The sequence below is a fragment of the Protomyctophum parallelum genome (assembly GCF_964188405.1).
Source record: "Protomyctophum parallelum genome assembly, chromosome: 22".
NCBI lineage: Eukaryota > Metazoa > Chordata > Actinopteri > Myctophiformes > Myctophidae > Protomyctophum > Protomyctophum parallelum.
In genome coordinates, this window is record NC_139714.1 from 7,053,804 (window position 1) to 7,125,892 (window position 72,089).

Sequence of the window (72,089 nt, forward strand, 5' to 3'; positions counted from 1 at the left end):
TCCCATCAGACCCAAATCCACCCCAACAGTGTAATCTCCCACATCCCCTCCACTCCACCCATCCCACACTGTGTTCATGCAGCTACAGCTTCTCAACAGCCAAGTCACGACCCACACTGCAACTGCACACTTTCGAGTTACGACCCAGATTTGACCAAGTTTGGAGTATAGCCTTATATGTCTGATGCATACTTGGATGCATGCCGGTGTTGCGTATGTGAAATAGCAGATCTAAAAGCTCAGAACTTGTTGTGAGCTATAACTCTGGGCTCCCCCAGATTTATAGTGTGGAAGTGTCCTTGAGCAAGACTCCGAATCCCTAATTGCTCGCGATGAGCTGGCTGCGGTATACCTTGCATGGTTTTTTCACCGCCATCGGTTTATGAATGTGTGTGAATGGGCGAATGTATGAATCTATGTAAAGCACCATTTACTGTGCTATATTGGCATGAAAGTTGAGAACGATGACATTAAGTCACCCTGATCATAAATATATATTTACTTTATTGATTTGCTGTCGGAGAGAGTGAGCGGGTGTGTTTGTGTGTGGCTGTGTGCCACATTGTGCAGTAGAGTGGAACAATCATATCATTTTGGTTTGCATTCCCTCTCTCTCTCTCTCTGTTTTATTTTTGATTTGATTTAATTGGTATATTCATAATACAATTCATTATGATTCTGCTTCTGTCTGTGTCTGTCTTTCTTTCTTTCTTCACTCTCCATCATTGAATCTGTTCATTTTTCATTCTGTGTGTGTGCGTGCGTGCGTGATTGAGTCAAATTATACAACCAGATCAGGGGGGCATAAGGTCTACACAGTACTCTTTTCAAAAATGGCTCACTTGCTTCCTTTCCTGACTCTTCCATCACCATGGTTATTGTCAGGGCAACGAGTTACCTTAGCGACTAGTATGTTTCTCTCTCTTTTCCCCGTCAGTCTCTCTCCGTTGCTACGGCAGCTCAGTGCCATAATTACTGAGGGAACTGGAAGCCAAAAGCAATTATAAACATTAGCCACACACACACACTCTGTCTCACCACCCCGACTCCAAATTTATTTTCCTCTCCCTAATATGAACGTATTAGAAGCCCAGATACAGAAATGTCACCTCTTGAATAATAAGGCTGTGTGTGTGTGTGTGTGTGTGTGTGTGTGTGTGCATGCATGCATGCGTGCATGCGTGTGTGCATGCGTGTGTCTGAGTCGTCTTGTTGGGGCTTTTCCAGAGTACCCGGTCTACCTGACTGTCTGTGTCCCTTTTTGTGCCCATATATGGAGATATATAAAGTGTATACACACACACACACACACACAAACACACACACACACACACACACACACACACACACACACAGTTATGTATCACTTTCCCCGCCAATTGCGTGAATCCGCATCATTTGGATTAATCTGGCCCAGCGCCAATGGCGGCGATTAATGTTAATTGGTCCTTTTATAGGGCTTTTGATCGATGATGCTACTGACATTAGCATTGGGTTGATAGCTGATGTTGTCAACAAGACTGGAGCGCCCCATCTTGAACTGTGCACGCACTGTATCTTTTTCTTTCGATCGCTTTTATCTCCAATTCCTTATCCCAGATGGCATTTCTGGTCAAAACAAGGTTTATTCTACGGCCCATACTGTATCTGTGATCGTCGCGCAGCGGGAGAACAGAAGTGATATGCGACAACACACACACTAGTTAGACCAGAGGTTCCCAACCACTGGTACTGGTATACTAGTACCACTGGTCGTACTTGAGCCCCCCTCTGGTGGTACGCAGAGAGAGGAGAAAAAAGACAAAAGTGGATTGAACCACCCGCTACCACCCTTAGATCTCATGCTGTATGGGGCTGACCTGTTCTGACATTCCATATGTTGATCTGACCTCATCAAACCCTGTACACTCAAGACAGACATGCTACTTAAAGTGCCAGCGCTCGCCCAGCAATCTGACATCAATGAGGCGGATGCGTGCACGCGACCTCGCCCTTTAGGGCGAAGGTTGAGGTGGCTTCTCGCCCTCAGGCGTCTTACTACAGGTAGTTCTACCCCTCAGACGTCTTACTGCAGGTAGTTCTTAACCTGACACTGCCAGATGAGGGCGGTATTGGGTAACCATGTTCCCCAACACAGCACTCATCTGGGATCTCTCAGGCAGTTGAGCTCACAAAAATCCGTTCCGTACTGGACCAATCAGCGTGAGCTAAGGGCGGGATATGTGCGAAACCGGATGTGAAGCTATATAGACACGTCAATATGATTGGTTGTGTTTGCACGCCCACACGGAACAGCCCCGTCATCGAATTTGCTTCCGCGATCCCAGATCCCAATAAGCTGTGAAACAAATTTGTGTAGCAAGCTTCTTGGATCTGGCAGCGTCAGGTTAGGTAGTTCTACCCCTCAGACGTCTTACTACAGGTAGTTCTACCCCTCAGACGTCTTACTGCAGGTAGTTCTACCCCTCAGACGTCTTACTGCAGGTAGTTCTACCCCTCAGACGTCTTACTGCAGGTAGTTCTACCCCTCAGACTTCTTTATACAGGTAGTTCTACCCCTCAGACGTCTTACTGCAGGTAGTTCTACCCCTCAGACGTCTTTATACAGGTAGTTCTACCCCTCAGACGTCTTTATACAGGTAGTTCTACCCCTCAGACGTCTTTATACAGGTAGTTCTACCCCTCAGACGTCTTACTACAGGTAGTTCTACCCCTCAGACGTCTTACTACAGGTAGTTCTACCCCTCAGACGTCTTACTGCAGGTAGTTCTACCCCTCAGACGTCTTTATACAGGTAGTTCTACCCCTCAGACGTCTTTATACAGGTAGTTCTACCCCTCAGACGTCTTTATACAGGTAGTTCTACCCCTCAGACGTCTTTATACAGGTAGTTCTACCCCTCAGACGTCTTTATACAGGTAGTTCTACCCCTCAGACGTCTTTATACAGGTAGTTCTACCCCTCAGACGTCTTTATACAGGTAGTTCTACCCCTCAGACGTCTTACTACAGGTAGTTCTACCCCTCAGACGTCTTACTGCAGGTAGTTCTACCCCTCAGACGTCTTACTGCAGGTAGTTCTACCCCTCAGACGTCTTACTGCAGGTAGTTCTACCCCTCAGACGTCTTACTGCAGGTAGTTCTACCCCTCAGACTTCTTTATACAGGTAGTTCTACCCCTCAGACGTCTTACTGCAGGTAGTTCTACCCCTCAGACGTCTTTATACAGGTAGTTCTACCCCTCAGACGTCTTTATACAGGTAGTTCTACCCCTCAGACGTCTTTATACAGGTAGTTCTACCCCTCAGACGTCTTACTACAGGTAGTTCTACCCCTCAGACGTCTTACTGCAGGTAGTTCTACCCGTCAGACGTCTTACTACAGGTAGTTCTACCCCTCAGACGTCTTACTACAGGTAGTTCTACCCCTCAGACGTCTTACTGCAGGTAGTTCTACCCCTCAGACGTCTTACTACAGGTAGTTCTACCCCTCAGACGTCTTACTACAGGTAGTTCTACCCCTCAGACGTCTTTATACAGGTAGTTCTACCCCTCAGACGTCTTTATACAGGTAGTTCTACCCCTCAGACGTCTTTATACAGGTAGTTCTACCCCTCAGACGTCTTACTACAGGTAGTTCTACCCCTCAGACGTCTTACTGCAGGTAGTTCTACCCCTCAGACGTCTTACTACAGGTAGTTCTACCCCTCAGACGTCTTTATACAGGTAGTTCTACCCCTCAGACGTCTTTATACAGGTAGTTCTACCCGTCAGACGTCTTTATACAGGTAGTTCTACCCCTCAGACGTCTTACTACAGGTAGTTCTACCCCTCAGACGTCTTTATACAGGTAGTTCTACCCGTCAGACGTCTTACTACAGGTAGTTCTACCCCTCAGACGTCTTTATACAGGTAGTTCTACCCCTCAGACGTCTTACTACAGGTAGTTCTACCCCTCAGACGTCTTACTACAGGTAGTTCTACCCCTCAGACGTCTTACTACAGGTAGTTCTACCCCTCAGACGTCTTTATACAGGTAGTTCTACCCGTCAGACGTCTTACTACAGGTAGTTCTACCCCTCAGACGTCTTTATACAGGTAGTTCTACCCGTCAGACGTCTTACTACAGGTAGTTCTACCCCTCAGACGTCTTACTACAGGTAGTTCTACCCCTCAGACGTCTTTATACAGGTAGTTCTACCCCTCAGACATCTTTATACAGGTAGTTCTACCCCTCAGACGTCTTACTACAGGTAGTTCTACCCCTCAGACATCTTTATACAGGTAGTTCTACCCCTCAGACGTCTTTATACAGGTAGTTCTACCCCTCAGACATCTTTATACAGGTAGTTCTACCCCTCAGACGTCTTTATACAGGTAGTTCTACCCCTCAGACGTCTTTATACAGGTAGTTCTACCCCTCAGACGTCTTTATACAGGTAGTTCTACCCCTCAGACGTCTTACTACAGGTAGTTCTACCCCTCAGACGTCTTTATGCAGGTAGTTCTACCCCTCAGACATCTTTATACAGGTAGTTCTACCCCTCAGACGTCTTTATACAGGTAGTTCTACCCCTCAGACGTCTTACTGCAGGTAGTTCTACCCCTCAGACGTCTTTATACAGGTAGTTCTACCCCTCAGACGTCTTACTGCAGGTAGTTCTACCCCTCAGACGTCTTACTGCAGGTAGTTCTACCCCTCAGACGTCTTTATACAGGTAGTTCTACCCCTCAGACGTCTTACTGCAGGTAGTTCTACCCCTCAGACGTCTTACTGCAGGTAGTTCTAACCCTCAGACGTCTTACTGCAGGTAGTTCTACCCCTCAGACGTCTTACTGCAGGTAGTTCTAACCCTCAGACGTCTTACTACAGGTAGTTCTACCCCTCAGACGTCTTACTGCAGGTAGTTCTACCCCTCAGACGTCTTTATACAGGTAGTTCTAACCCTCAGACGTCTTACTACAGGTAGTTCTACCCCTCAGACGTCTTACTACAGGTAGTTCTACCCCTCAGACGTCTTACTGCAGGTAGTTCTAACCCTCAGACGTCTTACTGCAGGTAGTTCTACCCCTCAGACGTCTTACTGCAGGTAGTTCTAACCCTCAGACGTCTTACTACAGGTAGTTCTACCCCTCAGACGTCTTACTACAGGTAGTTCTACCCCTCAGACGTCTTACTGCAGGTAGTTCTACCCCTCAGACGTCTTACTGCAGGTAGTTCTACCCCTCAGACGTCTTACTGCAGGTAGTTCTACCCCTCAGACGTCTTACTGCAGGTAGTTCTACCCCTCAGACGTCTTACTGCAGGTAGTTCTACCCCTCAGACGTCTTTATACAGGTAGTTCTAACCCTCAGACGTCTTACTACAGGTAGTTCTACCCCTCAGACGTCTTACTACAGGTAGTTCTACCCCTCAGACGTCTTACTGCAGGTAGTTCTAACCCTCAGACGTCTTACTGCAGGTAGTTCTACCCCTCAGACGTCTTACTGCAGGTAGTTCTAACCCTCAGACGTCTTACTACAGGTAGTTCTACCCCTCAGACGTCTTACTACAGGTAGTTCTAACCCTCAGACGTCTTACTACAGGTAGTTCTAACCCTCAGACGTCTTACTGCAGGTAGTTCTACCCCTCAGACGTCTTTATACAGGTAGTTCTACCCGTCAGACGTCTTACTACAGGTAGTTCTACCCCTCAGACGTCTTTATACAGGTAGTTCTACCCGTCAGACGTCTTACTACAGGTAGTTCTACCCCTCAGACGTCTTACTACAGGTAGTTCTACCCCTCAGACGTCTTTATACAGGTAGTTCTACCCCTCAGACATCTTTATACAGGTAGTTCTACCCCTCAGACGTCTTACTACAGGTAGTTCTACCCCTCAGACATCTTTATACAGGTAGTTCTACCCCTCAGACGTCTTTATACAGGTAGTTCTACCCCTCAGACATCTTTATACAGGTAGTTCTACCCCTCAGACGTCTTTATACAGGTAGTTCTACCCCTCAGACGTCTTTATACAGGTAGTTCTACCCCTCAGACGTCTTTATACAGGTAGTTCTACCCCTCAGACGTCTTACTACAGGTAGTTCTACCCCTCAGACGTCTTTATGCAGGTAGTTCTACCCCTCAGACATCTTTATACAGGTAGTTCTACCCCTCAGACGTCTTTATACAGGTAGTTCTACCCCTCAGACGTCTTACTGCAGGTAGTTCTACCCCTCAGACGTCTTTATACAGGTAGTTCTACCCCTCAGACGTCTTACTGCAGGTAGTTCTACCCCTCAGACGTCTTACTGCAGGTAGTTCTACCCCTCAGACGTCTTTATACAGGTAGTTCTACCCCTCAGACGTCTTACTGCAGGTAGTTCTACCCCTCAGACGTCTTACTGCAGGTAGTTCTAACCCTCAGACGTCTTACTGCAGGTAGTTCTACCCCTCAGACGTCTTACTGCAGGTAGTTCTAACCCTCAGACGTCTTACTACAGGTAGTTCTACCCCTCAGACGTCTTACTGCAGGTAGTTCTACCCCTCAGACGTCTTTATACAGGTAGTTCTAACCCTCAGACGTCTTACTACAGGTAGTTCTACCCCTCAGACGTCTTACTACAGGTAGTTCTACCCCTCAGACGTCTTACTGCAGGTAGTTCTAACCCTCAGACGTCTTACTGCAGGTAGTTCTACCCCTCAGACGTCTTACTGCAGGTAGTTCTAACCCTCAGACGTCTTACTACAGGTAGTTCTACCCCTCAGACGTCTTACTACAGGTAGTTCTACCCCTCAGACGTCTTACTGCAGGTAGTTCTACCCCTCAGACGTCTTACTGCAGGTAGTTCTACCCCTCAGACGTCTTACTGCAGGTAGTTCTACCCCTCAGACGTCTTACTGCAGGTAGTTCTACCCCTCAGACGTCTTACTGCAGGTAGTTCTACCCCTCAGACGTCTTTATACAGGTAGTTCTAACCCTCAGACGTCTTACTACAGGTAGTTCTACCCCTCAGACGTCTTACTACAGGTAGTTCTACCCCTCAGACGTCTTACTGCAGGTAGTTCTAACCCTCAGACGTCTTACTGCAGGTAGTTCTACCCCTCAGACGTCTTACTGCAGGTAGTTCTAACCCTCAGACGTCTTACTACAGGTAGTTCTACCCCTCAGACGTCTTACTACAGGTAGTTCTAACCCTCAGACGTCTTACTACAGGTAGTTCTAACCCTCAGACGTCTTACTGCAGGTAGTTCTACCCCTCAGACGTCTTACTGCAGGTAGTTCTAACCCTCAGGCGTCTTACTGCAGGTAGTTCTACCCCTCAGACGTCTTACTACAGGTAGTTCTACCCCTCAGACGTCTTACTGCAGGTAGTTCTACCCCTCAGACGTCTTACTGCAGGTAGTTCTACCCCTCAGACGTCTTTATACAGGTAGTTCTAACCCTCAGACGTCTTACTACAGGTAGTTCTACCCCTCAGACGTCTTACTGCAGGTAGTTCTACCCCTCAGACGTCTTTATACAGGTAGTTCTACCCCTCAGACGTCTTACTGCAGGTAGTTCTACCCCTCAGACGTCTTTATACAGGTAGTTCTAACCCTCAGACGTCTTACTACAGGTAGTTCTACCCCTCAGACGTCTTTATACAGGTAGTTCTAACCCTCAGACGTCTTTATACAGGTAGTTCTACCCCTCAGACGTCTTTATACAGGTAGTTCTAACTCTCAGACGTCTTACTGCAGGTAGTTCTACCCCTCAGACGTCTTACTGCAGGTAGTTCTACCCCTCAGACGTCTTACTGCAGGTAGTTCTACCCCTCAGACGTCTTACTACAGGTAGTTCTACCCCTCAGACGTCTTACTACAGGTAGTTCTACCCCTCAGACGTCTTTATACAGGTAGTTCTACCCCTCAGACGTCTTTATACAGGTAGTTCTACCCCTCAGACGTCTTTATACAGGTAGTTCTACCCCTCAGACGTCTTACTACAGGTAGTTCTACCCCTCAGACGTCTTACTACAGGTAGTTCTACCCCTCAGACGTCTTACTGCAGGTAGTTCTAACCCTCAGACGTCTTTATACAGGTAGTTCTACCCCTCAGACGTCTTTATGCAGGTAGTTCTACCCCTCAGACGTCTTTATACAGGTAGTTCTAACCCTCAGACGTCTTTATACAGGTAGTTCTAACCCTCAGACGTCTTTATACAGGTAGTTCTAACCCTCAGACGTGACAGCACACCTAGCCGTTAATAGAAGATTTGAGAACGGATTAATCACATTAGAAATATCATCAGTTGTGCTGATTAGTGATAGACAATCAAAGTTATACTTATTGTGGTGGTACTTGGAGAGCCAAATATTTTCTGAGGTGGTACTTATATAATAGTATAATCCTGGTGTGGAAAGAAATATTATATATACAGGTACAACAGACAGATAGACAGACAGACAGATGTTTTACACTCATGTTGCATATAGAGATGGGAAGCAGACAGATAAAGGGGAGGGAATATAGAATATAGAAGTGCAGATAGACTAAAAGGAGAAATGTAATTTGATACCATCTCAATGGAAAGCAGTGGGGGGTGAGAACCGGACCTAGCCAGAGGGGGGGTGGGTGTGTGTGTGTGTGTGTGTGTGTGTGTGTGTGTGTGTGTGTGTGTGTGTGTGTGTGTGTGTGTGTGTGTGTGTGTGTGTGTGTGTGTGTGTGTGTGTGTGTGTGTGTGTGTGTGTGTGTGTGTGTGAGAGAGTGCGCGCAGAGAGGATGTCTCCATGGCAATAAGTACTGCTCATTAATTAGGGTCCATCAACAAGCCATGGCAGCAGGTGTTTTCATGCACAAATGCACACACACCAAGCCCTGGCCAGGAGAGGAAGCATTGAAGCCAAATGGACATGCTGGCCGACTGTAGTTACTGCAGCTCGAGCCGAACTGGGCTTGTCTACAGTATGGCATATAATTGCTCCTTAAAACAACAATGAGCGCCGGGATTTCTTTCAAAATAGAAGCTTGGGGTGCCGGGCAGATATGGCAGCTTTTACGCTAATAGCAGGTCTAAGTAATATTACCACAATCCATACTATAACTGATACAATTGTGGTTTGGTAGCTGGATGCATAGTGAATTGCAATGTGTGCGCGTGCGTGCGTGTGTGCGTGTGTCGTCGTCATCTCTATAACTCAATATTTCAGACAGCTCCAGGCAGATTTCTCCAATCAATGAACATTGAACAAATCAAAAAGTGAGGTCAGAGCTGGAGGAAGGACATAATCCATTCAGTCGGGTTGCACTACACTATAATTCAAATAGTAATGGACACCTTTTCTAATTAATGTTATTAACCAAAGACTGTACAAGTCTTTGGTTTCCTGAAAGTTCTGGTTCTGAGCCTTTGCATAGACGGCAAACCCACGTGGACAAGCAATCTGTCCAACATCTGCAAACACACTGGACAACGTCTTGGGGCACTGTGTAAACTGGGCCTGGGTGTGGTTGACCTGGGTGTGGTTGACCTTAACCCATTTTTGGCGGGAACCCCTTTTGGTGTTTTAAAGCATTATGTTATACTTTAGCTATTGAAAAATAGCAGATCTACAAGCTCATAGTGCGGCACATGAACTATTACAGAGTGAACATTTTAACTAAAATCTTTGCTTCTGGGGGGTCCCTGGAACAACATATTTTCAGATGGGGGTCGGTGGCCAATTACATATAATTTTTGGGGTCCTTGACATGAAATATTGAGCACCACTGATACAGAAACATGAGGTATTTCAGAAAACTGTCAGAATTTAGAAGACATTTTTTAAATTTCGACGTCAGGCCTAAATGGGTTTACGGTTTTGTTGCAAGGAGTTGCAACTGGTGTGATTTGGGCTTTACAGTAACCATACTTCCTTTTTTCGGTTTGGGCTTCAGACTGTATAGGTATGATTGGAGCCTCCTATTAGAGAGTTGCATCAATGAGGGGGCAGAAAACGGCACCAGCCGCATGTAGTTCATGTAACTCGAAATAGTGACAAACTCTCATGGACTCCAGTGCATTCCGTAAACCTCAGGTTCAGGGCTTTTGTCACTATTCAGTATTCGCCAATAGAAGGCTATGTAGAAGACGTGGTCCAATGAAGTGGACCACGTAATGGTTGCACCACTATAGTTGATACTGATTTGCGAGAAGTATTTGCTGTGTCTGTTAAAATGCAATACGCTCCATACGCAGGTTTGCTCCAAACAGGCAGTAGTATTCAACTATGCATGAAACGGTTGCATCACTAGTTAGTTAGCTGAATGTCCTGCAGGCACCCTGGCGGTCACTGTGGAGCTGCTAATATAATAAACACAACAAGGAGAGATTTTATAGTTTCAGTAAGAAGCTGTACAATCCTCAGTTATCTCTGTGGATATGAAAAATGATGCAGTGCCATAAAGTTTATGGCCATGAAGTGTAAATTCTGCCATTAGCACTTCTCTCCTGGTAGACTGACTCTGGAAACTTGAGTAATTAGTACTGCCAGGAGATGAATAACACCATATAGCCATGACTCTGTTCTAATTGTAACTCCAGGGACCACGGCGTGTGTGTGTATGTGGCTATGAGTTAGCAGTGGTAATATGGATTGTTGCTTTTGTGCGTGTGTGTGTGTGTGTGTGTGTGTGTGTGTGTGTGTGTGTGTGTGTGTGTGTGTGTGTGTGTGTGTGTGTGTGTGTGTGTGTGTGTGTGTGTGTGTGTGTGTGTGTGTGTGTGTGTGTGTGTGTGTGTGTGTGTGTGTGTGTGTGTGAATGCAAGTTCTTCAGCACTTTAACTCAAGTAAAAATATTTACAGAGTAGTTGAGTAATAATTGACTACACCAAAAATATATTAGAATTTTAACTTACAGTAAATGTAAAGTGCAATAAGTAGCACATTTTTATGTGATATTTAGCTGAATTCACCCCTTTATAACTCACATTACCACTTAAACTTTCTTCGCTGTGATTAATCTACAAGCTCACATGTTGAATTGCGACACGCACAAAGCACACAATGCGCACAATTGAGACACGTTGCAAGCTTGTATAGATTGTCCATTTTCAGTGAATGATTGCCAGGTTTTCTCCAAATATTCACAATACATATGCTGGGGTCAATTTGGTAATGCTGCTATGAAATGTTATTGGACTGAAAACACCCCCCACCCCCATAATCTCGCCAAAGACTCCCTGAAAATGTGCATACACCTCGTGCATACACCTCCTGCAGACTATGTGATAGAGGCATGAACCTTCTCACAACAGTTGTACTTTTCATAAACAAACAAAGCAGTGTGTATGTGTGCGTTTGCTTGCGTGTGTGTAGGGTTGAGGAGGACTATAGTCTATTGTATTGTGTGCTGAATTTCCCCCTTGGGAAGAGCTACCTATATTATCTATACGTACTGTGCCGATCTTTATATAGATTTGTGCACACCAGTGTTGTTTTCGTCGACTAAAACTATGACAAAAAATATTCGTCGACTACCTTTTTTCACTGACGAAAACTAAATGAAATCTAAGCTACGATGACAAAACTAAGACTAAATACAAACTAGACTAAAATGTTATGAGGGGACTAGTGGACAAGAGATCCAGTCATTTTACATTTGGTTGCATGCTGAAAAGACGTGTTGTGAGCGGTGTTATGATCGGCTATTTTCAGCAAGTGTAAAATCATAACGACTGCAAGGTCCGCCAAAATATATTTTAGTCGACTAAATCAACTGTAGATCTAAAACTAGAACACTAAAACATTCCAGAGGCGAGGAAGCAACCAGATGCTCAGGAGGTGTGCAGGTTTAAAAATGTAAAAATAGTAAAAAGGGATAACACATCTATATAGAACAAAGCGGAGATCCGGGCACACTTTTATTGAACCAAAACATTCCAGCTGACTAAAATGTGACTAAAACTAAATGAAAGCTATTCAAGAGACTATGACTAAAACTAAAATCAAAATGTGCCGCCAAAAACAACACTGGTGCACACAGAAACATAAAGGTGCCAACTGGAACCGAACCAAAACCGACTCTTCAGAGTCATATAAAAAGAACACTTGTGGTTCCAGAAAGAACCTTTCAGAGGGTCCTTTATAGAATGATTTAGGTTCTATAAAGAACCGTTAAACCTTATACTTCCGTGCCGACCCTCACAGGTCAATTCTTGGTCCGCTCCTTATTTCTCTCTCCACCAAATATTTTTGACGAAAAACAGCTGATCTCGTAGTTTCATGCATTTTCACCTATTAGGGAATTCCCAAAATGCGGATGCTATGGTTTTAAGTGCATAAAAGATGCCCCAAAGAACCATCAAAAGGGTTATTTGTCCAAAAGCGTTCTTTAGAACCACTTGAGGAGCATGAAAGAACCATTCACAAAGTAAAATGGTTCTTTAGTAGGTGATGGTACTTTGTGCAACCACGAGGTGTATTTTATTGACTCCAGTTCCAGCCAAGAGTTATACTGTAGGTACATTTTCTGCATCATTTCCTCAGATGATGGATGGAAGTAAAACAAGGCCCTCAAAGTCCAACCACTACTTGTACGATGGATGCCACCTCGTCCTCAAACCAACAATGTTTTTTCAACCTGGCGTCCCTGTTTCGGACATGTAATTATACAGTAGATGGAAACTTTAAGAAATTGCCGAAAAATAGAACACAAGGAAGACGAAAACACTAGGGCTGCAGTTTTCTGTAAATGTTCAGTAACAGTATTGTAAAATACTCCATCATAATGGCATACAATCTGAAGCTGCAAAATGTCCCTTTGTGCTGTGAGCTGCCCGACCCAAATCTATTAGATGTCACTGAAGTCACATGCACTCTCACATGCAGTCTTGGATACGTGCAGTCTCACGTGCACTCTACAGACTCGACCCTGAAGGACGAGATAAGAGGAGAGAAAGAGAAGGAGACCCATCAGTGTTGAGAAGCTTGCACGCACACGCACGAACGCGCGTGTGTGTGTGAGAGGTGCCATTTGCTTCACTTCACACATTAAAACACACACCTGCACGCACACATCTATAAGTTCACTTCACACAGAGACGAAAATTATTTTATGTATACACATACACAGTACACACACACACACACACCTACACGTGTGCACACGCATGCACGCATGCGTTGCACGCACACACAAATGTACAAGCGGAGGGTCTTCATTGAGTGTGTCTGAAGCTTAGCCAAGCATTCAAGCTCCCTCAGTGACCTAGAAATGAATGACAGGCTCCCCGCTCTGCATAAAGAGAACCATTACCCACCGCACTGATACCTGTGATGTAGTACATTCTATGATACCTGTAATGTTTACATTCTATGATACCTGTGATGTAGTACATTCTATGATACCTGTAATGTTTACATTCTATGATACCTGTAATGTTTACATTCTATAATACCTGTAATGTTTACATTCTATAATACCTGTAATGTTTACATTCTATGATACCTGTAATGTTTACATTCTATGATACCTGTAATGTTTACATTCTATGATACCTGTAATGTTTACATTCTATGATACCTGTAATGTTTACATTCTATAATACCTGTAATGTTTACATTCTATAATACCTGTAATGTTTACATTCTATGATGCCTGTAATGTTTACATTCTATGATGCCTGTAATGTTTACATTCTATGATACCTGTAATGTTTACATTCTATGATACCTGTAATGTTTACATTCTATGATACCTGTAATGTTTACATTCTATGATACCTGTAATGTTTACATTCTATGATACCTGTAATGTTTACATTCTATGATACCTGTAATGTTTACATTCTATGATACCTGTAATGTTTACATTCTATGATACCTGTAATGTTTACATTCTATGATACCTGTAATGTTTACATTACATATATACTATATCATATATCATATCGTATATCTTTCAGCAACAGTTCCATAAACCCAGGGTTGTACTCTTCTCCTGGTACCATTTTGTTCTGTTAGTGTTTACCGAGCCTCACCCATCCCCGTCAGCATCCCGCTGTTGATTAATTCTACCATGTCCTCATGAGACATAATACTATTCATCTTCATATCCATCCAGACAGCAGCTGACTGTCAAGCAGCGGAAATATGTATTTATTCACTCTGTGAGACTGGATACATTTGAACGATTCTGGCAGAGTCGGATCAAACTGTCAACATTAAAATGTATAAGACATACTGGCACAGAGGGGAGGCGTGGTATGGTTGGCTTTGCTTGGGAGGGGGTCCATGCCTCTGCTCTTTATGCTGTTGGGCGCAGTGTTTTTACACTTGCTGAAAATATTTTCAGCATGCGGCCAAGTGTAAAATGACTTATACTGGATCTCTTGTCCACTAGTCCCTTCCTGACATTTTAGTCTAGTTTTTATTTGTTGACGAAATTTATGTATATTATATTATTTATATATATTTAGTTTTAATCATCATAGCTTAGTTTTCATTTAGTTTCCATTTAGTTTTCGTCAGTGACAAAAGGTAGTCGACATTTCTCGTCATAGTTTTAGTCGACAAAATCAACACTGGTTTCTTGGGCGGAGACCTTCTTTGTCCAAAACTGCTGTTCTGTTTGATATTCTGGTTTGATAATATCACACTTTAATTGTAAAATGTACGCGAACCACTGCCGTCCCTATTTTGGGCACAGATGTCGAAGATAGCCAATAATCTACGAGACCTGAGTGGGGGGAGGTTAGAGAGAGAAGCAAGGAGAGAGAGAGGTCAGAGCCGTAGAGAGGATCAGAGTAAGACGATATGAAGAAGATGTAGTGAAACATGTCAGAATGCCAGACAAGGTTTCCTGGTGGAACATGTCAATAAATCCTCCAATATTACTGCAATATCCAGCTAGAATGAAAGTGACTCGCTCAATACTCGCATGCAATAATATCTCCACATCCTGAGAGAGAGAGAGAGAGAGAGAGAGAGAGAGAGAGAGCATTGCATGCAAGTAGCGGACCCACATGTGACAGAGAGACCGTGTGACTTTCAGACTGGCTGAATATAAATTTCTGTAGCCTTGCCCCCGTGTAAGCATCCATGCATGCATGCAAGAGTAGGCTACACACACGCGCGCATGCATGTGCGTGGGCATGCACGCATGCATGCATGCATACATCTGTGTGTGAGTGATGCGCAGTGTGCAACTTCTCTAGACTCCATCGTTGTTTATTCATGTCGTGTCTGTCTGGCCTCTCCTTAGCCTCTATACAGGAATACATTATACACACACACACAGACTGTGTGTAGACTCAAGGGAAAATAAATGGACCTATAGAACCCTGGCGTACCCCAGTCAGCCACGTACAGTATATAACGCTTAAGAATTAAGAGATAAAACTTCAGTTTCTCCTCAGCTGTGAACCTTTTGCAAAGCCTTGTGAGTTTGTAGATCGGCAATGTTCAGCAGCTTTGCACCGCACTGTCATATATTATGACGAGGTACAAAACAGGGAATTTGTTTGTGAAAAAATAAATACTGGTAGTAGTAGTAATAATAATAATAGAATAGAAAATCAATGTAGCTAAAAGGTTTCTGCCCAACAGCTACGACATATTCAATGTCACACTTGGGAAATATGTGACAGTGAGAAATGGGGAAATGACCAATAAGTGGAGATAGTCTGGTGTCAGATGTAGCTACAAATAGCCTCTCTAATGTGCTTACAAGAAGAGAAGCTGTCAGCTGGGTTTAAAAGATCCATAAATCCATGTAGTCCGTTCGAGTGACTCTCCTAGGAATCCCAATGCATTGCTAAGAGTAGCTCTCATTCTCATGCAGGGCTAGCAACGATATTTCAACATACTGTAACGTTGTTCCTGAGAGGTGGTGGAATAGAATGGGCTGCTCCTGGACTATTCCTGTTCAGTGGAGCTGTGAAATATGACTTGTGAGATGTTTAAATGTCTGCAGGGATATGAATGAATAGTAACCAGCTGTACTCATGGTGCACCAAAGTCCAAGTCATTACACATGGACAACATGAATGCCCAAAAGCCTTCAAAGAAAATGTTCTTTTTCTCCTTGAAGTGTCCCAGAGAAGCAGCTAGGATGAAATGAACTGGAACTCACAGTCGTCAACAAAGCGCTGCACAGTAAAATGCTCATTTTTATTGGAGCCATTTTGTAAATGCACACAAACTTGTGTGCATTTGGTTTCAGCTGTGGACTTTATAAGTTAGATATATACAGAATCAATGTACTGTAAGCCACTACAGTTTTCTCTCAGACCTTATACTGTGATTAAGCTTCTATGAAACACTTTCAACGTTGTTGACACTTATTTTTCTGCATGGCCAACGGCTATACCCAGAAGGACCAATTTCCTCGCAGAAATAAACGGTCTCACCCTGTCAGGTCTACAGTATATGCTCTGTATTAGTTCTATAACCATCTGAACGTTGCACAGTCGGATAACTACACGTCTCTGTGTTGCTGTTTAGCCTGAGAATCCTATACATAATCTGACAGAAAAATGTATCAATGAAAAAGCGCTAGGACGTGTGCAAACTGAGAAAAGCAGTACGGCAGTAGCCTCGTTAAATCATTAGATTTCTTGGCTACAGTGTCCATGTCTGCAAAGCAATGTTCAAACACAACATGGTTTGTCTGTGGAATGCACTTCCCATTGCAGTCAGAACTGCAGCATCACTCCCAATCTTCCGCCGTAGCCTGAAAACCCACCTTTTCAGACTCCATCATGGCCCATAGCACTTACCCTAACCCCTTAGATAGAATTTCTGTTGGCTTAGATAGCATTTGACTTAGACTTATAGCATGTTATGTAGACAGCACTATAATTGTATTGTATATAGTCATAGCACGCCATAGTACATATGTATAGCATAGTAGTGAATATGTATAGTTTATTATGTATAGTGTATGTATAGTTTCATCATATAGATATTCCACTGTTACCTTCTTAGCTTACACATGTTTCATGATAAATGCTTTTATGTGATGTATTCCCATGCTTTTGTTCTTGCCTAAATGTAAGTCGCTCTGGATTAAGAGCGTCTGCTAAATGCCTAAATTGTAAATTGTAAATTGTCTGTAGGGGTTGGAATTAAATAATGAACGTAGACTCCTATTCTGCAGGGATGGGTTTATGTTTCACATGCTCTGATGTCATATGCATCCTGAAATATCTGCTGCTCTACAGTTTTCTGGATGAATAAACGCATCACGTATAGCTGCTGTTACTCACAGTCACAGAGGTCCCTGAGCATAGAACTGCCCCGCAGTAACGTATAGCCAGACATACGTAACCAATACACATACTTGCGTGCAATACTGAAATCCAAATAATTGACAAAATACTATTATATATTAATATAACAAAAAAGAGAGATGATATGTCAGTGCCAAATTTATTTTGTTTTATCTGCCAGCACAAAATGTTGTCATTCTGTCAAAACATCTCTGCCAAGTCACACATGGAAAACGGTTCAAAGAAAAGGTTATTTTCTCCAAGAAGCGTCCCAGAGAAGCAGCTAGGATGAAACAACTAGAAGTCACATCTAAGAAACATGCGGCAGTACACAGTACAATCTTCACTGCTGTTTGACCCATTTAACCAGTGGTGTAAAGTAAATGAGTACATTTGCTCAAGTACTGTGTAAAATGTTGAGGTGTAGTATATATGTTTTTACTTTACTTGAGTATTTACAGTACTCTGTACATTACTAATGGTCTATAATTTTACTTCTACTCTAATACACCTTTTATGTTGGTGTGTTTCATGGTGTTTTTCTTTTTTGTGAATGTTTATAATGTGTATGCAGCTGCTGTGACTCTATCTCCAAGACACATTTCTCCTGAGGGAGACAAATAAAGACAAACCTTGAACCTTGAGAGGCAAATATTGTACTTTTTACACTACACTTTACCAGTTATTTTGTAGATTTTGATTATTATTTCAAAACATACATAAACCACTTCAGCCTTATATTCAGGCCAAAAGAAAATAGACAATCTATTTTTTTTGTTCCATCAATTTCGCAATCTCAATTCATGGAGATTGTTTTTGTCGCATTCCTAAGGCAATATTTTGTTGACCGGCGGTCTCCTACCAAACTGGGTAGAATGGGGTCTTTAGAGAGGAATAGTGCCTCAAACAGGGAGATGAAAAGAGGGAGGATGACAGTGATGGATGAGGGACAAACTGATGTTTTTTTTTTCTTTCTTTCTTTTTTGACACAGCAGGAGGAGAATTAACTAATCAACTAAGAAGTACATTGTTTGAAGGTGAAAATGGATGAGGAGAGGAGAAACACCAGGTAGACATGGTGATGATTCAGAAGACACTTGGACAGACAGACAGAAGACACATGGACAGACAGACAGAAGACACATGGACAGACAGACAGACAGACAGACAGACAGACAGACAGACAGACAGACAGACAGACAGACAGACAGACAGACAGACAGGTAGGCAGGTAGGCAGACGAGAAATATATGTGTATTGGACTATTGGTTATACAAAATGCAAAAATACAGACAGAGAAAAGACAGGCAAGTATGAAAGGATGTTAAGCATGCAGCCAAAGGCCAAAGAGATGGCGGCTGATTGCGCACACGGGTATGTGATGCGTTTGTGATTGAGGCTGATTGTGTGTGTGTGTGTGTGTTGGCAGGAGGCCAGTTTTGTGGAAATTACCAGGCTGAATGGCACATAGTCTGGGGCTCTGGCAGCTTTTATGAGACGTGATGCTGCGTGATGCAGGCATATGCACACATATACGCTGCCATGCACACACACACACACACACACACACACACACACACACACACACACACACACACACACACACACACACACACACACACACACACACACATGCTGTTTCATGTGTGACAGCAGATTGGAGATAGAGAGGCCATCAGACAAAAGAAGTGAATCACAATTTGTTACAAAGAACAATCTGCAATTCTTCGTTCCAGAAATTGGTCTTTTCTCAGTTTCTAACAGGAGGATGAATCTAAGTTAAGATAGCAGCCATCTGATCTGAACAACAATACATTTTGAATAGTTGATTGAATAGTTGATATCCTGAGGTGGATATTCAGTGAAAAATAGCCGATCCACAAGCTCACAACGCATCGTTGGAAGTGAACACATCTGAAAGATACAGTAGATTGTACCTCTACTCAGTTTGTTACAATACTTTCTGAATAGAAAATTGGCAAATGGTTGAGAGATAGATTCTAAAGTACTGTGCTTTGATTGACTCAGAGGAATTCCATTATAGTGACTCATACATGTAGTCTTGGCGATCAGAGAGCTCTGCCTGATACATCTGGGGAAATCTAAATTCATCAAATTGGTTGGAACAGATTAAACCAGTTCTAAAAAAAACTGCTTTAAAAAGCAATCCTGATTCCGTCACATGTGTCCTAAATGCCCTAAAGTCTTTGCATGGTTCTGTACAATTCATTAATTGTGAAGATGGTTAGAGATGGATATAGACTTATTTAACTTTTATCTTGTATCCTGAATAAGTTCTCTATCCGATAGAGAAATTCAGGATACAAGATAAAAGTTAAATTGGAAGTGAGGAGCATGCAGACACAATTGGAAATGCTAGGTGATAAATTATCTTTGTGAGCATGTCTGTCCTGATTGGATGAAATTGGTATAGTGATAATGCATTTGCTGTTTATTAAAAAAGTTTGACTGATTAAAACGCGTAACACGCATTTTAATCAACTACCCTACGCTGACGAGATTGTTGTATTACCTTTAGAGCATACGCTGAATGCATTGGCCTCAATTTCCCAGAAGCCCTAGCAGCCCACAGCATGTGTTGATTTCCGGTTTCGTCATCAAAACGAAACCATCTAGTCTCTATCTCCGCGGCAAAGACAGAGTTTCTTTTTATTTATTACAATACGGCGGATTAAACACATAAAACAAAAGGCGGGAATGTCGTAAATAGCAGCGCCAGTAACCTGGATTAAACAATTCCCGGCAGTCAAACTGTTTAATTAAAGAGCTGGAGAGATGTGGAAATTAACCCTGTTACTGGAAATACACTATTCTAGAACAATGGTTATTATCAGATTTAACCACAATCAAACATAACATGATAACATACATATTTGTGGCGTTCTAAAGACTAAGATGTGCCTAGTTTAGCTGCATAATACAGTACGAGTACGTGTTCCATGCTATTTAATCCATGTTTTGATGCTGCTTAATACGCTAAACCCGCTTAATTAGCCGTTTTTTAATAATTACAGGCAGCTCTTGCTGCCTGTTGTTGTTTCACATCGCGATGGTGGCATATATTTATCTTCGACAACAACCCATGGAACTATTTTCAGGCGGATTTTCATGGATCAAACACACAAATACTTCAGTGTATGCTCCAAAGGTAATACAACAATACATGGCAGCCTAGGTAGTTTGGATATATTCATTTAAAGCCCTTAAAGTGTTGAGATGGAAATAGCAGTCTCTCTCTCTCTCTCTCTCTCTCTCTCTCTCCCTCACCTCCTACACTGTTTCCCAGGTCTTTCTTTTCTCACTTTTTTCCACACACACCCACATGAATAAATGCATGGAAGCTTAGAAACTGAGAATGAAATATAGAAACTAGAGGACATTTATATTGCAGTGCATATTATCTCTACATTCTGTATTGGGTGCAGGGCGTACGTGTGTTTTATATTCAATGAATGAGTACATTAGAGGACTTGAAACTTGCTGGCCGCATCCTAGCCATTGGTCCAGTGCTCATAGCGAGTCTCGCTTAAAGCACTGGACCATGCAGGGCTAACCGACAATAAATGGATGCTCAAAACCAGGAACGTGCAGAGACACGTAAGGCAACATGTCGGTCACCACTTGTCGCTCCGAACACAATTCATAATAATAATCTTTATTGTCCCCGAAGGGATATTTGTCTTCACAGGTCCATTCAACATCAACAAAAAAAACACAGAAAACATATCACCAAGACTAAATATGAAGTCCCCACTGATCACAGAACCATCCAATCAGCGAGGAAGTTTGTTTAATGCTGCCGATGGTGCACCGGCAGAGGGGACAAAACGCCACCCCAAGCCGGTTCTGTATCTTTGTATATGTTACAGTATATTGGGCTTTACAGTGCGTTTTAACAGCGGGCGAGCATTGTGCAACACATCGGGCGAAAAGATGAATTATTTGTATCTTTTCGGGTGACGTTCCTCCGCCCACTTTTGGACTATCGGCCGTTCGCCTGCTATTGGCGGTAGTCGCCGGGTCCCATAGACAAATAATGCACTTCTGAAAATTTCTTCTGGCTGTCGCCTGCTGTTAAAATGCACTGTTAGAGTATAGCACTGAAAACTAGAGCCTGTCCTGACCAATAACCGATTTTTGGGTCTTATCCTGATTTCGGAGACTCCTATAGCAGCCCACCAATTTCTGACATTGTATAATTACCAATACTGTCAAATGATGGACAATACATTGGTCTGACTCTGACTATACTGAAAAGAGAGAACCCAATGAGACAGAAAGACAGATGGTTAAACCCGTCCAATCCAGTGTAGTTAGACAGAGTTTGACTGCTGCATGTGTAAACAGAGTGTAAACAGAGTGCCCTGCAAGCTTGCGGGCTGCTGCTGCTCAGCGTTCCAATCCAACGCCACAGCTAATTCTGTTAGCGCTGCTGTTTTCTGTGTGCTTATCGCTGCCAAACACCAACGTACAGACACGCAATGCCTGGCACCGTCCTCACTCAGCATTGTATAACATGCACTTTGTGTGGCAGAAACAAAGGCTGAGAGACAGACACACAGAGAGAGAGATAGAGATGGAGCAAAAGAGAGAGAATAGGATTAAATAAAAGTCTAGAATATCGTTGCTGTCGGATGGACACTTTGAATGTGCAAAAAACTTTACTTTTCAGAATATTGAAGAATGACGCTGCGTTCCAATGGATCCAATGTAGTTATTATTTAGTCACTCTTTTAGTCACGTTCTTTATGTTAATACATTTCATTGGTTCAATATTTACCGGTATATAGCCTCGGATGTGTTTTGTATATTTATACAACCCCGCGACACACTTTCACTTCACACAATAATCTTTTACAAAAATTGGCGATCTATGAGGTAGATCAGCTACTTTTGAAATATGGAGATAGTTTTGTGTGTGTGTGTGTGTGTGTGTGTGTGAGAGGTCATGATGGAATGCAGATATAGGTTTGATGGATGCTATTGAGGGCCTCCTTTGTTATCAGGGGGAGAAATATGACGGCCACCGTTGGCTGTGTAACCAGTGTAGTCTGAATTCAAATTCTAACATTCTACTGTACTGTGTACTGTAACCTGGACCCAAGTCAGCGTTTTCAAAGGCAGTTGTGGAATTTCAGGGAGTTCGGTACAGAATTTTCCGCCCGCTAGTTAAGAGATTCTCTCTTTTTTTTGAGTGGTGCAACCACTCCTATAGACGGCTATGTGTGTCCCTGGCTGGGTCTGTCCGAGCACGAAATAGCGTTTGGTTGGTTTTCACAATGCAAGTGTCACTGTTGCGCAGCCTAACACACACACACACACGCACACACACACACGCACGCACGCACACACACACACACACACACACACACACACACACACACACACACACACACACACACACACACACACACACACACACACACACACACAATATATTAACTGTATACTGTATACCGGTATGATGAATTGGGGTGTTACAGTACAGTACAGTGCAGTATAGGGACCCTCACACGGTAACTCTGTCATTTCTCAACCATTTCGGACGCGGGGCGGCTCGCCGGAACCGGTCCAGCACCCTGGACGCGTGTATAGTGTGTGCGTGTGCACGTGCGTGCATTCGTGCATGTGTGCACGAAGACTATGTAAATGGCCACTATTATGTGAAAGTGTCCCTGACTGGACAAACACACTTAACTAACCCCTAACAGCTTCCCATGCATGTGTGCTCATCAAAGCCATCTGAGCAGCCATCAGCTGCTGAAGCTGCAAAAACAATTCCCAGAACATATTCCCGTATTGCAGTGGATGCGGCGGTTCCAACCTTTTATGGATCATGGCTCAATTTGAAAATCTTGAAAGTGTTCGCAGTTCACCAATCTGACCACTATCCACTTGCATTTTCAGAGCATGCTTATTTGAATGTGTCTGGCGTGGATCAATGGAACTAAAGTAGTATACTTTAAGTTCCTAAGGAAAAAAAACACCATGGAAATGTTTTATGTTACGTCAACAACCCTCAACTTCCTTTTTGGACATACTGTATCTGAACATATTTTTATTTTGTTTCTGCATTTAATGTTAACACTTTTCAAAGACCATGTGGATGTATGTCAATGTAAAAGGACAGACAATAACAAAACAAGCAGACATTCATTATACATTTAGGATTTGTTTTCCTTTTAATATGCAGATTTCAAGATAAAGTTCTTTGATAAACAAAGGGACGTTTTTTTCTTTCTTTTTTGGCTAGTATATAAAAAGCTATTTAGAAACCAGTGAGGAGACAAACAGTGGCCGTGTGCTTACATGTTCAGGTATCAAATACAGAGTGAAGAGAAAGAAGAGACAGAACTTTACTTTGCAATGGCCTTATTGCAGTATTTTTGTCATGTCAAGGACCCCCAAATTAATATGAATTTGACTGATATTATTAAAAAAAAATCATGAACATTTGTGCAAATCTTCGTGTATACAGTCCTTTTTTTAAAGTGAGTTTTTCTTTTTCTTTTTTTTTTACTCAAATCTTTGCTTCTGGGGGTCAGGTCTTAATGTGTTGACAGTGAACACAGTCTGACACACTGGACTAAGACCATTGTAAATCAAAGTGTTAGGAAAGAAGATAACTGGAGTTCTCAACAGACATCTATCTCACCGACTAAGAACCACTTCATCAATAAGATTGAACCACAGGTTACTTCTACTACACACTGAGCCATTAAGACAGGGCTACACTCCCAGACAATATGCAGAAAGGAGATAAACTCGGGGATTAGGAGGTCAAGTCCTTCTCGTTCCCATCACAATCAGACTGTAAACCTACCCATCTCTTGGGTCAATGTTACTTGTGTCAGTACACGTTATAGCTGAAATTACATGCTGTTTTATACAATCCATCATAATGCAAGCTGTATCCATTTTTGCAAATGTTTTTAAGGATAGTATGGCCCTAGTCCACTTAACCCCTATGTACGTCATATAGCCGATCTACAAGCTCACAATGTATCGCACGATACGAATGAACATTCAGGGAACATTTGTGGAAAATAGCAGATATACAAGCTTGAGACATGTCTGCTATTTTTGGCAAATGTTCCCCAAATGTTCATTCATTTTTGACAAAATGTTCTTCCAATTTTGACAAATTATCATTGTTCGCAGAATGTTGGTTTATTACGATGCTCCCTGAATAGGGAGTCAAGGGTTTATGTGGCTATATGTAGAGTGATTAGATTATAATTGCTGGATATTGACATTACTGATTTTATGGCGAAAAGAGCTGAATCGACCTCCACCCTGAGACCGATGGATAGAAAGAGAAGTGAGAGAGACTCAGAGATAGTGTGGCAGGCAACACCATGAGAGAGAGAGAGAGAGAGAGAGAGAAAGAGGGGGAGGGAGTTTGGCAGTGCGGAGTCGTATCCATCGCAATATCTAGTACAATATACAGTACCAATGGACATCACACCTGGGTCACAATGGCTGACCTCAGTTACTGCAGTTATGGGATGTAGAAAAAAGTAATTCCCTGACGAAAAGCCTTTTTTACCCAATAAAAGCCATTTTGGATTTCATTCATTTCATCTCCAATGTCGTTCCCAGGCCTTTTCTCGTCTCACGTGTAAAAATCCTGATTAGAAACCTACAGCAGGAAAGTTGTCTTTTTGGTGCAATGTAAACTATTATGCCAAGCATCAACATAACTCTCTTGCACTTTCAGCAGCTGTTCTGGTCCAGCACAAGTACACTTCAGTTGGCTGCATTGTGCCTGACAAGACAACTGCAAAACGAAGGCAAATAAGGTAGGTAATTTGCCCCTTATAGCAACACACCATCCTAGCATGTATAATATAAGTATCTTTATTTAGCTCAATCAATCAACCTTAGTATTATGATAGTTGTTTTATACTTTGCCTCACAAGGGTGTTGTGCAAAGATTGTGAAAATAGCACATGACAACACAACACAACAGATGTTGAGTTCATAGATTTTCAAAATGTTTGCCCAAGATAGGGATGGGTAATTAATTCAGCGTATTTCAGAGTCTTCCTTGTTGTGACCCAGGTCTGATGAGCAGAGTGATGAAAACAGATTTACAGTACATTACAGTCAAGTGGCACTGTAAAAAAAGACAACTAATAACAACAAACACAGTCCATTGGTTCAACTCAAATCATCTCAAGTGTTTAGACATCGTGAAAGGTTTGTGTGCAAAGCACACGTCTTTCATAGACAACTACTAAGAGTCCAGTCATTTTGTAAAGTTACTGGCATAGTACAGTATGTAACTTTGTGTTTACGTGTTTTTTGGGTAGATGGGGATGTTTTTGGTCTACCGAAACACCAAGATACAGCCAGTGTAGTACAGGGCAGTGTACAGTATTTGTGCAGGCAAACACCTGGCAAACACTAGTCCAGTGGATGATGACTGTGCTGGTATATAGATGGAAATAATGGGTAAATGTTTATTTATTTATTGTTTTGTGACGTAAAAGTTACACACTTTAAAATGAACTTTTAAAATACAAGTAACATACTGTACATATTCACTGAAAATGACATCTTCTGTCGGGTGTCTAACTTTGGTGGTCTTGGATCTGCCAAAAATAAAGTCATTTAAAAGTTGTGATGAATGCAATCACTACAAGGCAGTAGGCTAGTTATGGCAGTGGTGGAAAGTAACATTTACTCAAGTACTGTACTTGAGTACAACTTTTAGTTACTTTGACTGTACTTGAACATTTCACTACCATATAGTCACTCCCCAATGACCCCCAATTTTAACCTATCTTATATTGGTCAGTCTTCCTGTCCAAGTCTCATTATAATTATGGTAAAGGTTTTTGACTACTCGTCTGTGTCTCAGAGGAGCGCCGTGGGCCTCATTTTATGTTAAGAGTCAGACTTGAACTCATGGCCCGATGCTTTCCAGGTTGCATTTCTGCACCTCCATGTGTTCATTCAATGTGACATAACGGATCCTTTTTCTGCTCATATTTTATACATCGTTGTCGTGTCTGTACTGCTAACCACATAATCCCCGTTTGGGACGACAGAATTCAAGACATGTTGAACCCAGGGACGTGCAGAGAGTGTTAGAGAGGCAGGGGCTGAAAACCGTAAGAGGGCACTTTTGGACAAAAATAGCAGATCTACAAGCTCACAACTGCAACCCAGCACTTTTTAGCTAGTGGAGATGCGGTGTATGACATGGATTTCTAAACAAATTTGTTCAACACCCAAAAATACTGCGTTCAAGTTCAGGACTTTGGAGAAAAGCAATTATCCTGAATGCAGACTTTGGGTATGGCATGGAAAGGAAAGGAGGGGCATGTGCATTTCTTTCACCATAGTAAATCCTGCATTTGTGTTCTAGTAAGGGCAGTTGTTTTACAGACGGGTAAAAGGGCAGGGGCTTTTAAAAAAAATAATTTATCCCACGATTTTGTAACCCATTTTTCACCCCTGTGTCAATTATCTAATGTGATCCTGGGCTCTACACACCCTCCGCCAACCTAGTCCCCATATATGGAGGACATGGGGAGAGCAACGGACTTCATGCCTGAGTGTCCAAGTTGCTCCTTTACACCTGACAGGGGGAGTTTCCCTGGTTGGACGTAGCGCATGGAAGGAACACGTTATTCCAACCAGTTCCTTTCCCCTCCATCAGGCGCCCCGGCTGGCCAGGGGGAGGCAGTTTAGAGACCAGGATTACTGCATGTTTTTTGTGAGCCCCCTTTGATGTGTACACGTCCCTGGTTGCACCTCAAAACTGTCGCTTTTGCCTGATTGATACGTAGGTAAGTCTTATGTCGGCCGTTTTATGTATGTGCCAACTAACTGTAAACTAGGCCTTAAACCCCACATGATTTTAACTTCTCAGATACTGATCCCGGAGTGTAGTGTTCATTGTATACTTACTATACAATGTTAAGTTGAACCAATGGATGTGGTCTGGTTTACAGTGCAATCTTCAACAGAGCACCAGAGAATAGTTAGTGTGTGTGTGTGTGTGTGTGTGTGTGTGTGTGTGTGTGTGTGTGTGTATACAGCCCAAAGTGTAAGGCGTGACACAATCTGACAGAGTAGACTAACAAGTGCAGACATATTTTGCAAGAGTTCATTAAATACAGCCCATTCTCTCATTCTGTGGCGTTCCGTTCCATTCAGCACCGATTAGTTCTAATGTATTTCCATTCTATAGAAAGGTTCAGTGCTAGATTCTATTCCGTTTTCATTTGATTAGAATATTCCAAGTTGTTCCGTTTGGAAGTGATATTTCATTACACATAAATGCATTTCATTCAGTTTCGGTCGGCAGTGTTCTGTTCCATCCCGTTCCCCGTTTCTTTTTCCATTTGTAAATCCGTTTTAAGACCGTGTGAGTTGCGCTGAGACCAGCCCAGTTAAGTTCCGTAATGAGTTGACACAGTTTTTTTTAGGCATTTTGTTGCTGTGAATTTCTTTTTGTAGTCCTCCAAAAAACAAAACAACGCAAGGCGATTGAATGTTTCCTATCTCATCTCGTTGGCAGAGAATCTCTACTTTAGCTTATTGTGTGTGTGTGTGTGTGTGTCTGTGTGTGTGTGTGTGCGCACCTTTAAACATACTTTCCATGTAGTGTAATAGTACATGTGAGACCCGTAAACTGTGAGCAGAGCCTCTGCCTAAAATCCTGACCTAAAGCCTAATATCTCCCTCAACCAAGGGCTAATCCGCCTTTAGGCTAGTGCTTAAGACGGTTGCCTTCCACACGGGCAGACCTGCGTTTGATTCCTGGGCGTTTCCCGGTGTGGCAAGGTCAAAAGGTCAAGGTCAAAAGGGGGGTGAGTGTAGTGGCTCAGAACGTCTGCCTGATGACCTAACGGTTAACATGTTGGCCCGCCATGCAGGAGACCCGGGAGTTACACATAGACAGTGTGCCTGCAACTGAGCAATGCAGTGTTTCCCATAAGTGGGCTTATTTGTGGCACCCCGCAATTGTTATTATTGTTTACCTCTGGGACCCCAACCTACACTGTACAACCATCTGTTAATTTAACACACCATTTGTGTTCTCTCAGAGTGACAGACCGCCAGGGAACCCTGGTGATTCCCATTTCTCAGAACCCCATTTTGAGAAACAGGGTCCTAGTATAACTGACCTGATTTCAACCTTAGACTGCTACATACAGTAGGTCAATAAAAGGGAGTACGGTATGTTTAAGCATACAGTACGAGGTCTTAGGTTGGTTTTCTATTTAGGCTTTAGAACGTGTCCAACAGGGACGACCCACTAACAGTTGGAGACAACCTACTCGTTACTGGACGTTTTTGTTTTCTTCTGTGATTTTGGTCCTTCTGTTGAAAGCACCCCAGGCTATTACAAAGTCTAAGCTGAGCCTGGTAAAACATGAGGATATAAACTCATGTTATACATTGAAAGAACAGTATTAAGATCAGGTTTGGGACTTAAGGATTTTGGGCACTAGCTGAATGACATTTTGGCTAATGTTGTCATACACTCATTCTAGAAATTAATTACCAGACTACGAAGAAACTAGGCTTGCCGTTTACGTCTAAGTATTACTAAGAAGTTCAGTTGAAGGGTTTGGGTCATTGCCCAAGCACAGGCCGTCATTTGAATTAACCCCTCAGGTTTACATTCTCACTATTTAGAAGTGTGAAAGTGTAGTGTGAAAAGTACTAAGCATGGGCTAGTAGACAGCTCATTGGTGAGAGGCGAGCTGACTGTGCTCCAGTGGCAGTTGGACTAATGGGAGATTAACTGCTTACTTCAAATTTGGCTCTGTGCAAAACCCTAGTCTCAGTTTTCAGAAGGTGGTTTCAGAATACCTGTTCCAGTTCTTTTTTCCCATAGCTCCGCTTGGTTGGCTCTGCAGCAGGTTTGAAAATGGAACTGGAACAGGACAAAGGTATGCCACGTTCTAGAGAAGGGAACTACACCTATGCACAGAGACTGTTGTGTCCGGTGTGGGTGAAACATCTACGGTAGTCCAGCCTTATAGGAAAAAACACAACTGTATATGAGCGAGCAGCAGCAGGTAGACAACCTCCACACCTGGCAGTGAACACCAGGACTCCCCTAGTGAGAGAGGCGTAGCAGCTACCCGGTTTCAGTTCCTAGCCGGTTGATGCCAAACCTCATCTAGTCCAAGCTGAGGAAATGAGGAGCCAGGGCCTAAAGCCTCCACCCCAGTGACACATTTAGACCACTGATGATCTCAACCCCCCCCCCCCCCCCCCCCTCCCCCCCCAGTTTAATATGTCCATTAGTCCACCGACTAATGGGCTCCCTGGGACCCCTGATCCTACACTGCAAAATGCTCAGTGGTCCAAACGGACCTGTTCCGTTGTTTGTTCACTCTCAGAGTTGAGGCCAACACATGCTCCTTCCAACGTCGAAAAACAACACGCCCCTTTGGACGGGCTTTCCGCACTACAACGGACAGTCAGGACGTCCGAGGGTGCCGGAGTTCTGTGGGGGGAAAAAAAGCTCATCGCCCATCAGAACTTCCGAATGACGTCAATTTGTAGTTACATCACCTCCCTTTCCGGAAACGTCGGAAAGAGCTTGTATTGGCCTTTTGCAGACCCGTAAAGGGTCCATTTGGACCGCCTGGCCGTCCGTGGACACCCCACATTGAGAACCAGTGATTCAGACCATCTCCTATAGCATTAAGACCCAGGGAGGAGGAGGAGGTAGGGACCCCCCCGTCCTCCTCCCCTCAGCAGTTTGACCCGGCCGGCGGGGTGTAGTTGCTCAGCTCCCTGCGGATGGTGCTGAAGGGCGACAGCTCCAGCTCCGTGGTGCACTCGTGCTCGTTGTCGTCGCTGGCGGCGGCCGAGGGCGGCGCGTGCTCGCAGCAGCAGGCGCAGCAGCAGCAGCAGCACTCCAGGAAGGCGCGGCCCAGCGGGCGGCACAGCAGCAGCAGCAGCAGCGGCGTGACGGCGGCGCGGCAGAACAGCAGCAGCTGCGAGAGCAGGTGCAGCACGGCCATGGTGCGCTCGGGCATGCCGGCCGCCATGTACGCCGACACGATGTTGCACACGTTCTCCGGCACCACGCAGGCGCCGTAGACGATGGCCAGCGCCACCACGGTGCAGTTCATCTGGAGGGACGGACGGGACAGACAGAGCTTTATTCACCACGGTGCAGTTCATTCTAGACCAGTGGTTCCCAACCTTTTTATACCGAAGTACCACCTAAGAAAATATTTTTGAGCTCCATGTACCACCATAATAAATAACATTTTTTATTTAGTTCGTTAAAATACAGGAGCGTATAGGCTACCTGCCATTTTTTGTTCCATTCCTAAGTTAATAATGCTGCTGCTCTGACAAAACGTCTAATCACTAATCAGCACAACTAATGACATTTCTAATGTGATTAATCCGTTCTCAAATCTTCTATTAGCAGCTAGGTGTGCTGCCCATTTCAGCACGGCTGGAAAGCCTATATATCAACCAATTGCTTGGTCAGAAGAACTACCTGTAGTAATATAAATATTTCATTCACTTGAAGATGAACACAATGATTATTGTATGTTTTGGAACATTTCGTCTATGCAATCACAATGCCACTGTGACCCCTACTAGTACACTCACCTGGCTCTCCAGGCGGATCTGCTTCTTGTTGCCGCGCGCGCTCGACTGCTCGGCGCGGCGGATCTTGCGGGCGGTGACCAGCGAGCAGCCGATGGTGAAGAGCGTGGGCAGGCAGAAGTAGCAGCCGAAGCACCACCAGAGGCGCGCGCCCTGGTACGTCAGGCCCAGCACGTAGAGCGTGTCCGGCAGGCCGGTGGAGATGCGGATGATGCAGCGCTCCACGGGCGGCTCGTCGGGCAGGTCCGTGTCCTCCTCCACCACCAGCTGACGGATGAGCAGCTCGGGCAGCGAGAGGAGCAGCGCGCCGATCCAGATGACTGCCAGCTTGGCCGTGGTGGACGTGCAGTTCTCGATCATCTCGTAGTACATCTGCACGTTGGTGGCGGCGCGGAAGCGGTCGATGCACAGCGCGCACAGCGTGAAGGTGGTCACGCCCAAAGAGGCAACCTGGAGGGGGCAGGGGGAGAGAGAGAGGTGATTTCACTATCAATAAACATAAGAGCAAATTAATGAAACATGTATAGTACATTACACAGGCTGAAAGACATTAATTAGCCACCAAGAGCAGAATGTAGAAGCTAAGGGGGAGAGAGAGAGAGAGGGAGAGAGGGAGAGAGAGAGAGAAAAGCTATATTAGCATATATTAATAGTGTGTTAAGCACTTATATTCTTTGGCACGGGCGGCACAATCTCTAATGCCTGTTGAATAATCATAATACTCCCTCTTGAATTTAAATTGAGAGCAACTGAGAGACTGACAAAGAGGGAGGTAGAGAGAGAGAGAGGCGGGTACATTTTATAATGTCATATGATTATATATTCAGCTTCACTTGAGTAAGACATACTGTAGCACTTGTACACGATAAAACTGAATTGGCTGGACATACTTTAACAGGTGTTCAAGTCATATGCTGTTTCCGTTTATTGAACAATAAAACATTCTACATTCCGTCACTGATCACATGGCCCAAATAATTGATTTTCTGGTTCTAGGCTACACAGAAAGGATTGGGGAAAGGATTCTTAGTAAAAAAAAATCTGAGTACTTTTTTGTGGCTTTCGCTTTTATTTAAAGTCTGGCACACTGCCAGACTGTAGGGATGCTCCGATCACGTTTTTGGGGGCCGATCCCGATCACCGATCTTTTTTTTTAAGATCGGCCGATTCCGATTCCGATCCCGATCTTTTTTAAATATTTTTTATAAAAAAAATTATAATTTTTTTTTTTTTTTTTTTTTTTACTTATAAAAAAACCTGGCAACCCGCGCCCCGCGGTCATTTTCCGCTAACCTGAGCGGGGCTCCCTAGCCTGCTGGAGGGGCTCCCATCATCTCATGCACCCTCGAGAGAAAAAAAAGGGACAAAATGCAGCCTTGAGCCTACTGTACCAATGTAACGTTGTGGTCTTGTGGAGCTGCTTGATCACCTTCTCCTCCTCCTGTCCTTAAATTGCCAATACCAATAAATCCACACTAAAGTAGTGTGAATACTTCCACAGCCTAATCAATCTGTCAATCTTTGTCAACTCAGCATGTGTTGACAACCAGTGGCGGAACAACATTGGGCCGGACTGGGTGGTGAGACAGCACGACCGGGCCTCACCCCCCCCCCCCCCCCCCCAACGGAAAAATAATAATAATTTACGCAAACAGTTGCTGCTAATTTGAGCAGGCGTGCATGAACGAGAGAGGAGTTATGTGTGTGACAGTGTGAGGAGCTCATCACAGTCACAGATGGAGGGAAAGTGTTATATTTTGACTATTATTTATGCTACATATCATTGATCGCGTCTGTGTCTGTGACATTACGCAGCAGTGCACACACACGAGAGAGAGAGAGAGACGTAGAGAGAGAGAGAGAGAGGTGCTGCGTTGTTTTGTGTCTCCAGCAGAGTTTGTAGTGTCTCCATCTCTCTCTGGAAGAGGTTGACCATGAACTCTTTCACCGAGCTGAGGCGCTCCAACACAAACAAATCTGACGCTAAGCTAATAAATAGGCTACTCATCTTTGTGTTCTGTTTCACCTTATTGCGGAGCTGAGTGACGCACACAGGGAAAAGCAACAAGAAGGGGTTTAGAAGCGAAAAAGTCCGTTGTGGAAGTCCACACAAGTCCTCACAGAGTGATTAGCCTATGAGTGACAGCCAGGTGCTGCCACTTTTGGAGCGTGGCTGAGGATGTCTGTTCTGTGAGACAGACTCCACGGTGCTTGTACAGTCCAGCACAGTACATTCTCATCAGACATGATATTTTGCTAAAGTGTAGGCTATTATAGGTTATATAATCTCTGTATCTGGTTAATTGCGGGATTCGCGGGGGCCCGCTGGGTGAAGACGTGAGTGCTCTCTCGCTCTGTCTCTCTTTTCTCTCTCTCTCCCTGGGGTGTGTGGGGGGGGGGGGGGGGATTTTAGTTGCGCTGCCTTCGACAGCGCTATATTTCTCCAGTAGCGGTGCCGAACCGAGAAAGTGACACATTATTTTGGATGCAAAACTGCGCAGATTTTTGATTTGTTGATCGGTTTCGCGGATCGGTGGATTTTGCACGGCCGTTCCGATACGATCGATCGGTGATCGGCCACGATCGATCGGCCACCGATTGATCGGAGCATCCCTACCAGACTGGATTACCAGCCAAGGTGCCTGGACCGCTGAGCCACGGCCCAGGCCCCGAATACTTATTCTACCACTGACTGTATTAAACTCTACATTGTAGCAAGCTGAAAAGCCCCCCGTAATGCTTCAATGCTTGAAGAGGGAATGTGAAACAGATGGCACCCAAGATGGAGACAGAGGGATGGAGATAGGATGAGGAAGGGGGGGGGGGGGGGGGGGGATATTTTCTCACACCCAGCGATGGGACCACCAGGGGTGAGAGAGAATGCCAGTTATATAAGGACGTTATTTACAGCTGCCCAACGCAATATCGCTACCAACTCAAACTACACTGTCAAATCCTGTGTTCGTTTAGAACACACATAATGTGCAGAATACACACATATTTGACGAAAATAGCGGATATTTTCGGCTACGAGATTTGGTGGAGGAGGGAAAAAGGAGTGGGCTCAAGGATAGGTACCTGGGGGACCTGGGTCTGTGACGTATGTAGGGATTAAGAGGTTAATACTACATAAGTATGTGAAAACCAAATGTTGGTCAACTGAGAATTGACTAGAAATAAGTAAAGAAAGTACTTGGAGAAGGGAAACTAAATTGAGTTTACCTCATGACTTTCTTTGTACAGCATTTCTCCATTAAACATTGGGGGCACAAAACTATGACCAAACGTGTTGTTTCAGATCACCGGGCCGGGCGATGACGTGAAAAATGTGAAATTGGCGACCGAGCTGAACATGCTTTTTCTGTTTTCTAAAGAGATGGGGAGAGATGGGGAGTGCGTGCGTGCGTGCGTGTGAGATCCTCAGTGTGGGGGAAAAAACCTTAGAAAACACATTATTATTCCTGGCTCTCGTTTGTTTTTGTTTTTGTAACGCAATTATTGTCTTAAAAGCCTTTGCAACGGAGGAGGAGGTGAGAACATCTGCTCCTGCTAGGTTACAACTCATTTGGCTGAAAAGATCTGGAAAGTGTCGCTCTGCAGCTGCTGTTAGTGTGTGTGTGTGTGTGTGTGTGTGTGTGTGTGTGTGTGTGTGTGTGTGTGTGTGTGTGTGCGCGCGCGTGTGTGTCAGTATATTAGATAACTCTCCACCATCACTCCCCCCTCTCATTACTGTACAGTGTCTCTCACTCCTCTCTGGCAACCTTCCACCTTCCCTCACTCTGCCTCCCGTCTTCCTCTTTGTTCAGTCCTCCATCTTTTCTCTTCTATTTCCACATGCTCTCTCTCTCTCTCCCCCCCCCCCCCTTTGTTGCTTCTCTCTCACACACTTAATGCTCTCACTTAACGACCTGCTGTCTCTTTTCTCTACTTCTGTTCCCCTTTCTATCACCATCCATCCATCCCTCCATCCCTCCCTCCCTCCATCCCTCCATCCCTCCCTCCAGGCCCTTTCTCTATTTATGTCTCCCTCCTTCACTCTCTTCCTTGGACCTCTTTCTCTCCTTCCTGCCTTCCATTCTTCCCACCATCCTGTTTCAAGACATCTCTCTCTCTCTCTCTCTCTCTCTCTCTCTCTCTCTCTCTCCATCTCTCCATCTTCTTCTCTGACTTAATTACCGTTGTTTCCCAGATGGCCCCAGTGTGCCATGACTCCTCTGCTCTAAACACACACGCATGTACGTACACTGTAACCATGATGCAAACCCACGCATTAAATCTAATTTCTCTCTCTCTCTCTCTCTTTCTGTCTTGCACGCACGCACGCGCGCGCGCACACACACACACACACACACACACACACACACACACACACACACACACACACACACACACACACACACACACACACACACACACACACTCCCACAGAGGTTGGTGGAGTCTAATGATGGAGTGACCAGTTGGAACAGCAAGGGGTCAGCAGGGTATAGTGACCACCAGTAGTCATCTGAGTCATGCACACATCACGCACATGCGCACGCACACACGGACACACACACACACACACACACACACACACACACACACATGCACATACTGTACGCACACACATACGCATGCACATATCATGTACATACGCATGCACATATGCACGCACACATTCATTGGGCAAAGCTTGTACTGTGTTGTGAATTTGTGATTTTGTTTATTGTGAATTGTGAGAGATTACTCATTATGAATATACCAGCGCAGGGGCCTTGTGGTTGGTTAGTTTGTCGGTTATATAAGATAGAAGATATATGGAGGAAATGAGCCTGTGACATAAAACATTAATACTGAATCCCACATTAGTGAAAGCCTTTATAAACAATACCTGTTTTTGCATTATAAGACTTTCTTTGCCATTCAGAAAGTACCTACGAACGAAGGCCTTAGATTTATAAAGAGCTGTTACCAACCTCATACTAATTTGGTGCTCTGCTTCGTAGAATATAAAGTAAAAGGCAAACTTTATCCCTGCAGCGTGCGTGCGTGCGTGCACACACACACACACACACACACTGAGTCAGGTGCGTATGTGAGGTAAATTTTTCATGTTGTGAACAACAGGCTTGGAACAGTTTTAAAGGCTGTCACATAGGAGGCAGGAAGCAAGCCTTTGATCAGGGAAGGGTGCGTGTGTGTCAAGGGGTTAGATGGGTAGGGGGGGGGGGTGGGGGGCGCAAACAAGCTCTGCTTTGTACTGGGTACTGGAGTAGAGACAAGAGTGAGTGAGAGAGTCAGGCCTAGTGATGGTGTGTGTGTGTGTGTGTGTGTGTGTGTGTGGGAGTAAAGATATGTTTGTGTGTATTTTTATTTTATGTATGCAGTGTGTGGAGGGCATGGGGTGAGGGGGGCTGTGTGTGTATGCGCGCAATGAGATAAACAGAGGACACTATACAATATGTGTATGAGTGGTATACTGTATGTGTGTTCATGGTCAGGTGTTTGCCAGTAAAGTGTGAAGGTGAGGGTCGGTTTGCATATATTATGCAAATTATTTTGTATGATGGCGACACAGTGTACAATAAAGAGAGAAAGAATACAATACAGTGGTAAAGGTCTGTAAGCAAGGGACATACAGACATGACTGCTCATGCTGCTTTTTTACCGTGTTCTGTAAACCCTTTGAAACCTTGCTTAATTAGAAAAGCGCTATATACTGTACACATAAATTTGTTATCATGACTGGAGTGCAAGAGTTAACAGTTTCGCTGCGGAACCCACTAAAACTGTCTTTTTTCCCATTGTCTTTTCCTGCCGAATCCACTAAACCGGCCTTTTGTTTTATATGTTTAATTCACCGTTTTCTGATAACTTTTAAATACCGGCTTTGTCGCGAACCTCGTGACGAGGACGACGCTTTATGATGACGTAACTGGAAATCACTGGCTTGCAAGGGCTTCTGGGTAACTGAGTTCAATGCAAGTCAACAGGGTTTCCTGGTCGGATCCTTCTCGCTCTGTTCTGTGTTTTTGATTCGCATCACGGAAGTGGATAATTTTCCGACTTAGTAACAAGCGATGGGACTTTTTTTATTTTTCAGCAGGATTTTCATGAAATAGAGGTACAATTAAGACGCCATAATTCTTCAAAGGTTACTGTAAACAGCGACAGGGAAGGTAACTTCTCATTTATAACGCAGTAAATCAAATCAAAGTAGTTGATTTAAAAGATTATGAAAAGAAGAAATCAATTTTGAGGGGGAAATTGCTTGCAGAGCAATCAATATGATATAAATAGGCTATAACATCTCCTCAATCTGGGTTGTGAAACCCACATGGATCAATTTGAGAGAGACTCAGAAGACCTTGCAGGAGATACTTTACATTAAACTAAAAGACAAAGTGAAGTAATTTACTGCCTTCTAAATAAGAACCGACATGATTCATGAAACTCAATTCGGAAAATGTATTCTGGAGTCTCAGGACTGCCACAGAGGAATTTGTGGATGTGGTACTGCTGCGTTATTGTACAAAAGCCAGAACATGGACAATGCCAGAGTGTATTAATCAAAATGGCTAATTTTATTACAACCAAGGGACTCAGCCCTCAGCATGAATTTGACACTATTTTGTCTGAAAATAATATTCGACCCTGTCACACTGAAGTCTGCTGGTTGCACAAATGCACTGTGCTCAAATGCTTCCAGGCTACGTCTGGAAATTGGAATATTCATGAACGACAAAAGTTGTTGCAGACAGTAGTTGAATATTGAGCCGGTATGAACCGGTACAGTGACACTCGGGCACTCTCATGAGTCATGGCATGAGTCTATTTATAACGAAGTACCAGCACTTCTGGTGAAGGCACACACGTTGGGAAGCTGTGCCCAATTGCGTAGACACGGGGCAGAAAGGCAGAAAGCCTGCAGCGATAAAGTATGAAATGCTGATTAACACTTTCAGGGCTTTAAATTAATATATCCATCCTACCTAGGCTGCCTAGATTGTTTTAACTTTAGAGCATACGCCAAAGTATTTGCGTCTTTAGTCCATGAAAATCCGCCTGAAAATAGTTCCATGGGTTGTTGTAGAAGAGAAAAAACATGCGACCATCGCGATCGAAACGACAACAGGCTGCAAGGGCTCGCAGAGCCCAGTTCACTTGCATTGGACTCATTTTCCCAGAAGCCCTTGCATCCCAGAGCACTGCTCGATTTACGGTTTCGTCATCATGACTCGACGGCCTCGTCACCAGGTCCACGACAAATCCGCCCTTTCTTTTTAATTATTAAACAACGGCAAATTAAACACATGAAACAAATAGCGGGTGGAACACGGAGTGAGCAGCAAAACTGTGTAAATAGTATACACATTCCTGTTAAGTCCTGTGCCTGAAATCCATAGGAAAAGCATTGTTACCCATCATGTATTGAGTATTGTGAATGAATACTATGATGACAACATTCATGCCTTTCAGCGTTGGAGGCAAGGTAAGCAAGCACAGACAAAAATAAATAATGGCCTGTGAAGTACAATGAGTTTGACACCCATTTTTCTATTAGACATTTTCCCGGTCACGCTACTGTACGCTGGCAAAATGACAGCAGAGCTGGCATCAGGCTAGAAGAACGGACACTTTTTGCAATAAAATCCGACACAGGCGCCCTGATTTTATGCCTGAAAACGCAGAGGTTTTGTTTCTAAACATTATATTCAACATTGGCCTTATCTACAAGGAAAGGATTGAATGAGAGAAGAGGATGGTGCATTGATGCACACAATACAAGTGTGTACAAGGATAGTGTACATGGATTTTTTTTTATTTATAATCTTGGCTATTGGCCCAGATATTGTTATCAGCTATTCATCATGGTTCGATTAAATCATGTATGTTATTATTACTACAACTTCATATTTTTCTGCTCCAGCCGGAGTTCACAAGGAAACTGGGGTGACATTGTTTCATTATGCCCAAATTGAATATAAATTATTCAATTATTCAGTGGAAGTCTGGACGTGACATTCCACATGCAGCTACAGCCCTTAACCACTTTTAAATTAGCATCCCTATTTTGGTCTTCACTACAGGCGGAATTTTGTCAAACATTTTTGTCCGAGCTGTGTCATAGACCTTTCGTTACATTCAGATTCAGATCTTACAGAGGCCAGTTTCGAATTGCAGCCATCCGTAGGTGCCCTTTGAGAGCGGTTTTGAAGGAGTCAATGGATTCACATGTCTTAATGACTGTTGGTAGGGCGTTCCACATTTTGGTGGCATAGGAGCGAAAATAATTTAGTCCCTTGTTTGTGCCGAATCTGGGTTGTACATGGTTTGTTGTCGATGTCTCCATTTTGACTGATACCTGTCCATTCAAATTCTAGACGTGCCCACCACAAAGTTATTAGAGCAGCCGCGGCCGGCAGCCAGCGAAAACTAGAGTTCTGAACAGGCCTGAAAATTAAGGCCCGGCCCTACCTGGGCCCTAACTGGGCTGGCCCGAGGCCCCACCTGGCCTTACTAATTAGCACACATTTTATGTCCTACCCGGCCCGAAAACGTCAATTAAAAAAGAAAAGAAAAGAAAAGGTCCATATAGGGGCTTTCCCATTTTATGGGCATTTCCCGTTTCAGTGCGACCTTGACCTTTAGGACACCAGCCCCTCCCCCAGCACCTGATGTCTCCCCCTCTGCAGTGTGATCTTGGGGGATCATGCATCAACTGGCACCGACTGCAAATGTATCTTGCTTTTGCAGATTTTGCAATTTATTTTCGTTCTTTTTTTTGGTCATGAAGATTTATGGTAGAGCATTTAAAGTTGAGGCAGATTTAATAAGCGTATAATAACAGCATTTTAACGTTGTGCTTGCAGAAGTGCTTTGAATAAATGATGGCCTTTGAATGAAGCAGAGGAGAACACAGGACATATTTAGACGTGAGCCACTCATTTCACAACTTTATTTCCCAGGAAATGTCTTGGGGTTAAAATAGAGTGACCTGTTGCACTAATTGTGCAAATTGTTTGATTTTACAATGGAAACGCCAGATTCACTCAGTGAAAAGTGAATGTAAACAATCTGTAATTTCCTTCTCCTCATCCTCCAAGTTATCAAAATGATACACCATGATAGTCACTGTTTTAAGGAGGACTTTACACCTCTTGCTCACAAATGTCCCCCCAGAATAGGCAAGCATGGGGTTCAAGTGGTTAAACCTAAATGATAAATAGTTTGAATTTACACAGAGCTGGGGCAACCTAGACCAGGAATCCTAATCACCTATTCAACCTCAGCCGACAGGAAAAACAAAGAAACAAAAACATATTTGGTATGTTTCCAAAATATATTTGAATATATATTTGGTATATTATAGGTCTAGGCTAATTAAAGCACAACATATTTTTCATTTCCACACAAAAATCACCAACAAAAGCAAGGCTGCTGTATTTGTGCCACAAATGAGGGAGACACTCCCCCCGGTTCTGTTTTTGCTGCTAATGCTCCATTAGCTTTCTGGCTGAAGGGCCCTGGGAGCCAGTGGCACCGAGGGCTCATGTTATTAATTGGAGGTTAACTGCAACTTGGGGGGAACGACGGCAGCCATATTGTGTCTAAAAGAGCTGTAAGGGGAAATGGCTGTTATCTGCTGATGAATGGGCTGTCACTGATGTGCACTGACACGAAAGCACATACACACACGTAAACAAACACACAAGCAACAGCAGTCACATTAACACAATCATAATGCACGCACGCACACACACACACACACGCACACATGTTCATGCATTTGAATACATAGACACACTCGAAACTGACACAACACACACACAATCACACATGCACGTGAATTGAAAATGCATTGAAATGCACATAGAGGATTTACAACGAGGCTGACACCATCTCTCTCGTGTGTGTGTGTGTGTGTGTGTGTGTGTGCGCGCATGTGCGTGTGTGAAGAGTTATAGTCTGGTCTTGACTGGATTGGGTCAGATATTCAACACAGAGACAGATTTAGTGCACGCACGCACGCACGCATGCAGGTTGTAGGTCATGCATATTAGTAGAACAAGAGACAGACTACTGGGAGTAGCTCTTTGTTTCTCTGGCACATTTAAAGGTGTGTGTGTGTGTGTGTGTGTGTGTGTGTGTGTGTGTGTGTGTGTGTGTGTGTGTGTGTGTGTGTGTGTGTGTGTGTGTGTGTTTGTGTGGTCTGATGTCCACTTGCCAACGAAGAACTTGAAAAGTGGGAGAAACACAAAATTGAGACTCTGAATGCAGAATTCTGCAATGCATCCTATGCATCCAACACAATTACAAAGAGAGTATTTACATGTTATATTTATGTAAAGGAAAGTGACCCAGACACGCTCCATAACAAGACCTGAGGACGATTCTACAAATGCCTTCTAAATCAGACAATTTTCTGAAAAACCTATGTTTCTATGTTAGTGGTGATCAACCTTTTTCACGTCAAGGACCCCCAGAATTATCTGTATTTGGCTGCGGGCCCCCAATGTAGTTCTAGGGACCTCCCAGAAGCAAATATTTGAGTTAAAATATTCGCTCTGAACGAATATATATTCAAAGATTTGCGCCACATTTTCAAGATTTTTCAAAAATAGAAGATCTACAAGCTCGCTAAGAGCTTGTAGATCTGCTATTTTATAGTATAGTATAAGTATAACATAATGCTTAAAACACCAAAAGGGGTTCCCGCCTAGAAGGGGTTAACCTATTAGAGATATGCCACCTCAGCCAGCTGGATTATGTGCACAAGCACAGTCACCAGACAGAACATATCCACTGGACCATAAGCCAAATTATATGAGAACAAAAAGAAACACTGGAATTAACCCAGAACCAGCGCAAATTGATATCCTATTTAGCCATAAACAATGAATAGACAGCGGCAGAATACCTGAGCACTGTGACCGACACAAAACAAAGAGAAGCCTTGGCTTCTATAGCCTAGGGCTAGGCTCAGTGGGCACAGTCTGCTGTGTCCACTGACACCAAGAAAGGCAGCCAAAGGCTCCCAAGAGAAGACAGACTGTTTGTCCACTGGTGGAAACTGAGCTATACACTTCCTACCTGCCAAATGTAGCTCTAAGCGAAGGTTCAATAAGGAAGATCTCTGTCATCAGCAGAGAGGCGAGCACTTCTAGCCAATCTGCAGTCAGCCCAGGCTGGACTCGGCATGCCTTTAAATATCACTGCCTCTGATACTACTACATCTGCACTGCCACCACCAGCGTCTAGACTCCAATGGGGATTCTCCCTATTAAAAGCTAATCTTATGCATTCAAGGGGAATTTCTTCCTAACCGTTTTATTTTCACAAAATCATGTTGATACTAGACAAAGTGCCAATCGGCACAGGTCTCCACCAGGGCAGGTCAGGTTGTGGCCTCATGGTGGCGCTATAACAGGCTGTTGAGGAAGATTTGGGCCGGAGGTTCGTGTTGGAGGGATGCAGGTACAATGTTTTTCCATGTGTGCATACATAAGTTGTATACAGATCGATGCAGTTATAGCTAAAAACAGGAATTGGCCTGTTATAGCGCCACCGCGAGGCTGATTTTGAGGAAAAAATTGTGGCATGTCGTCCTCTGCCTAGTGAAAATGTGCGTGTATAATTTAACGGAAATTGCACACTGTGTTTGTGATTTGTGGCCTTTTTTCGAAATGGACGAATCGTGTGAGCTTTGGAAGCCAATCTTAGCCAATCAGGATGGAAGATGGGAAATGGTGGCGCTCCGTGTTGATCACATGACTATGGAGATAGTGTATACCGATTTGCGTGAAATTTGGATAAAATCTGAAGGAGTAATAATAGAAAATGTGTTTTACATATGTGGGCCTCCTGGTGGCGCTATAAAGAGCAGATGTGAAAAATTCCAGGCAAACGTTTTTCCTCTAGGGAGTTGGCATACAAAGTTATCCACAGATCCGTGCAGTTAGAGGTAAAAACACTTTTCGGCCAGTTATAGCGCCACCTTGAGTCTGAGTTGAAATTGTTCATGTGGCATTTCGTCCTCGGCCTAGTGGGAATGTGGGTGCACAATTTCACGGAAATCACGCGATGTGTTCATGATTTGCAGCATTTTGTTTGAAACTGAGCACTCCTGTGAACTTTGGAAGCCAATCTTAACCAATCAGGATGGAGTCTGAGAAATCTGAAAGACTGGTTTCGTTGAATGGCTCTAGAGAGACTGTGTACCAATTTGCGTGATGTTTGGACAAAATCTGTAGGTGTACTGTGCAAAAACTTGTTTTGCACAAAGCGGCCTCCTGGTGGCGCTATAACAGGCCGTTCTGGAAAGTTTGGGGCAGAGGTTCATCGTTGGCATCGAGGGAGTGTGTGTGCAAAATGTGGCATCGACCGGGTTAACGGTGGCCGAGATTAGCTGCTCACGGACACACGGACGGACGGACGGACACACACACGGACGGACGGACACACGGACGGACGGAGTGCAAAACATACTCTCCCCACATGCCTTCGGCCTGGTGGAGACAAATATGTATTTTGACCAAAAATAAATAAACATATGGTCCTTTAAGAAAATCATAATCTAACGTCAGCTCACGTAGAACAGGAAGAGTTGCAGCATAAACACTGCACGGACTCGCATGTCATATCATCTAGAACAGATGTAAACAAAAAACTAATTGTGCGATTGAATAAGAGTTCTAGCGTTTGATCGATACGGACGATAAATCTGCTAATTCGGTGTCGAATGGATACGTGTCTTCATATACGGTAAGAAAACAGCGTGTGTGAAACTCCCCTTTAAATGTAAATCTAATCTCCAAAATGTTATCTTTTATGCAATACAATTTCGCAACAACTTGATCTCTCCTTTTATTGTGCCAAGACATTACCGTGCCAAGACATCAGAGACACATACTTAGTATTACTTACACATACACAGATTACAAACACCCAAAGATAGTTTGAAAGCATAAAGACTCCCATATCTGCTGGGTAGTAAAACAATGTGCGCAAACAGCAGCAAGGTTTGTGAGCTGGGACAACTGTCCAGTGGAATAAAATCACGATAAAGTCAGACAATCATAATGCTAGTGTATATATTAGTTATATTGTTTTAGTTTAATATTTTAGTTTTGTACCTATACTACACTGTGAAGTTGAAATGTCACACTGTCTCTGTTTGTACATATGCTATTGTACTAGTAGGCCTACATGTACAGTACAGTGTATATCCTTAAAGGGTGCATTTGCTTTTGGTTTGTTTTCTTTGACAATTGTAAATGCATTCCCGTGCCAATGCAACCACTTTGAATTGAATGAGAGAGAGAGAGAGAGAGAGAGAGAGAGAGAGAGAGAGAATTGAGATTGAGGATGGCATACAGGTAGAGACTATAATGCAGTATGCAGCGGATGCCTGCTGGGCCAGAACTACAGTATATCAACCAATATACCTTCTGGACAACAGTGGCCTCCAAGCACTTTAATTTGGCCTGTTGGGAAATGTACACTCTCCTCTCCTCTCCGGTGCACACTATTGCTTTGCTATCTGTCTCAGTGTGTACACAATGTTCATCGAACTCAGAGTGTTCAAATGGAACCAAATGGACCTGTAAAGGGTCCATTTTGGTTAGTTTTGAACACTCTCTGGGTTTACTATAACACTGACAATTTGTATGTGTAGTGTGTACCAAGGCCAATGCCTAAAGCAGCATTTTCACTAGGATAACAATTATCTTCCATTGAATTGTATCCTGCCATATTACCAAAGCTCTGCTGTTGTCGGTGTATACATGGCTACAGCCTACAGGGGCTTTCATTGTGTTCGGTCACCTCCTATCTCAAAGTGTTCAGATTGATGTGAATGCAGAGTGTTGTTAATAATACATTGTACTCTTTTATTATACATCAATGCCCCCATTACTGCACTGTATGTGTGGCTATGATCCGTCTACTCTGCCCACACTTGGTGTTCTATTCTTTATGATTAGATTTTCTATTAATAATGTACATTCACATGCAGACATAAAATAAGACGTGGAAATGTGCCTGTGACTTCACGGTGACAGATCTAAGCAAAAATCACACCTGTGTGAAGTGAGCGGTGCAACTACAGTATACATTTATTGTAGTTACTGTACTGTACTGTGGTCTGTATACTGTATTGTAGTGCACTGTGCTCTCTACTGTACTGCCACTTTACTCTGTGCTGTACTCTACTGGCCACTTCAGGGGGTGCAGCTTTCCGTGCTTGGACATACAGACAGGGACAGGGACAGACATACGGACACACATAGCTCCTTAAAACCTCTTAAGCCCCAATCTCCCGCCGGCGGGGCAGCGGCTGTCCACCTCATTAACAGCTTTCAGCAGGAAAATGGGGCTGGTCAAGGTCTCAGGTTCCATATTTTTTATTTTCCCTCCTGGACCCCCCTGGGGTTTCAGAGGTTTTAATGGAGCAGAGGCACCGCTCAAAAACGCTGCAGTTGGAGCCAGACCCATCGGACAAATTCGTTATCCGCATCCGACCAAAAGAACCTGACATCGGTCGGGCTCTAGCACAATGTGTCATTTGACAAACACAGACAGTCACTCTGCATCTGCTTCGTTCCTCAGATGTATATTCATGTATGTCAGTAATTATAACATTTTGCCTAATTACAACCTGGCGTTCGGCTAATCTTTGCTTTGTGTCGGTGTTGCTGTGTGGTCTCGTCATCTCGTGATGGTACAATTTCATTGGCCAGACAAAAGGCTGTCTGAACGAATGAACCCCGACATCAATTATGCACACGTGCTAATTATATATGCTGAATAATTTACATATCTGCCAATTAACACTCCGCCGCGCCTATTACATCAGCCGAGCTAAGAGGAGGACACACGAGACTGAGTACGCCTGTGTGTGTGTGTGTGTGTGTGTGTGTGTGTGTGTGTGTGTGTGTGTGTGTGTGTGTGTGTGCGTGTGTGCGTGTGTGCGTGTGCGCGCGCATGTGAGCGAGCCATACCCCTGTGGCTTTTTTCTAATCACTGATAATGGATTGAGAGAGAGAGAGAGAGAGAGAGAGAGAGAGGGAGAGAGAGAGAGAGAGAGAGAGCAGAGCAGAGTGACAGCAGACCGAGGAAAGGCATAGACAATTTAGGAGAGATGTGCAGACAGGAGAGACAGAGGGAGAGATATGGAGCAGAGATTGATAGATGGAGCGGAGAGACAGTACATCCCCAGTGCAGGGAAGGCCGTCCCACCCATCTGGAAGGTGTGTGTGTGTGTGTGTGTGTGTGTGTGTGTGAGAGAGATAAATGTCTTGATTCGATCGATGAGATATATAGATAGGTAAGACAAGGTAGCCACGGGCATATAGCAGGCAAGGCACACTGAGAGAGAGAGAGAGAGAGATTGTGTTGCTAAGGGACGGACAGACAGACAGACAGACAGACCGACTGACCGTTTAGAATGCCATCGCCCATCAATGCATTGGAAGGCACTAAATCCTGTTTAATCAGAGCATTGAATGCTCTCAATAACCATCTACTACCAAGATCTCAGTAGGCTGCATTCTGTGCGGTTGATCACGGCTCCTGTTTGGACAGCGACGACGCGTGTTGTCAACTGACTGCGTGCACGCCGGTTAAGACTGATATAAGGTTAGGGGACTTACGTGGCTGGTTAAGACCGATATAAGGTTAGGGGACTTACGTGGCTGGTTAAGACCGATATAAGGTTAGGGGACTTACGTGGCTGGTTAAGACTGAGTTTGTTAGACGGAACACGGAACACAACCTGTTTTCACCGCTTCGACAACTTGTTTCTCATATAAACTTGAATTTCTTTCGATAAATATGCTATGGTCTTGCCAAATATCCATTCATATTTCATATACAGCCCTTATTTAAAAAGTATATTTTTTAATGCGGAGAATCGGACCGGACAGCTCTCGGAGAGGCTTTTGGTTTTGTGAAATGAGCTCAACTCCGCCTCCTCAAACCACGCTGTTCTCTGATTGGCTAGATGCAGCTTTTAAAAGCTTCAACTTTTAAAAGCTGCTTTAAAGTTAAGTTTTGGGGAGAAAAAAAAAACGCAAAAAAAAAAAAGCTGTTCATTCCAAGCTTCAAAATGCAAAAGCTGCTCTGCATAGAGATAACATGGGACCACGAAGCTAAAGCAGAAGCTAGCTTCTTTGGTGTGAATGGAGCTTCAGGGTTATTAATAGAGATGCCCAGATACTGTATCGTTATCAGAAAAGTATCGATATCGGTTCATATCGGTATCGGCGACTGCCAGTCTAAGCACCGATTCGACACGGTATAAGGGGCTGACACTATGGCAGGTAAATACAATGTTGGGGCATGTGGAGTTTGCTTTCGAGTTGCCCAAACTGCAAATCAAATCAAATCAAATTTCATTTGTATAGCGCATTTACATCGACCAAGGTCAAACCAAAGCGCTTCACATTTACAAAGCATAATGACATACACAGGCAAAACAGAAAAAAGGGGATAAAACAAAGCAATTATTTCAAGTGCACATATGAGTGAGGAGTCTGCTATAAACATAAACACAACACGAGATATATAGCTAGATAGCTATAGACACAACACGAGATCACAACACTGGTATCGGTATTCGGTACCAGTGTTGGGAACGAAAACATCTGTTCATCCCTAGTTATTATTGTCGGACGTGCATCATCGCTGTCAAAACAGTAGCCGTGATCAACGCACAGATGCAGCCTACTGAATTTTTCAATTTCTACTAATTTCTCCAAAATGTCACAATATAACACTTTGCGCTGGGGACGGTTGCAGTGGGATAGTAGTCTACTGCATCATTCAATTAAACGTGATTTTGTCCCTTCCAATGTGTTGATGGCATTCGAATCCGCTAGGCAGGCAGACAGACAGGCAGGCAGAAGGCAGGGATGTGCTGTCTACCTGATGAGCTGTGAGACAAGGCATACGCAGTGAAATCCTCAATGTTCATTGAACTCTGAAGCGTGTACAAATGGAACCGAATGGACCCGTGTAGGGTCCAACTGAACACTGGGGGTTTTACTGTGTCCACTCATATTTAATAGATCTAGAATGTGTCTGTGGAATGGCTTTGGTCACAGTAATTGAAACTGTAGAGATTGATAGAGCACAGGTGCACGCACTGTGTGTGTGTGTGTGTGTGTGTGTGTGTGTGTGTGTGTGTGTATGTGTGTGTGTGTGTGTGTGTGTGTGTGTGTGCACGCACATGTACACCTAAAACAATGGTCACACGGTGCAGTGTTGACCCATGTACAGTATGTGCCTACAGTATATACAGGCTGTGGTATAGTTTGTGTGGCCGTGTATGCACAACTACAATGTATGTGTGTAAAATGTCACAAGTACATGAGTGAAAGTGAAAGTGTGCGTCAAACTGATCGATGTGTTGCATTACCTCCAATCTGAACACAACGCACTGATCGGTCTGTCGGTCTCTCTCTAACCCTCCCAAAGCTACTTCATATCCTTTGCATCTTCTGACATCCGCAGTCTCTTCCTCCCCATCTCTCTCTCTCTCGCTCTCTGTATGTCAGCCCTGCCTCTTTCCTTCTCTCTCGGGAGCTACGGCTTCTCTGTCTCTCCATCTCTGTCGCTCTCTTCATCTCTCTCTTGACAGCCTGCCTATTTTTCATCTCTCTCTCTCTCTCTCTCTCTCTCTCTCTCCTCATCCTGTCTTTCTCTTTCTAACCCTACATCTCAGCCATCTTTCTGCTCCATAGCTACTGTACCACTCTGCTTCCATCTCTGTATCTCTTATTTGTCTCTGAGCCTACAGATTCCCACATCCCTCATGCTGCATATACACAGTAGCTGTGGTTCCTCATCCCCTTCCCTCATTCTCTTCTGTCATTCTCTTCCTTGAAGGTAGAGAACAGCATATACTATTCCATATCATGGTAATTTATTTTCTTTAAAACCTTGGTAAAATAAAGGTTTTCAAGGCAGGAGGCCCACCCATCTGACCACTGAACGCGCCGAGGTGTTATGTTTTTGAGACCTTTGACAGCCACTGATCTAGACAACAATATCACTTGCTTTATTTATTATTTAAAGCAGCTGTCCAAGTATGAATAGTCTTGACATCACGAGTGGGAGACGTTACTAGTTGTTGTAAATAGTGTATTTACTGTACTTAACTGTGTTAAGTATTGTCCTTTACAAGGGTGGAATGAATGATCACCCCGAAACTACACACAAAATATTTGATTAATCTGAATGTATCTGAATAAAAGTAAATATACATCACATATATGTTTTCTTTGTCCATTTGTCCCAAGTGCACAGTTGCACACACTGTGACATCCACTCATCCACTGCTCATTTGGAAAACAGTACTATTTCTGACTACTGACTCGTCTTGTGGTCCTGTGTGACTGAATTTGGGTTAAGTGAGGTAAGTTGCTCTGCAGGGGGTGTGTGTGTGTGTGTGTGTGTGTGTGTGTGTGTGTGTGTGTGTGTGTGTGTGTGTGTGTGTGTGTGTGTGTGTGTGTGTGTGTGTGTGTGTGTGTGTGTGTGTGTGTGTGTGTGTGTGTGTTATAGTACAGCTTTGAGCTACATGAATCACTGCCTCGATGGATGCTCGCTCTAATAAACACATACATCACATACAGAGAGACTTATAGTGGCCTCAGTAAGCTAGAATTGCTTTGTTGTAGGTGTAGGTGAGCCACCTACAGTAGCATCAGAAAAGCAAAACAGAAAAACAAGCCCTGAGTAAGAAAAACGTGAGAACATGAAAGCAAACCTTTTAAACAAATGACCAAGAGTTGTGAGCCTTTATACGTGCTATTTTAGCTTTTTTTAAAGGTATAAAATAAGGCTTAAGTGCAGGAAAAGGCGACTTATGCCATATATCACCATAACACCAAAATCCCAGGCGATGTCTAGTCTAACAATAGTGGTATCTATATAATAAAAGGCGACTTATGCCATATCATCATATAACACCAAAATCCCAGGCGATGTCTAGTCTAACAATACCGGTATCTATATAATATCTCTAACCTATATTGCCCAACCCTAATGTCAAACCCATGGGAACCTTTCCGAGTGTCACCTTGGTCTGTTTGGCTCATGAACCCTGGACAAAAGGGACACCCACACGTGGCCCTATGACCTCAGACCCCCCCCCCCCCCCAGAAACACCACACGTGGCCCTATGACCTCAGACCCCCCCCCCCCCCCCCCCCAGAAACACCACACGTGGCCCTATGACCTCAGACCCCCCCCCAGGAACAGGCGAGCATGAGCAAGCTGCTGGTCTGGTGGCCCCTGAACAATGATGGATGTTTGTCCTTGGTTTAATAACTACAGGAAGCGTACCCAGTTCAATATTTGTGATTTTCAGCAGACAAAAGAATTTGGAATTGGCATTTTTTACGCGCCATTCCGACCACGGTTACACCACACACAGCAGCGTGAGAAGTTGTATAATGATTCTTGAAAGACACAATAGCCTTCATGTGACCTTGATCTGACATTTATGGTCAAGAGTGACGGTCATACTAGTTACATGTCCCTGCTTCGGCTACACTCTGGAGCAGGGAATAATGGATTTCAATGAACAGTGGTCCATAACCAGGGTTACTAACTAAATATAACATATACAAAGTGTGGTGGTGTTTACCTGCAGAAGCACTTTGTCCTGTCGCTGTATTGTTTTGGAACGCTTATATGAAACGATTTTAAGATGACCCCATGCTATTCTCCATAGAGAAGTTACTTATTCCGTGAACCAGGCAGAACCAGGGGATGAGCAAGTGACGTCAGGACTTTGGCGCTCTATATCTTGACCCCAGGGGGGGAACACAACCCCTATAGGTTAAGAAGCCCTGCTCAGTACAATGGGTATTGATGTTTGGCTAAATCTGATACCGCTGTAATTACTGAGTCTTAACTACTTAACTCTATAGGGTTAGCCAATCTAAATAGACTGTTCCCCCTAGACTGGGGATGCAGGGGTTCATGTGGCTCTGTGAATGTGACAGCAGCATTGGATGTCTGTTGTTAGCAAGGTGCACTGTGTGACATGTCCCTCCCCCGAAACACGTGTGTGTGTGTGTGTGTGTGTGTGTGTGTGTGTGTGTGTGAGATGAGACAGCAGAGAAAGAAAGCTGACTGTGTGAAAGAAGCAAGCAGAGGCGTAAATGGAATTTGTGGGTTTACTGTACTGTACGTGAGACAGTGGGAACTGGGGCGTGAGATACTGAAATACAAAGTGTTTGTGTGTGCATGCTCACCCCGCAGCCTACATACAGTACATGTATAGCCTATGTGTGCGTGCTTGTCTGTGTGTATCTGACTGAATGTAGCTGCTTGCGTACTTTCTCCATCCGTATTAAAACCTCAGAGGTCGTTTAAAGGCATAATATCAAATTTCTCCCTGTGTTTAACTGTTTTAACCCATCGTTTCCCTCTATAGCAGCAGTCATCGTGCAGCCATTGGAGTAGTGCAGCGGTGATTACCTGTGGAAACACACTGCCCTCTCGCTGTATGTTGGTGTCTTCACTGTTTGTTTTGGTAGACGGGGAACAAACAGTGAAAACACCTAAATACAGCGTGAGGTGCAGCACACTACTCCAGTGACTGATGACGGCTGGTTTACTTTGTACACTACCTTGAGTTACAAATCGATAAGTCAATACTGAGGACTTTACTATAGGCCTGCATATAGGCCTACTCTGAGAGTGTGCACAAATGTAACAAAATGGGAGTGAGGATTTTACTCTATAGGGCTACATCTTGCGCCACCATTATCCCTAAACATATTTGCCATTTGTGTGTGTTGCCTGGAGGCAGGGAGAGGCGAGGCAGTCTCTTTGGTAACAGGTGTACGGGTGACAGACAGAAATGTCTTTGTTAGGTGGCAGGAGGGTGACACTGGAGCTCGGAGAGCATAGCGCCTATCTGGCTGGCTGTGAGCAAATCACAGACACGTTAGCGTGATGACAAATGTCTGTATGTGCAGTATACATTCAGGTGGTGGTAGACTGTACTGTACTATATAATTGACAGTGGAGATTTCTCACTGTTTACTTCAAAGGAACACTTCATCCATTGTATCTTCATATATTATTAACTAGTCCGGTCATTTCACCCACCGTCCTTATATCCGGACTATGGGACTGCAACCACATCCTACAGATCCCATTGTCTAGACTGCGAGGACCGTTCAAAAATAACACTATATAAGTCGCTTAAATTTGGGGGGAAAGAGAGAAATTGGCTTTGTCACTCTCTACACATGCCATTGGTCAATGCCCATGTGCAAGTACAGATCAATCAGTCAACCCACTGAGGAGAAAACTTGGTTCCAGACAGACAGAGGTTTCTTCATTTTATAGGATGGAATATAGGATTCCAGTAAATATGGTAGAATAGTAGGATAATGCTCATTATAAGATGCTACAATTTCTGTCAAGTGGCTCTATGTGTCTCAGAGGTGGGCTGTAAACAATCTACCGATGACATCATGGGGGGTGGGGGGGGGGGGGGTTCCAAACAAATGAAGACTATAGTCTTTGTCTTCCTGGAAAGTTAGCTCGCTGAAATAGAAGCCATTGTCCATGTCATCAGTGTTGACTGTCCACAGCTCACTTCTGTCACAGAGCGAGTAGACGGAAGTAATAAGCATCATCGAGGACTGATTATAACTTGATACGGTAAGGTTGAAAATGAGTAAACTGGAGCATGTGATATGATCCGAGTTTCTGTTGTACAGTACAATTTCGTCCTAAATGGCGTGGACCTGCTAAGAGAAAGACTGCTATAGCCACATTTGGTAGAAATTGTCCATGTATAGGTCATGTCAAAGCATTTTGTTTTTGAACATTGTTTTGTCGATGCTGAATATGTCGGTCAGGCTTATTGTACCGACAATAAGTGGCTTATTGTCAGTATCAGCCGGTAACGCACAGGAATCTGTCCCCGTTACAATGCGCTATAGACCCCTGGGAGATGGAATGCTGAGGTGGAGCGCCACACCTATACCATCAGCTCCCAGTACTTAACCGCACGACTTGCCACACCCAAACTCTGCCAGTCATACGCTGAGTTGGCGTTGCCCGGGATTGAACCCATGAGCTTGTGGTTCAAATGCTAGAGCTCTACCGACACAAATATGATGAATAGTGAATACTGATCTACTATCCACCCTGACCACTGACCCAGCCTCGGTTGCTGCTGCGGTCAACCAGTTGTCTGGCATGCCAACACATTTTGTTTCGGTACATAAAGCTTTATTACTGTGTGATTTGCCTCTGATTTGTTTTCGTTCAGCTACCATGTTCGCTTTGAGCGTTTCAACTGTCCAATGAATGACTGGCTGTGCTTTTATGATAATGGTTTGAATCATCAATATTGATACATAAGCCATAATAGAACACAATAGAATAGTTTGTAATGGGATAGGACAATATAACATTCCCTCTTATCGCAACAAGTGTCAGAACAGAATAGCAATTATAGAGGGAGCGTGTGTGTGTGTGTGTGTGTGTGTGTGTGTGTGTGTGTGTGCGCTACAACAACATTTCCAAGAACAGAATGGAAACTTACCTCCAGGTACGGGACCACTTTACAGGTGAACTCCCCGAGCAGGTAGGTCTTGGTCAGCTCGTGGAAGACGACCATGGGCAGACAGAAGAAGATGAGGGTAAAGTCCCACACGGCCAGGTTGGCGAGCAGCGAGTTGGAGATGCTCTTCATGTAGTAGTTCTGGCACACGATGCAGAGGATGGCCATGTTGCCCAGGATGCCCACGAGGAAGATCACGCCGGACACGGCGGTGATTGCGTAGGCGCCGTACGTCTCGCTGGTCACCGGGTAGAACGGGTTCTTGATCTCGTTGCCGAAGTCCGGCGAGTTGGGGGGCGTCATCGGCGTGGCGTCCCACGGGTTGAGATCCCGGTACGTGTGGTCGTCCCTCTGCGGGAAGAGGAGGGGTTGCAGCGGTTATAATTGAACTATAATCGAACATATTGAAAATAGTCAATAATCAATTCAATTAAAAAAATTTCATGTCGAATTGTCATTGGTTCATAAAAAGGAAGATAAAATATAAAAAATATATTAGATTTGTACAGTAATAGTAGCCTAATCACTAAGAAGATAATGGATACTTGCCGTCCTAGTGAAGAGGTCGGGGGGCAGGTCGGTGGAGGTGAGCGCCAGCGGCTTGGGGAGCGGTTCCCATGGCGCCACCGCCTCGGACAGCGGGGCCGGGCCTAGTGCGCTTTTGTTCAGCCGTGTTCTCCCCCTCTTGGAGTCTTTCTTGTGCTCGTCTTTTGTGCCCCTTTTACGCCGGTCCCCCTCCGCCCCTCCTCCCCACGTGTGGCCCATTGAAGAGGGCTTATCGGCCGTATTGTAGTGGCGTCCACCTGCCAGCGTCCCCGCGCCGTCGCCATTCAACTTTCTCCTCTTGTTGTGGCGACGACGCGTCGGGTCCTTGCGCGGGACGACGGCGGCGGGTCCTGCCGTCCGGTTTGAGTTGTGTTTATGCCCGACGACGCGCCTCTTTCCACTCGACAATAACACCCCTTTCCGCGGTTGACTGGAGTTAGGCGCTCCCATATGAACAGCCCCGTGCCCGTGCGCCTCCGCCGAGGACGCACCTGTGGCGCGCCCCGCCGAGAGCGCTCGGTCGCGGGCTTTGTTCTGGCGAGGCTCCCGGGGAGAGGAGGACCCATGGAGGGTCCAGCCAGTGAAGTAGACCGTGCCGTTGTCAGAAGAGCCTCGATCTCTAGTTCGTTTAACCTCCCCATTACTGACGCAATTTGTCAGTGATAATAACACGAATAACGTCCACAGCGGCAGAGTGTGCATGGTCCACGGTGATTGTGCGCGGATAGAATCCTCTATTTATTTTTTATTTTTTACAAGTGCATCGTCGGAGCTATTTGTCCGTCAGCATGAGGAGCATCGTGCTGTGATCTTTCTTTCCCGTTCAGTCAACACCCATATTCGCGACGCAGAACTCAGCAGCGTCCAAGTAAAGAAATCCCACCGACTTAAACATCATTATTCCGAATATGACGTTTAAATCCACGTTTTAACTGCAGTTAGTGTATTGTAGTCTCCGGTCCAAAACGGGCGGGTGCTTTCTCTCTCTCCACACCTGCTACGATGTCTCCCTGATTTTCTCCCTTGATTTTAGTCCCGCTAATAAAAGTACACAACGATTCACATGGCCATCATCCGATCCGAATGTATAAGTAACATATTTCAAAGTAGCCCAATCGAAATGGTTGCACTTGCATATATATCCAGAGGCATGATGCGTGCAGAACAACCCGGTCTTCGATCCAGGCAGTGAAGGCAGGGGATCAAGAGGAGAGGAGCTGTGCTGTGTCTCCCTGCAGGCTGAATTATACACACACACAGAATGCATGTAATAGGCTTCAATAGAATAGTTTTGTGGGCTTGGCTGTGTTGGAAGAAGCAGCAGCAAACCAGCAATGCGGTGCTGCCTGCGAGCGCAAAGCCCCTCTTGTCTTGTGTTGGATGGATAGATATGCACACTGCACACACACACACAGAGAGAGAGAGAGAGAGAGAGAGAGAGAGAGCAGAGGGGAGGGGTTGAAATCGAGGCTGTTGTGTGAGGCGCGGCTTCACTTCGTCGCCTCTCCTCCAGTCTCCTCACTCGTCCCCGCCGTTCCACGTCGTCCACACCGCTGTCCCCTAGCTCTTCCTTCCCTTCTCTCTCCGTCTCGGCTGTCTGTCCCTCAGCGCGGTGGGCAGGGCGTCTCGACTAGTCGACTCTCGACCAAAGGAAAACGGAGCCCCCCCCCAGGCTATAACCTCGATCTGTCAGTCCTCATCCATCACCACGATTTACGGAGGGAAGCATCCAGCGGCCCCGGAGCGGAATACATCCATGGCCCGAGGCAGACGGGCTCGCCACGCCCATAATCATCAGACGTGCTATAATAGCCTATATATTTTATTGCCAAAATGGTAGATTATGCAGTATATGCACTCAAGCAGCGGCGCCGCTGCAAACATCGACCGGCTTGATGCCACGTGCACTTAAAGTGAGGGCATTGGGCTAATTGGGGACACCGCTGCACCCATCCTGCCTATAGGCTAGACCTCAGTCTATGGGCTAGACAAGACAAGGAGGCAGAGGCTGATGTGTTTTTTTAACTGTGGGTAATGGTAATTCAATTATTTACGGTTAGTTTGAATGGGAACTATAGACATTGTGTGCTCCTGCGGTTCAATAGCTCGCAATTGTGCATATAGCTATTATAGCCTATACAAAATCCACACTTACCATTTTTCATGTAGCCTGCACTGTAACGCAATGATTGCGTCAGTATTTCCACTTGCACTATAAAATGACATTTATATTGCTTACAAACAGAGGGGTCCAAGATAAATCACAGCAGGTCCTCTAGTGCTATACGTTTATTATATTTTGACACTTTGACAGACTTGAATTGATTTGAATTGCGAGTTTAATGTTATTTTGAATTTGAATGCTTTACACTCTCAGCTAAATAAGGATTAGTGCTTGCCCAAATTTTTAATGTCATGGACCCCAGTTTGATATGGCTATTAGGCCTCGGTGGTAATGGGTCTAAACGGCTGAATGGGTGGAGAGAGGAAGTGATATTAGGAAGTATTACCTGTGTGTGTTTTAATTTGTGTTTGAAAAGAGACAAATAGTTTTTGAGCCGTTATATACAAGATAAGTCTTTCTGAGAAAGACAGCACAGGACTACTAGGCCTAATACTCTCCCCCTGAAAGGAGAAGAATCAGGATTTCATAACTGTCAAACGGTCAAAGAGGCATCATTCTGTATCACGCACGTCATCTGTTGTCCCAAGTGTGTGTTGTTTATACTGTATTACTCGCTGTCTGTCAACACTACTGTCTTTCTGTCACTTAATCCAGTGATCTTCAACCTTTAGGATAGATGACAGGCAAACGTTGATCAAAATGACAATTCTTCTACATTCTCTAGACTTCTCTAATTTAACTCTTGAGAGTGTAAACTGAAACCTAATGGACCTGTGAGGGGCCATTTCAGGACTCATTCTCATGAGTTAAAGATCTATAAGGGTATATTTGGTTACCAACTCTTCCATCATTTAGCTGGGGACCACCTGTAACCTCCCCAAGGACCACTGGTTGAGAACCACTAAAAACAGCAGCACATATACTAAGCACACTAACCAGCTGAAAATAGGTCATTTTCAAATGCCATCAATGTGCAAAGCCAGCAACAATGAAAATAATTGTACGCATGTAATAGGTATATTTCCTCAATAAAACTATATCCACTAAATTGTCTATATGAACCACATTAACTGCCATAAATCGTGGCATCTTTGGCTGAAGATACTGGAAAGGTAACAGCCATAGATTTATTTATGATGTACTGCATGTACACTTGAGGGTAATGGCTCATTGCTCTGATAGTTCAGCAGTTAATGTGGGCCATACACACACAATTTTGTGAAAAGAGAGAGAAACTGTTTCGATTTTCTTCACATCTTGACTGGTAGCTTTGCAAGTCGCCGACAAAAGAAGACCTTCATTTGGTTTGTGCTGGCTTTGAAAAAAAAAGAACTAGGACATTGTATTGTCTACATCCAGACATTAGCAGCATGCCAGCTTATAAGTCAAGTGCTGGTGGGAAGCTCTGATATCTGACACTTGAAATTAGCAACAGTTCTTTTTGAGTGGTGCAACCACTCCAAGGAACAGCAATGTCCGTGTTCACCTACCTATGTGTTGGTTCGCCTATGTGTTGGTTAATGAGATACATTTTAGTAGCTTACCTTTATTCTCGCTTTGCTATGGATCGGCAATTAGTCCATTGGTTTTAGGCGGTCTCTTTCTGTCTGTGCATGGACGCATAAGGGTCCACACTTTTACATGCTGCAGAGTTAAATCAACTATAGGTGGTTGATTTTCAAACTAGCCTACAATTGTAATATTTCTAACTGTAGTGTGTATCATCAACTCTTCCTGGCTCAGCCAGATCCCAGTTTCTGTCCAGAGGGCTTATTGATTGACTTTTAGCCTGTAGAAAAGTACATGAGTGCGCACGCATGCACACACACACACACACACACACACACACACACACACACACACACACACACACACACACACACACACACACACACACACACACACACACACACACACACACACACACACACACACACACACACACTCATAAAATCTCCCCTTCCCGCACACACACAGTGAGAGTAGCCTGTGGTTAACTAAATGTCCAGCAGAGATATAGCCAGGTCAATACATGAAGCGTGTCTCAGTACTAAATGAAATGAGCACATTAGGCCTCAAGTACCATAGAGTTCACACCGCACTGGAGCAGACCAGACCACACCGCACCACACACACACACACCCTGTCTACATGACGTGGGTGATACATGCATACACATGCACTTCTTAACGCACATGCTTCGATGCATGCATACTTATGCTTAGGCAAGTCAGATTTAATTTAAATACCTTTTATATTGAATATTGTGAGCTTGTAGATCTGTTCAAGCTGTTACTTCGGGCTTGTTTATCTGTAAAGACAGACCAATTAATCGGACCGATTCATTAATCGGTCTGATTGATTAATCGAACCGATGCTGATTAATCTAAAAATAACTAAAATCGTCCGATACCGATGAGTTTGCAGATTAATCTCCCGTCACTAGTACAAACAAATCATGTGCAGGTGGTGAGAGATTGAGCGAGACAGTAAGAGAGAGACAGAGAGACAGAGAGAGAGAGATGGAGACAAAGAGAGAGGTGGGGAGAGAGAGAGGAGGGGGGGGGGGTAGACAGTAAACATGCAGCAGGTGACCTTCTACCTCAAATGAATGATTGTAGCCCACAACTAGCACACACACACACACACACACACACACACACGCACACACACACACACGGTGCCAGGTCTCCCCAGGGGGGGGGGGGGGGGGTGGGTGGGTTGGAGGGGGTTGTCTGTGAAGAGCAGATAGCTGATGAAGGAGTTTCTGTTTCTGCCAAAATCCTCATTTGTCCTCAAAACTTAAACTTTCAAGTTATATGCCAGCAACCGCAGTGCCTTATATGCATAAAACAATGTTCTATTAAATGTACCAGACAAACTGCCAGTAAACTGATAGGATGTTTTATTTCAATTGCTTTACTCAAAAAAGCACCGTTGGAGGATGCTACCGTAGACACCGGCAATTATAAAGAAAAGAACTAGACAACATTATAGAACTCTCCTCCCCTGAAACGAGTCTTGTTAATCTGCATGTAGTCAATTCACAGCAGCTATTGAGGGGTGAATGCAGTTGAAGGTTAATTGTGTGTTTCATTTAGGTGTTTCCTTTTATAGACCAGGACCATTAAGAGGACATTGTTAAGGAACCGGAATTGTTAAAATCCTAACGGATCCTAACCCCTAAGTGCCTATAAATTCTAATCCCCATAAATGAAGATATTTGCTGCTTTTCTCTCGTTGCATAACTCGTTGCAAAACTGGTCTGAACTAGGTTTAAAAACGGTTGGGGAGCAAGATATCAAAGGGTGCATGTGTTTGGTCCTACGTACGAACAAACCGACAGGCATTAGACCGAGACCATATACCAAAACCCCAACCTAACCCTAACCTCACACTGACGCCACGGGTTAGTTTTAACCTGCCACGCATGTCGGGAGCCATGGGTTAGATTTAACCTGACACAGGTTCGTATTAACCTGCCACACATGTTAGGAACTTGGGAGCCATGGGTGAGTTTTAACCCGGCCACAGGTTAGTTATATCCGGCCTTGCATGTCGGGAGCGACGGTGTTGTCTGAATAATGGCTGTCGGACTGTTAGTATTACCGTAGTATGTCTTAATCCAACGTATGCACCCCTATCAACGTCCCTCTAGTTTGCCTGTGAATGTTCATGAGTAAGCTGGCATAGTGATGCGTTAGTCTGTATCATATTAAGTAGAAACCAGAATTCAAATAGTATAGTTATTCTGTGGATTGAAGCAAATCCCCATCCCACCTGGCTTTAACAGGTGAAACATATGAATGGATGCACAGTTATATATATACAGTAGGCTGCACGTGACCTTGAAAATAATAGTACAGGAGTTGGGGTCCAGTTGAAAGCCAGAGGCCAACAGTGTGCATGTAATTAAAATGTGCTTTGTGTTCAAGGTCCGCTGAGAGGAGACTACAGCAGCATGGGTTGGCGTGTGTACGGTCGAGATAAAGTGGAGAGAGTCTCTCATGTGAGCACAAGCTCTGAGACGAACACGTGCATGCCACGCATGTGAAATCATGCGTGCATGCACATAAACACATGTGAACAGATAAAAACACACATGCATAGAAACAGTGTATGCACGCACAAAGAAGAAGAGACAGGCACACGAAAGCATAAATGAGCAGACAAACAACGAAGCCACAATGCGTACACATTCATTCGCATTCACACACTCATAAAATTGTATAGGCACAGGCAGGCTGCACACGCATGCACGCACACACCAGGAATTATATTGATTTAATACAGTGAGTGTACATTTGGCCCATACAAGTATAGAAAATCATGTACCACACACACACACACACACACACACACACACACACACACACACCGAGACAAGTATAAGGATTGCTAATATGATGGATTTATTGGAGCGTGCATCAGTCTGAGAAGAACATGGCTGGTGCATGAAGATTTCATTGATGCCTCTCTGTGTTCCCTCTGTCTGACTGAAACACACACACACACACACACACGCACGTACAGGAGTTGTACAGGCCTCGATCATCATCATAAATACAAATTTGGAGCTACTAAAATACCTGTATTAGAAATAAGACAACTGGCCTGGGCCGTGGCTCAGCGTTCCAGGCACCTTGGCCGGTAGTCCGAGTCTGGCAGTGTGCCGCGGGTTCGACTCCAGATCCTGACGGCCTTTACTGCATGTCACTCCCCCATGTGGGAAGGGTGGGGAAAATGGAGAATAGGGGGCATCTAACAATTCAAGGCCAACATGTATGTTGGGACAGGATAGGCTGATTCATGAGTACTTGTGTTTTGGTCTGGATTTCTCCTTTAAGTCTGTCAACATTATGATGCACTGTGTTCTGCTATGTCAAAATATATATTAATCTCCATTCACATGCAGTAGTAGCACACAGCATTTACTCATGATACAATACCACCACCCGGTGGTTGCTTAAAGAATAGAACATCACAGGCAACTATATAGACCTGACCATTATTTGCGGCTGATGACTATGAAAACCTTCAGAACCTCTCCGTCCTGTTCCATCCGTCACACCACCATATATGGCCATCAGTCCCTCACGCCCCGTGACACGTCACGCTACCATATATGGTCGTCAGTCCGTTACGCCTCGTGACACGTCATGCAACCATATATGGTCGACGCTCCATATATGGCCGTCTCCAAATATGAAGATCTCAACACTGGCCTCATCAAACCCATGATAGCCATACATGGAGAAGACTAGATCATCACCTAGATCTGCATATATGGAGCACTGCCCCTGCTGCCACCCTTAGATCTCAGCCAGGCTACATATATGGAGCTGACCTGTTCTGACATTCCATATGTTGATCTGACCTCATCAAACCAGTACAGCCAGTACAGAATTAATTCCATATGTTGATCTGACCTCCAATGCCAAAGCGCCAGCGCGCGCCCAGTCTGCCGTCACCCAGGCGAATGCGTGCACTCGACATTGGTCGCTTCTCGCCCTCAGGGTGTCTTACTGGTAATCTGTGTAAGTGTAAGTACGTATGTGTCTCTGATGTCTTGGCACAGTTCAATGAAAGGGATCTATTGTTGCAACATTTTATTGCATAAAAGGTTATAGCGCAGCCGCACCCGGCAGCCGGAAAAAACTAGAGTTCTCAACAGGCCCGAAAATGAAGGCCCGGCCCTACCTGGGCCCTCATTAAACCCTGGTCAATCAAGACACTGCCCCTGGTGCTGTCCATGGTTCTGAAGTAGGCGCTGTCCATGTTTGGCCCCTAAATGCCCTGACCAAACATGATGTCATGCAAAAATCCCAAATTTCAAAGATATAGTTCAAATTAAAGGGCTTATATTTTCGAAACACACTATACTAACTACAACTGTCACACCACCAAACCAACACCATTTCATCATCCAAAAATCACACACGTGTGAAGTGAGGGCTCTTATCATCATACTGTACATCATCATCATCATACATCATCTCATTCCAGCCAATCACAATTTGCGTCCTCAACTTCGTCATCAATGTTTATGTTATGCAATGTGCTTACACAAACACTCAAAAACAATTGGGTTACATTAGATGCAGTACACTAAAAGCTGGACATAGGAGGAGCTATCGCCCCCCTCTCTTTTTTCTCTCATTTATTTAAGACAACTGCCTCTCTCTCTTTCTTTCATCCCAGGTGTTTTGATAATGTCATCATGTGCACGTGCATGGGGAGATGATTCTTCCACCTTAGAAATGTACTGAAGACAGACATTCAATGAGATACACTTTGACTTTACATGTTCTTTGAAGAACATCTTTCTTAAAATGTGAAATATACTTCAAAGCACCTTCACAAACCCACACCATCTGTCCTTCTGTGTGCAATGGACTCACTCATGCACGCAACACACACACACGCAACACACACACACACACACACACACACACACACACACACACACACACACACACACACACACACACACACACACACACACACACACGAAGACAATGATCTGGAGAGAGGTAACACACAGTTTAAACAGGGCTCTTCAACTCTTTTCATCTAAGAGAGAGATGAAACATGGTCCCCCGGCCCCCCCATACATTGTGTAATGTTGCGTTGCAGAACATTTTCATAGATTTCATGGCTTCATAGATTCGTCAGTATTGGATAAATGTTTTTTTGTTTGTTTACACGTTTACACGTTTAATACGTTGGATTCATATTTTCTTTTAATGTTCCCTCCAGAATAAGGACGCTATGGGTTAACGTGGTTAATGTAGCCTAATTAAAAAATACAAATAAAAAAGGTTCCTACCACACAAATATTTGGTGATCCCCCTGTAACTCCCCTATAGACTCCTTGTTGAAGACCCACTCTGATTCTTGGTGCTTTTATAGCAGTGGTTCTCAAACAGTTGACCGAGGACCACCAGTGGTCCTTGAGGGGCTTCCAGGTGGTCCCCAGTTAAACTTAAATGATGGAGAGTTGGTAACCAAATTTATTGAGAGCGTAACATGAAACCCTTACCCTTAGAGGTCCATTTGGTTTCATTTCACGCTCTCAAAAGTCGAATTATTGTCCTCATTACTTAATTTATAAGAAGTCTACACAATTAGACAAAGTTTTACTGTTATCTCTCTATGTAGGGTTGCCAAATTATTTTGGGGGGTCTCCAAATTATTTTCTGAATGTGTAAAAAAATAATTATTTACATAGGCCTACTTTCCTTAATGATTATATCTGGTTTCAGTATTTATTTATGCTGTATTTTCTCTATTATTAAGGTTATTGTAGCCGTCAATTTGTATTAGAGGGGGAAAAAGCATTTCCGGGGGTCCCCCAAGGTTAATTAAAAGAGGTTTGGGAGCGACGACTGTACAGTGGACTCGATCCATGTTGCTCCCTGGAAGGAAAGAAACATGCGCAGTTGAGACCAGGAAGTTGTACACAAATTTTCTTTTAATAGTCCTTGGGGTCCCCAGCCAAAAAGAACCACTACCACATCAATACAGCATGCATGGGCAACAAAATATTCTAAGACAAGTTTTGGGTCTGAGAGGATGAATGCCATTGACATTGTCATCAAATGGTGATACGGCTTAAATGTTCTTAAACTAGAACAGTCGCAATTTTGAATAAATAATGGCCCTTGACATGAAAAGGGTTGAAAACCACTGCCCTTAGTGCTCTAGAAAGTAGACACTCCAGTGAATTGGTAGAATCCTCCGGTAGCCACGCCCCCTCCCCCTACACACACACACCTGCAGTAAACAAACAGACACAAGCTCCTTTAGGCTATGTTTGGAAGTAAAAATAATGAAATATACAACGTATAATGTAACTTTACACCTTATGGAAGAGTGGCGTATTCTGGGCTGTTAGGAAGTGTAAACTGCTCAGTCACAAGTGTGTGACAGCTTGAAAGAGAAGTTCATCTTCATAACAAAAGTCCTTGGTCGATTTGTTTTTATTCTGCAGGTGAGTTAAAACTACCAATGTTAAGCATTCACACATTGCGTGTGTGGTCACGGTGTGTGTGTGTGTGTTTGTGTGTGTGTGTGTGTGTGTGTGTGTGTGTGTGTGTGTGAGAGAGAGAGAGAGAGAGAGAGGGGAGGGGGGAGGGGAGAGTGAACATACAAAGTTGCTGTGTCAGCCTGTGTGCATGCAATGTTCTATTGTACATTATAAATTGTACATTATAAATAAACAGACAATGTTTTGTTTGGGGTGTCACTGCACCAAATCCCTGTATGAAACTTCATTCTTAACTGTTTAGCAATGATGGTTTCATTGAAAGTGTTAAAAGTTAACCTGAATTGCACATCTAGATTTCTATGACAATTTATTTCAAGGCATAATCTAGTCCAGGCATGTCCAAAGTCCCCACAGCTTTTCTTCCTAAAATGTATTATTTATCTGATATAAAACTAACATTACACCATAATATTCTACATACAGTATGTACTGTATAGTGTATACTACTAGGCTGTATATGTTGTAACCGGAAGGATGTGATCGCGCAGTATACATATACAGGCTGTGTATGTTTCTGCTGTTGCTAGTGAGTTGTGACAGTGTACAGTATGTGACTCTTGTTTATCTCACTTTCTTTCTTTCTACCGTATACTTACTTCTACTCAAAGCTTATGGCGTCTCTCTCAACCTGCTCCACAGGTACACAAGCCAGGGTGACGACCCCAGACCCCCCAAGCTCAGCTTCTTCTCAGCCCTGAGTCCATTCTCCTGTGACATGCTGTGAACGCTGGACCCTATAGAGCCTCATGCCCTGAATCCCTGACCACTGCACTACACCAGAATGCCATGTGCAGTACTAAACGTCCAAGGCTGAGTCAGTGAGAAGATGGCAGCCAGGAGAATGAGGCTGGCCGGTGCCATTGATACTGGGAGGAAAGTACTGGCCAGCTAGCCAGATGAATGGATGATGAAGATGACTGGAGACACCGCCGGGTGCCGGAGACCTCAACATGAACTAGAGAGAGAGCCGGAGGCTCTATCCATGCGGTCCAAAATCTGTCCCTGGCATCACTTACGAAGTCATGTAGAAGACTGCTCAAGGTAAGAACTTTGTTTTTTACTTCTCTGCTGCTCGTGTTGTATGCTGTGTGTATACTAGCGTGATTCAAGCTGGTCTATTAGTCCCCGACTCCCTGCAACATCCAGACCCCCAGGAACACCCCCTTGGGGGCGGCCCTGTTCCGCCGAGGCACCCCGCGTTGCAGCTTTCCGTGCTCGGACATACAGACACAGAGACAGACAAGAGAGACAGAAACATAGCTCTGACCGTAATGGAGCGGGGCTCGTACTGTGCAGTCTACTCTGTGCCACTTTAGGTATGTTGCAGCTTTCCGTGCTCAACATACAGACACAGAGACATACTGTACATAAGGACATAAGGATGGACGGACATAGCTCTGCAATGGAGCAGAGGCACCACTCAAAAATAAGGATTAGAAGCTAAGAAAAGATATGTTTCGACTTTCCACATTGCATGGTGCATACTTCCGATTACAATTTAATGTAAATTTGAGCATACATGTCAGCCCTGTCAAATTTGTCTCCTGAGGGTTAGTTAAAATTGGGCGTGGAGTTAAGCACTTGTTGTTCCCACCCATTATCTGGCTGTCAGAGGTGTAAAAACATTAGGTGAAGATAACCGGTTTGATCCAGGTATGCCAGAGAGCAAGCACACCTGTTGTCAGGTGGGTGAACCTAATCAAAAGTATAGGCTACTGTAGTCCTACCCACTTTTTATTATATAGCCTATGTTGCATACTTGCATCTAATCTTCCTTATATGGGTATGGCTTATCCAGTGGCAATATGAGTCACCCCTGAATTCAATTTCCAGCCCAGCTCTGATCTCGTTCCCTCCTCCTAGGAACTCACTGCTGTCACTATCTGGCGGAGTCAGGTTACTGATCTCAGCCCTTGCTTTTGTTTTATTTGGAACTTTCAATGACACTAATAATTACAAACAAAATACATGGCCAACTTAAACCAGAGTAATAATATATAGTATATAGTAAGAGAGTGGCGACACTATAGCGTTGACTCCCATTGTAACAATGGAATGCGGAAGTGCTTATTCTATCTCAATGGGATAGTTCCAGGCTTCCAGCCATAGGAGCAATGTTTGGAACTATAGCCCTGCTATAGGCACCCGCTTTGCGGAGAGATCAAAACGTGTCGCTACTCTCCTACTCTACACTCTGACGGATAGTAGTAATCTACAAATAAAGAAAAAGAAGATTTGCACACAAGCATCATCAGTCATTAGTTTGGATATAGGCGATATTATGCAGGAGTGAAAGCAAGGAAGGGAGCTTCGGTGTGTACGGTAGGGCTCGGCTCAATTATTTATTTGCTTGATTGTTTGTATGCTTATTATAAATGCCAATGCTGCGAACCAACGTGACGTGTTGCAGTTTGCACTGGTGCTGTGGTGCAGTTATATAAACAGTTATGTTATGCTGTGGCTATAGTATAACTTTTTCATGGTGTAATTAAGAACGTTGTTTGATGTATTTATGTTCCCCACTATAATTGTATTGGCTATTCGGGGCAGCGTTGGCCGAACGGTTTGCGGAGCGGTCTTGATATCGGAAGGTCGCTAGTTCGTATCCCCGGACCGGCACGTTAAAATTACCACCACTGAAGTGCCCTTGAGCAAGGCATTGAACCCCTACCATGAAATGTTCTATGAGCAGGGCCTGGCTGTAAACAAGTTCTTAAGCTTAGTCCAGTTACCCTGGGTAAATATAGTAACTTTGCTTTGCTTTGCTTTGGCTGCAACTGTGGTTGACCTGTTATGATAATCTGAGACATATCTATGGTTATGATGCCCAGGTAAGGTGGCGGACAACAGTTATCCCATTAAGATGTAATGTTGTTGATGCATCTAATCTTCTATGATGACGAGAATAAGGCTGGTATTTGTAGTTTATTAAGGAGACGTCTGTAGCCCAACTTTCAGACAGCGAGCCACTGAGATGAAATGTGGGAGAGCACCCTCTGCTGGTGAGACCCGGGACATCATGTTTGGCAAGCCACTAAGATTGTATTGATATAACATTGAATATTTAAAAAAGGAAATTAAGCGGTCATATAGTGTGTGCTTTTTGTGCACGTGGGCCCTGGACCCTGATCAAGAAAAGGTTGAGAACCGCTGGAGTAAGAACTCCCCAGTCTATTTCTTAACACAGTGTTGTTTTTGGCAGCACATTTTGATTTTAGTTTTAGTCATAGTAGTCCGGCAGTCGAGGTGGACGGGTGGGAAATTTGGTATATAGTCTTTTTTATTGGCCTAAAATATTGTCTATATATATATTCATGAATCCACTTCTGACCGGCTGTGAGTATTGGGCAATTCTTTCTTGTGTCATCCTATACATTGACATAACAACGCGTCATCAGAGCGGAGGGAGGGGCGTCAGCTGCGACTCCGCGGCTCCGCCCACCCCCCGGGGTAAGATTTGTGATTTGTGATTTGCTCTCGTTCACTGCAATGCAATTTGCGGCATTTTCAAAACAATATTGCGCAGAGTAGCGATTATCTAACGTATTTGCAATGCCATACGTTGAAAGATCTGTTGCCCGCGGACAAGGCACGTTACCTCCGCAAGTTAGATATTATCGGCATAGGTGTTTGCCGTATGTGATTAAGGATTGGAAAAAGTTGCATTGGCAGCCATAGAAAATTCTGCCCGGGGTAAAACACCGGATGTGATGTTTTTGGGCGTTCCTGTCTTGTTAAAAAACCGGCTGTGACGTTTTTGGGCGTTCCTGTCTTGTTTCATGTCAGTGTATGGCAGGCAAAAATGTCAAACTTTCCTTTTGCTTTAAGTAGCATGTGACATGTCAAACTAGGGGGTTTTCATGATTCTGAATCCATTCCAAGCATTAGTTTTATGTATAGACTATAGACAATATTTTAGGCCAATAAAAATTACTATATACCAAATTTCCCACTTTAAACAAAAGAAGGCTGCCGGACTATAGTCTCTTTAATAGTTTTCATTTATTTTTAGTCCGATTTTAGTCACCTGGAATGTTTTATTAAGGGACCAAGAAGACACGCAGTGACAAAAATAGCAGTTCTGACTGAACCGTGCAGTCGGTTTTCGCGAAACTCTGTAATCTGGTAGAGGGCATTGCCAAACGGTGACTATGTGAAGCCCATGACCATGCAAACTTTGAACGTGCATATCTCATCAACCGTTTGACCGTTGGCAATGACACTTTGATACACATATGCCTCTTCTCATGCCAAACAACTTGCATATACTGACTTCTGACCTCTGACCTTTAGATCACCCGCCATTTTGAATGATATGAAAACCATTTAAAATGTATCTCCTTCCAGGATCTTTGATCAAAATGCACAAAAACGTCTACACTTGAACTTTGGAATTATACAGACAAATAATCGTAACAGATTTATTTTAAATGAAAAAATTAAGTTTTTATGAGCCAATGAAAAATTGCTGTTTTGTGAAACCTCTCATGCACCTAATACTTCTACCAAATACGGTTGGTAGAGCTCTCACCTTTGGACCACAGGGTCACTGGTTCAAATCCGGGTAGTGACAACTCAGCCCGTGATTCTTATTTGTGCATATTGATCTCTCTCTCTGTCTCTCTTGCCAAATTCCAATACCCAATATCTCGGCCACTCGCTCACTCACTCTCGCTCACTCCAGCATGGCAAATTACGGTGAAATTGGTGACCTGCAAAATATGTGACCATCTTGTTCACACAACTATTACGGAAGTCTTTAAATACATGGCCTAAATACAGTTAGGTTGAACTCTGCTAATGAACAAACTGCAACAATTTACATTAGGACACATTTAGATTATGTGATTGTCTACACGGTTGTCACATATTTCAGCAGGTCACCAATTCCACCATAACACCACCTTGCTGGAGTGACTGAGTGCGAGTGAGCGAGTAGCCGAGATTTTGGGTATTGGAATTTGGCTTCTCTCTCTCTCCCCCTCTCTCTCTCTCTCTCTCTCTCTCTCTCTCTCTCTCTCCCCCCCCTCTCTCTCTCTCTCTCTCTCTCCACCCCACACCTTCTCTCTCTCTCTCTCTCTCTCTCTCTCTCTCTCTCTCTCTCTCTCTCTCTCCATCACTAGGACATTATTCTATCTATTTACAGTACATAGACCATTTTTATTTGACTGACTGTTCAGTATCTCTGTTCATTCTGTACACCTGAGCTCAGTGTACATGTATTAATGAATGTATTGTGCATTTCATTTGTGCTGGTGAAAAGTGACAAGCCTTTAAAACCTTTTGTAATACACTGGTTTTACCTCTAGGCCTCATGTTTTTATGTTTTGTTTCTGTTTCTTAGATACCGTATTTTGTAGTGGTGTGATATTTTCATGCAAATGGTTATTGTAGCACTTAGATTTACCCAAATATATTGTAAATAGAATCCATTATTATTATGGATGCATGTGTGGGCGTGCACATGAGTATTTACGCTTTAACCACTAGAACCCTATACTTACTAGGTTGCCCGTAGTCCCTCAGAGCTCTATACTAGTGCCTGTTATTTTTTCAACAAATATCTTTGCAGAAAATAGCCAGTCTACAAGCTGCCGATCTAAAAGCTTACGGCGTGTCGCTTTGCAACGCAATGTGAGCTTGTAGATCGGCTATTTTCAGTGTCCATATAAAATATGGACACTGTAACTTCTCAGGAGTATATCAAAGCCCTCACCTTGGTTGACTGGGGTGTATGTTACTGTGTTGGACTGCATATTGTTTCCTCTCCACTGTGTTGTGGTTTGCTGTCATGGTGACTTGTTTCCACATTGTGAATTGCAAGCTAATCTTTCTCTGACCTCTCCACCATCAAAATATTAGGATTTGAAAGGAATTAATCCTGAGATGTATGGTGGTATTTCCCTGAGGAAACACATTTCCCCTCTCGCTGTCAGTGTTGTCAAAATATTACTTTAACACTAATATACTACTTATTACTTAAAAAAAAAGGAATAAAGGTACACTACTTATTACTCCCTGAGAAAAGTAACTAGTTACTTATTACTTATTACTTTACTTATTACTTTTTTTCTCTCGCCTCCAGTAATTGCATATTTTGTCCCCAAAAGTCTTACTTTGCATTTGCATCAGCAGTCTGCAAAGCAACTCCACCCCAACCCAGTCTACCATTATAAATAAACACTCAAACCCACAGTTCCACCAAGGCTCGTGAAAATAGTAATAATATTACTTTTGGAAAAAAGTAAATGTAATATTATTACTCAAAATGTGAAAGTAACTAGTTAAGTTACATATTACTGGAAAAAAGTAATAATATTACTATTATTATATATTATTTGGCGCTGCACTGCGGCAACATGGACATAAGGGCTACGCTTGCATGCGGGCCCTTTGTCTAAGACAAATTTCTTCCTCGGGAGACAAATAATAAAGAACCTTGAACACTGCTCGCTGTATATTTGGTGTTATCACTGTTTGTCTTGGTAGACGGTGAAGCAAACGGTGAAAACACATGGTAAACACCACCACACGACTCCAGTGGCTGCTGGTTATGCGAACGATTACTTGGAACAGAGTATTTCTATTTTCTACATTGTGGTATTGATACTTTTACTTACTTAAGTAAAACAAAGGGAGTACGTACTTCTTCCATCACTGGTAAACCCTGAACCCCAGCAGAGCCAGTGCACAGTGATAGTTGTCATCCACTGACACCAGAAATGCCCACCTGTTGCTTGTCTCTCTCTGTTCCCCTGTAGCAGTATTTCCCAGTCAGTGCATTTGTAGGGGTTATTACTGTAGAGATGTCCCCCATATCGGTATCGGCGAATATGCCAGTCTAACCACCTATCCGACACAGGGGTAAGGGGTTGACACTTGACACTATGGCAGGTAAATAATATGTCGGGGCATGTGGAGTTTCCTTTGGAGTTTCCCAAACTGCAAGTGCACATTTGAGTGAGGAGTCTGCTATAAACACGAGATATATAGTTTGATAGCTATAAACACAACACGAGACACACTGGTATCGGTATTCGTTATCGGCTAACACAGAAATTGTGGTATCGGGATCGGATCAGAAACGAAAAAATCGGGACATCCCTAGTTATTAGTAAATATCACATATTTTATGTTTCCGACATTCTTTTCTTTAAAAAAATAATCAACACTAGTTTTATTTTAGTTCATTTTTAAATACCATACTGTTCAGTCCATTTTCATTTGTTTTTCTTTTATCTATTTATTAATATAGCAGCAAACAATATCTTGTATAATACAATATGCTAATTCTGTCATAATGAGAGTATCATTTGCACATGTATGTGTGTGAGTCAAGATATAGTCAGTGTCAAGATGACACTGACTAGTTTACTTCAGTATATGTGTGTGGGCGTCCGTGCTTCCTTGCGTCCGTGCATGTTCACACACAGGTGAGAGATATGCTTGTGAACATTACAAACAGTATGTGTTAGAGGTGTGTGCTCATCTGCCTTTCTTTGTGTGGGTACAAATGTAATTACCGTAACATTGTGAGCTATACATTTCCTCCCGGACTAACTCCCTGTAGTGAATAATAATACTTTAGCTGCAGTTCTTCAGTTGGCCAGAAGGTGTCACTGTGGTACTACAGTGAAAGACCAACAGAGGATGGAAATATAGCAGGAGAGGACCCTGACACTTGTCATAAGACTTCAAACATTGAATTCTCAGTAATGTGGTCTTTTCCTTCCATCTAGAGACGGTAGAGGTCCTCTTGTGCTTCAAACCCTGGTGTATTTATGTGATGTCATAGACCTCTCCTACTTGTTTCCCTCCCAGAATGCAGTCGTGACTGCAGAGGAAACTATTTAGTATTTAGGCTGAGTTAGAAAGCTCACTAGAGCTCTCTGCTCACACGTGGCATAGAGAGACTTCTTGTGTACTATGCTGTCTGTTGTCATCTGTGTGTG

At 43.8% G+C, this 72,089-nt stretch overlaps 1 protein-coding gene across 1 annotated transcript; it reads right to left on the bottom strand.

The window, feature by feature from the left end:
- Window positions 1-29,960: 29,960 nt before the first annotated feature.
- Window positions 29,961-55,114, bottom strand: gpr37b (G protein-coupled receptor 37b; the record flags this gene model as incomplete). Its single annotated transcript, XM_083757538.1, has 4 exons — window positions 53,966-55,114; window positions 53,399-53,767; window positions 30,841-31,287; window positions 29,961-30,344 (listed from the first exon to the last, which is right to left on the bottom strand). Exons 1-4 carry the CDS (start codon window positions 54,662-54,664, stop codon window positions 29,961-29,963), a joined length of 1,899 nt encoding a protein of 632 aa, XP_083613664.1. The 5' UTR covers window positions 54,665-55,114.
- Window positions 55,115-72,089: the final 16,975 nt, after the last annotated feature.